This window comes from Populus euphratica, unplaced genomic scaffold, assembly GCF_000495115.2.
Source record: "Populus euphratica unplaced genomic scaffold, PopEup_1.0 scaffold1.1, whole genome shotgun sequence".
Taxonomy (NCBI): domain Eukaryota; kingdom Viridiplantae; phylum Streptophyta; class Magnoliopsida; order Malpighiales; family Salicaceae; genus Populus; species Populus euphratica.
In genome coordinates this window covers 8,442,496-8,511,231 of record NW_011499845.1, presented here as the reverse complement: position 1 = coordinate 8,511,231, position 68,736 = coordinate 8,442,496, and the positions used below count along the sequence as shown (strand labels likewise).

Here is a 68,736-nt window from a genome sequence, read left to right as displayed (position 1 = left end):
AGCACCATCTGATTGCGATTACCTTGGTTCTATTCAGAACTTGACAGGAATCAAAGGTTTGTCTGAGGCTAAAGTTGACAAGATTTGTGAAGCTGCTGAAAAGATAGTGGTCTGTGCTTAGTTTATAGGATATTAATCATCATCTATTTTTAAGCTTTATTTTATTGCGCTGTTGAATTCGTTTTTTTTCTTGTCAGAATTATGGTTATATAACTGGAAGTGATGCTCTGCTCAAGGTAAGTTTAAGTTCCTCTTGCTTTTATGAATTGAGGAGATGCTCAAATCACTTATGATTGCTTTGTTCGAATCATGTAGTTCTAGCTTCTGATTTGTATCACCTTTTTAAGTTTAAATCTCATTATTGTTTTATCCTGCAGAGGAAGTCCGTGATTCACATCACAACTGGAAGCCAAGCCCTGGATGAACTCTTAGGAGGTAGTCTTATCACTTTTAGATTCGCTATGTCTGTGTTAGTAGTGTATATGCTTTCTGATAATGTGCTGCAATTTGTTTTTCTGTAATTGTAATTGGTATGATCATCTTGATTTATTTGAAAAGGTGGGGTTGAGACTTCGGCTATCACAGAAGCTTTTGGGGAATTCCGGTAAGAACAAACCATCACACATTTTTTCCAATAAATCACAACATTTTCTGTTGGCATCTTCTCACACATCCTAAAATCTGTCTACCTCTACATTGACCATTGCAATATTATATTTAGGTCCGGGAAGACACAGCTTGCTCATACTCTTTGTGTCTCTACACAGGTTCCTCTCTCATTTTGCTCCTTAATAAGGTTGTTGGTGTAATGTCTGTGGCTGTGGTGTCTATGCTAAATGAGAATACCAGTTCTTACTTATCAGTGTTGTTAAAATATTATAATAGATGATGCTGTTTCAAGGAAAATTGGAATTGTCTTCAATTAGAAAAAGCACTATTCAGTTTTACAAAATCTGAGTTACAGAAATAGACAACATTGAATCACCCATCTCCGAATTGTTTCTGACCAAATTGGGGGCATAACACAATTTTCTTGACAATTATTTTCTAATAAAGAATTCCAAATCATGATCCAGTATCAGTTGTTTTTCTGATGAAGAAGTCCTTCAATGGGATTGCGAGTTACGATGTAATGATATTGTTGGTAGCACTGGCTTTGGTTTATGCAGACGCCTCATTATCTGGATTTCAGATTTGGAAATGACAATATGTGCTCTAAGCTTCGCAAAATATGCATTCCTATTGCCTTTGCAGCTTCCTACAAACATGCATGGTGGGAACGGAAAGGTTGCTTACATTGATACCGAAGGAACTTTGTATCCTTTCTGCTCGCACTTCCCTCTTAACATCTTGCAATATGCACAGTTCCTTATTAGCGAAAAATTTATGGAGAATTTTAACCATATGATGTCTTGCAGCTTCAGTGTTTCCTTAACTCTATGCTCTTACAGTCGACCTGATAGAATTGTTCCAATAGCTGAAAGATTTGGAATGGACCCAGGAGCTGTCCTTGACAATGTAAGTATGAATTTCTATCGTATTATTAATAGATTCATGGAAGAAGATCTCCTAGGTCAACCGTTTTCTCTGTGAATGTGGAAGATCATCTATGCCCGTGCATATACTTACGAGCATCAATACAACTTGCTTCTTGGTCTGGCTGCAAAAATGTCTGAAGAGCCATTCAGACTTCTGGCGAGTCTTTCCCCCTATTCTTTTAAGATTGATTTGCCTGCGATGCTTGTACTATGAGGCCTGGTGTAATGAAGTCTTTTTGTGTGCCTATGAAGTCAGATTGTCGATTCAGTTATTGCTCTCTTTCGGGTGGATTTTACTGGGAGGGGAGAACTTGCAGAGCGTCAGGTGAATTCCAAACTTTCTCTAGAGTTCCTGTAAAATCATATCCGTATCATGTCTTTTCAAAGACATTAACAGCTACCCTTTTCAGCAAAAATTGGCTCAGATGCTTTCTCGGTTGATAAAAATAGCTGAGGAATTTAATGTTGCAGTCTACATGACCAATCAAGGTATCTTGACTTGCATATTATCATTCATGGAATTTAAAGATAACAATCCACACAGCATTGGATCCGTTGTTATAAAGTCTTCTTTCTTGTAGCTACTTGATTTTTGTTTCCACAGATCTGACACCTACAACCTGCAGCTCTCTGGAAATTATGTTGGTGCATTACTCACCAAGTTTTCTTGTTATTCTGTCAGCAGGCATACTTCTATTTCTAGTTGTTGCATTTTAGAGATGAAATAAAACATCAATTTGTTGGTTGCAGTCATAGCTGATCCAGGTGGAGGAGTTTTCATATCAGACCCGAAAAAACCAGCAGGAGGGCATGTGCTTGCTCATGCAGCCACTATCAGGTTGATGTTCAGGAAAGGCAAAGGCGAACAACGGGTCTGTAAGGTGTTTGATGCCCCAAATTTGCCCGAGGCTGAAGCAATATCCTTAACCTTGGTACCATTGGTTTGGCTTTACCTATTGATTTTGGTTTTAATTAATCATGTTTCCATGAAAAAATGATACGAGGTGGTTCTACTTCGATAAAATGACAAAAAGGTGGCTGAAGTAAAATCCAAACTATAATAACGCATCAATATATTCTCTGATCCTAATTTCCAACCAAGTGTTAAGCTATTCTTAACAGAAGCACGTATTTCAGATAACAGCAGGAGGCATTGCAGATGCAAAGGACTAACAAGAAAGGTCACTGCTAGAGGTGCTTCAGCGTAACTATAGGAGTTAGTAGTAGAATGTCTCATTTCCTGCTATCTACTCGTGGGTAGCAGGGCTGCAAAAGATGGTATATCTGTCGGATTAAGCTTCCTTCTCTGTGCTCTACATTTATCCTGACCCCGTTGACCATGTTTAACAAGAGATTTACCAGCCTTTATAAGTAAAAAAAGTGCCAATGATAATATCCCACCTTTCTGGATGTTGTTTTAAATGTTTTTCACATGGCTGTTCTTGTTCATGCTTCGAGTTTCTCTACCTCTTCGGCAAGTGTGAGCTAGACGTAGAGTGTAGCAGCATTCTAGATTAGTTTTTGAAGTCGGGCCCTCCTAAACAAAACAAGTCCTTTGATTAGAAGGCACATCCATGCCAAACCAAACAACACGGGGGCCTTGGGTTACGTGTTTTAATTCAAGCTTTTCTCATGAAACTAGTGTAAAGAGTGGACTATCAAATAAACTAATGGCTTGCAAAGAGTAATGACCATGTAGGTTAACGTCTGACGAGTTAGTCGTTCATAGAGGTCACAGGGACAAAATGTCTGCGCCCAACAGAAAACAATGCAAGCCTTTTCTTCCAAGCGTGCATCAGTTTTTTTTTTGTTCTTTTTCTTTAAATCTTGGCCATTTGAGAAACAAATTATTGCAAGAGGGACCTTAAAAGTTGATTTATGTTATCTAATTATCTGTTTCATCTCCTATTCATATTTGGCTCCCAAAATATTTGATCTTCATTTGGTCACCAATACAGTGCAGCATAGGAGCACATCCAGGACTTTCTTTTCTGCGCCAATCCAGTCTCTTCCTTTGTCGATCATTTAGGCCAGGATTTGCCAAAATTTTGTAGGCACACACAGTACGTATAAAAAATGACATCCAATGGAAGAAGCAAATCGAGCAACAAAGAAATACTCATCCAACTTTCCATGAAAAGAGAATTAATTATCAATCAGGAAACTAACACCTTGCAAATCTTTTATGTAATGTGTAAATTTTATTTTATGTTATTTCCACAAAGGTCAATTGTCTTGTTCATTGAAAGACTAATAACAGTATGAAATTCGGGACACATTAGCGCAGCAGCGTCGAGAAAGATAAGAGATAAAGTGGAGGATAAAGAAAAAAGATACGATCCAAAAGAAGGCCACCTAATAAGAAAAGCCTTGCCATACACGGACCTAGGAGCTCAGTAGTTTGAAGACCAGTTGTAAGAACTACCAACTCTTGGCATGCCAACTGATTCCTTCTTAGTCTCCGCATCCACCTTGAAAGTAGCTCCGCAGACCTGGCCAGAACTGTCCACTCTTGGCACTGGCTTCAACTCATTCAGTGGGTGCTCAAAGCTCCTCAAACCTCCAGAAGTTGTAAAGAAGCATCCTGAGAAATAAAACAGAAACTTTTAGATTATGAAATGGGTAGGTAGAGATTACCTAAGGGCACGAGACAAATCAAAGGAACTCAGCAAAATAGCCTTGTAACTTCGGGAGAGGGGGGCCTCCATCTATCCTTGTGCTCATATATCATAAAGGATCCCATCAATGCCAAGGGAGTTTGAATGGGCCATCCAAAAGTTCGAGGGATTAGAAAACAATAAAGAGAAAAATAAATCATCACAGAACTTTCCTACATAAAGCTATATAACCAGAAGGGTATTTTGACCCTAATTTTCAGCCCATCATGCAACATGGAAAGTGAACAGAACACCTACAACCAAACAAAAAAAGGGAAAGAGCATCATGAATATATACTCTTCAAAATTTTAATGCACCAACATTTCCCACATTGCTGGGTTCTCCAATGTACATGAATACTTGTCTCCAAATACACTCGAAGTACATTCCAGTGCCCATCCATGTGTTGCCCTTGAGATTTTTTTGTATACGTCCTCACCACTCTAAGGACAATTTAACCATGCAAAAAGAGGCAGAGATAGATTGCTATAGATCACAAGCATGATGATCAAACCAGAATCAAAAGTTTACCTTTAGGGAATGGTGCAAAAGATTTCCCACAGCCTTTCTGCACAATCTGAACATCATCTGAAAGAACGAGATTGCCTTCACAATCAGTTCCCCAGAAAAAGGGTACACTTCCATCAGCATCCTGCAAAAAGGTATACTTAGCATGATTTAAGCTGCTGGAAACAGATAGACGAAGAGATCAGAAACAAAAATTAGAAGGACAACCAACAATACAGGAGAACATTCCAAGCAGAAAGGATCACTTACAGCAGCAAAAAATGTGGCTTTTGAAGTGCTGTCATATAAAATAAAAGCAAATTTTCCTTGGATGTCTTTCACAACCTGATCGGCAGGATAAGGGCCTCGATCTCTGAGAGTTCTGTAAGCTTCAATGACAACGATCACCTCATTTGCAGTTTTATTTAAACCATACTGCTGCTTGAGAACAGCAACATTATCTATGTGGCCTTGGAACAAGCAGAAAATGTCATCCACAACCGCAAACAACCTAGCCAGAGAAAAGAGGCATTACCAATGTTATGCACAGATAACACTAGCTAGAGATTTACAGAAATACATCTTTCTAAATCCTACATAACTCTCAACAAACACATGGCTAAGAAAATCAGACTTGGCCCTTTCTTTCCTGCAAAAAAATGGATTGCAGACCACATTAAGCAAGCCCTTAATTTACATTCATAAAGGAGTCAAAACTATCAATCCAAGTAACAGATCTAAGTTGCATGATTAAAATAACACAAAGAGAAAAGTTTTCATACAATAATTAAATGAATAACAAGATCTGCTAAAAAAGTCGATAAAAGTTGAAATTTTTTCCAAGCAAATTACCACAAACCATAACACAATCGCGCAGAAAAACTAGTACCAAATTTCTTCAACCTAAAATCCCATAAAGCTAAAACTCAAACATGAACAAACCTCAAGCGAACAAGACTAGATCAATCCCAAAAATCAACCAAAGAAACCAAAACAAAAACATGGGTCACATTTTTAAAGGGAAAACAATACCTTGGAAGAAAAGGGTTTTGCTTTTCAACAGAGTGAGAAATGAGACCAGAAGTGCCAAGATTGACAGTGACGGAGCCAGGGTGCAGCAAGGCAAAGTGGTTAGCCAAGAAGCTGTCTTTCAATGCAGAGGATGCTGGGGTAGTGTGCGGACTCTGTAAAGCATCAGGGCATTTTGCAACCGTATTGTCAAAAACCGCCAACATTTCTTTTGCCTTTCCTGTCTTTGATTTGTGAAAGGGAGAAAATGACTGATTTGTATGGAAGGATTTAGTGAAGGCAAAGAGAGTGAAAGGGAGCGAAGTGAAGGTTAGTGATTGACGAAATTGTCGTTTGCAAGTATTTCTTTATTGACGAAATTGTCCTTGTACTGTGAAAATTGTACGGAATCAATTCAGTGAAATGATCATTATTCCTGAAAAAAATAGTAAATTATTTGATTTTATTTAGTTTAATTCAAATCAGTAATAACTAATTATTAAGTAAAACGTGTCATGATTTGACGTGTTTTTTTAATTAGGGTTATATATACACGTGTCATGTGACAATTAATTACTAGTAATTTGGGTTAATAGATGAGTTGCATTAAATAAAAAAATGTTCAAAGATAGGGTCACATGGCCTTCGGCTATAACGATGGATCCTTGCATCTGAGCATATTCAGCCCTGCGCATGTTAATTGGCATGTCCCCGCTGAGATCTGAGCATGAGCTCGTTTTATATTTGTGTTGTAAAAAGTATTTTTTAAAAAATTAATTTTATTTTTTTGATATTTTTAGATTGTTTAGATAAAATAATATTAAAAATAAGTTTTTAAAAATTAAAAATATTATTTAAATTCATTTTCAATAAAAAACACACACAAAAAAAAAACAACCATTATCCTCGTGGCAAAATTATCTTAAGAGCACACGCATTTGGTCTTCCTAGAAGTGTAATGCCGCTGATTCATAAACAAGCAGGCTTTCAACTTTTTATATCCTCCCCGTTCAAGAGAGTGGGAGAATTATGAATTCCAATGCAGGTCCATGGTTTTGCATTTCCAGGGCCCAAAGAAAGCCGCCTCCTAGATGGTGGCCTTTGCAGATACACAATCCGTCAACATGTCAAAGATTTCAGTGTTATAATAGATAGAACCAAAGATGAGAAGAGTTGAAATAAACATGGGCTAAACCTGTCGCGTAGCTGAAATGCAAGAACCGAACGCCATTACCCAGAAGACCATACATTGGTGCAAAAGTTGTCTAAACTCATATATTATCTTATCAAACTCAGCCTCTTATAGCTCAACTGTTAATATAACTCAATCAGGGCTCAAACCCTGTTATATGCCACTGACTTGCTGAAGAGACGGCGGATATATACTGCTTGGAGTGTGCTGCCACCGGCCATTAAGAGGTACTCTCCAACCGTGTAGGCTACGACACGCCTTCTTGTGCTCTCACTGGCCGCAGAAGAAACAAATGATAGCTAGCAATAAATCTTCAGCAAATTGCTATTGTATGGAAATCTAGCTCATAAGACAGTCTTGTCATGTTGAAATAATGGCATCAGTGTATCCAAAAACCGAGTACACGATACGCTAAACAGGTTTTTCTCAGAATAAAATGACTCAGCTACATCTGCAGGATGGTATTCATGCATATTTATCTTCCTTCTCATCCTGGCCCTATTATGAAATGTTACTGTTTAATTCTTCCCTTTAACACACGGTCGAAGAAACTCTGGGAAAACAGCATGCCCTGTCGCTGTCAGGATCTTTTACTTTCAAGGCATAGATGTACACGTTTAATCTTTGATGATACTAAATAAGGTATTAACAAAAGCAAAGAGAGATATTAAAGTACCATTGAATTTGAGTTGAACTAATAGCCACATAATCAAGATGTAGAAGGAATAGGAGATGACCATAAATTTTAACAGAAGGGGGAATTATTTACAATTCCTTCAAATTCGATCCTGCTCCTCTGCATTAGAATATAATTTTAGTTTAATATGTTTTTTTTTTTTTAGCTCAACGAGCTGTTATTATATTTATGTAAATATATATATATTATTAATAAAAGTTTAATTTATTTGTAATATTTATATAATATTAGATAAATAAATCTAATATTTGATTTATGAATTTAGAATAAAGATAAAGTTTACAAGAAAAAAATAATTTGTAAAAAAAATTATAAAATTATTATAATTATGGTATTTCTATTGCATCAAAACATTGTTCTTAAAAAGTTTCTGGTCGATGCTCTCTTAAATATTAGATATTTATTAGAGTAGTAGAAATTAATACATATTATGTTATTTATTTTAAGAAATGAAATAATTATTTTCATACTCTGATGTATAAAGGATATTTAGAACTAATATATAAATACATGTCATAAGATATTTGAACTGACCCGTGTAAGAATTTCATATGAAAAGATCACCTATCTTTAAGGAAAAGCTCATGCGACAATTGTGTAATTAGATTTGAAATCATTAAGTTATTATATATATAAAATATTATACTTTGATCATATTATATATTATCTTAATTGAGGTAATTAATAAATGGAAAAATATTGGGTATAATATGAATTATATAAAGGTACTTGAGTAATCAAGAGAGAATTCATCACCTTAGATGAATTGAAGAAAATATTATATTTGTTCTAAAATAGTATTAACTAAAAAATCATTGGTTAAAGTGGAATGAGATTTGAAAAGAATTCAAATTTTATTTAAATGATTAATAACTATTATGTAAAGAACAAACATGATTTAGCATGGAAGACATAATCTTTACTTTAATATCAAATCAAAACATTATCAATAAAAGGATATTAATTACACTAAGAAAACGATCACTAAAAAGTTAAGTCAAACCACCAATGATTTTTTTAATATTTAGGGGATTATGATATGTTGCTAAACAACACATCTAATTCTCAAATATAAATTAATTAATTGTTGAATTGATAATACATTAATTTGTTGAATTTATTTAATTAAAATTATAATTTATATTTAAACCAACATATTAGAAAGCTGATGGGTCACATACATCATGAATAATTTGTTATAAATTAAACTAAGATAATTTAATTAAGTATGACTTGATTAAAATATATTTAAAAATTAAGAATTAAAATATAACCAATACATGTATTATATTTTTAGACTAAGAAAAATCAAATAAGAACTTAATTGAATTAATTTCTAAAATTATCCTGAATTAATATATAGATACTATTTAAGAAAAAAATAATATTTTATTAATTTATAAGGTTTTTAAAATTTCTTTATAAATAATGAACTATGCCTCTTTATTTTTTTATGAATGTCTGTTAGATAAAAAAATCTATTATAAGTCAAGCAATACTATTACTTTTACTTTAAGCATAAAAATTTTTATATTCTAAATGAAAATTTAAAAGATTTCTCACTTTAATTTATATGAATTATTATTAAAAAATAAAAATTAGATAGTTTATGGTATGTAATAATATAATATTTAAAGAAATATTCAGAATAAAAAAATTAAATTTTCAAATTATAAATCACTAAATAAATTTAAATTTATTTAATAAAATCTCCAAATAATTTCATTTTATTATTTTTATTTTGTGATCAACTAACGAACCAACAGACCAATTATGATATAGCATGAGAAGCTTTGACCAAAGGTTAATTGCACACGAAATATAATCATTACTTGAGTATGTTTATCTGTGTCAACAAATAAAAAAATATCATAGAAGGCGACTAATAAAATGTTGCAAGTTATAATCAAGGTTGTTTGCCATTGAAAAAAAAAGTAATAGTTGTTTGCCGGTCTTAATCCTAAGACGGCATCCATTCAAAGTCTGAAGTATAAAATTTATTTTTCATGTTCCACAACCATCATAAACAATAAAATAATAATAACAATGAAAGTTGGACAAAAGAGAACATAGCTGCATCAAATGTCTGATTGTGCAGGAACTTTTGCTATTCAACATTGTCTGTCATCCTTCTGTGGAAGCATCTTTGTTTAAGCTCTGTCTTCTTTTACCATGGAGGAAAAGCCCCATATTCAAATCCCAAGAGTGAAACTGGGCAGTCAAGGATTAGAGGTAAGCTTCTCATTTTACAATTAATTTATTTTGGTCAAAGTAGATCTAAGTGCAAAAGTTTTGCTGATTTCTCTGTGTTCAGTACCTGTTGTGGGTTCTTGATCCCCAGACTAAGATAAGAGGATAAATCTTGGTACCGACAGTAGCTATAGCTCAGAAGCCTGTATCAATAAAACATTACCATAAACTTCTATTCTATTTTTTTTAATAATTTTCCAGATTAATTTCTTCACTAGTTTTATAATTTATGGAGACAGGTGAGAAATTTTCATCAGTAAACCAATAGGTGATGAAGGCTGTCATATGACCTCAAAATGAAAAAATTAGCCCCTCCTTTTCTATACTTCTGAATTGCAATGCTTTTTTTTTTTGTGAGCTAAAGAATCCAGATGTTTGTTGAATAATAAGCTGAACTTGCTCTAACAAAACTGGAGAGAAATAAAAATAAAAAATGAAAGAAAGCTGAATAATGAAGAAAGACTGTCACTTTCTTGCTGATGAAAGGATTGCGTGTATGGCATATGACGAGGATGTAGCAGTCTGGTACTTCGTGGTATTTTTATTTTCAATAATCAGCTCTTGAGCACATGTATACATGAGAGTAAATAAGAGAAAACTTCTGAAATGTTTCTAGACAACCAAGAACAATCTTGACACAGATTTTGAGACAGAAAACTGATTAAAAGTTCCACTTGACAGAGGGGCATCTTGGCTTGTGACAAACTGTAGTCAGTGCAGTGCATTGATATGTCTGGAGAAAACTTGCATCTAAGATTCATGGAGTAATAGTGAATGTTTGAACTAGAATCATCATAATTACTATCCTCAATATCAGTCTTGATGATAGTCTGAAGGACCCAAAAATCCTTGCAAACTTACAGGAATCAAAACAGCATGCATCACATTTTCCAGATTATAGTTTTTTAGATCTTGTTGGTTATATGTAATTGTAAACATGATACTGGATTAATCCTGGAGAGAGATATGAGGTAAGTTGCAAAAACATTGCTAGTCGGTCAAATGGTCATTGTTTCTTGATAACTTACTGGATTTTTTATTCATAATTAAACCAGTGGTTTCCTACCAATGGCGCCCATTGCAGGTTTCCAGATTGGGTTTTGGATGTGGGGGACTCTCTGGAATTTACAATGCACCTCTCTCCCACGAAGATGGATGCTTAATTTTGAAGGAAGTTTATTCTAGGGGTATCACTTTCTTTGACACATCGGATTTATATGGAGATCATCATGACAATGAGTTCATGATTGGAAAGGTATTTTCCCCCCCTTAAAACGCAAGTTCCTTCCTGAAATTTTAAAATAATTAGCAAGCTTCCCAGGCGATTGAAAAGAAACCATATATTATATCATATGATCATATATAATAGTACAATAGATGCATTTCAAAATGTATTATATATGATTATGACACATGAATTGTTATTATATATATATATATATATATTGTTATCTATTAAAATTGAGTCTCTCTTGCCACATTAAAGAAAAAACATTGATACCAAGTTGACAGAGAACCTCTTCAATTAAATACTTTGAATTACAATTCTTTTTAATATAAATTAATTATTTTTACTTCAATTAATTGAAAGCTCGTATCAAAAGCTTTAACTTAAGATACATATCATATTTTTTTTTTTATGCAAGATGTAAAAGCAGAAGAAAAAACATCTATGCTAGTTTTCAACTTGTTTAAAATTTTAAGACAGTGTCAGAGGTGAATTGTGTATTGTTCGAACCCTTATTATTTTTCAATTGAGCTCCTTTTTTAATAAAATTACAAAATTAAGTAATATAACAGTATTTTTTAAGAAATCAAGAATGATTAAAAATTTAAATTTGATATGCATAGAGAAAATTAAAGGTATTTTATATTTTTTAAATTTCTGTTACCTTTTTTTATGTATAGTTTCAGGATATAAATTTCCTAAATTGAATTTCAATCAATATAAAGAGAGAAGTAATATAAAGTTGGAAAAAAACATAAAATACTATAAAAATTATACAAAATTTGAGTTAAAGAATCTTGAATGGGCATGGGATTTATTACTAATTTTATTCAAACACCATTAAAAACACACAAATGAAATTACAATAATATAATCAAATCATTAAATAATATATTATATATATGAATAATCGAAAGAACTAAAATTATATCATTCCGCAACATGAGGGGGTATAACTTGTTTTTAAGGAACAGGGCACCAACACACTATATTGAAAAGAAAAAAACAGAACACAAAAAAGCGATCTAATTCTTGTTCAAGTTCACATGGGCTTAATTTGACTCTGGTAGTCTACAAGTTGAAGAAAAATTGTTCTTTTTGAGGATGTAGAGTACAAAGACACATGTTTCTAAGCTAGTTTTCCCCATTCATTTTCAGGCTTTAAAACAGCTTCCTCGAGAAAAGATTCAATTAGCAACGAAATTTGGTATTGTAAGGCTCGAAGGTTTACAGTTCATAGTCAAAGGTACCCCAGAATATGTGCGGCAATGCTGTGAAGCTAGTCTTAAGCGCCTTGGTGTGGACTACATTGATCTGTATTATCAGCATCGCGTGGACGTTTCAGTTCCAATAGAGGATACTGTAAGAGTTGTCTATAAACCATTTACAATTGTTGCAATTCCTGTTATGCCTTGCACCCCTTGGCCTTCCCGCTTATTTCCTGTCTGTTTATGGAATCAAGTGCAAAATCTTTTTAAGTAATCAACTTTGATTGCTTGCTTGGTGTTTTTACCAATCTATTCTAAGTTATCAAAAAGAAGAAGAAGAAGAAGCAACCATCAACTTCGATTGTATCTTTTTGGTAGATGGGAGAGCTGAAGAAGCTAGTACAAGAAGGAAAGATTAAGTACATTGGACTATCTGAAGCTAGTGTAGACACGATCAGGAGAGCACATGCTGTCCACCCTATAACAGCCGTGGAAATGGAGTACTCCCTATGGAGTCGTGAAATTGAAGAGGACGTACTTCCGATCTGCCGGTTTGTACTATCGAGCTCTCGATGTTCTGCATAATTTCACCAGACTCTGTTCTTTTTCGTCCATTGCAAATAAACCTTTCCTCTCTTCTCTGTCTGGCACTTGATCGAATGTGCGATGATTTTAGAATATTGAAAATAATGCAGGGCCATCACCAGTTCTTTGATCTTTTTCTGTTTCTTTTCTCAGAGAGCTTGGTATCGGGACAGTAGCATATAGCCCTCTTGGCCGGGGATTCTTTGCTGGGAAGGCAGTTGTGGAGAGCTTGCCCAATGAGAGTACACTGGTATTTTACTACAGAAATATGACTTCACACTGCATTCTTACACATAACACAAGCTGTTGTATCTTTTGGTGTCTCGTTATTTTCTTGAACCATCTGATATTCCTGCCGTAGGCTTTGCATCCGCGGTTTTCTGGAGAAAATATTGAGAAAAACAAAGTTATATATGCTCGTCTTTCTGACTTGGCCTCAAAGCATGCCTGCACTCCACCTCAACTAGCTCTGGCATGGCTTCTCCACCAGGGAGAGGACGTAATTCCAATTCCCGGTACTGCTTTAAGATTGCCATAATTGTTCATTTTATTCGTGACAGATTACACTACAAAATTGATGTCCAGCATCATATAACATGCGGTTCATTTAATGAAAACACGAGCATGAAGTAATTCTATAGTTATCGGACGATTCTTGTAGTCCTTTTTTCGTCGGATAGGAATACCTGTAATCCCTCTTAGCAATATTTTTCAGGGACAACTAAGCTGAAGAACCTTGATAACAATATTGGATCCTTGGCAGTGAAGCTAACACCAGAGGACTTGAAAGAAATTCTTGATGCTGTACCAGTTGATGAAGTGGGCGGTGAAAGGGAATACAGTGTGTTTTCTAATTACCTCTACAAGTTTGCCAATACCCCAGCCCAGTGATTTCTCACCAAAGAAACACATAAACCACTCGACTGTGCACGGCTGGAAAGATCAATGTACATGTCTGAGTCTTTACAGTTGATATCTTGTTGCTTTGAAGAACTATATAGACTGTCGTGGGACGTCTGGGCCGTTTTACGGGATTCGGAATTAGGAAACCTCTGTTTGAAGACTTCACAACGGTACAAAAGGGACAGACTTGATAGTTTCATTCTAACCCAGATTTGATACGAATAAAACAACAGAATCGCAAAGATGTTTTAGTCGAAAAAGTTTGAAAAGATCTAAGTACTGGGTTGAGTTGGGCATGGCAATGTTTCTTAAATTTTTAAAACAGGGCATTATGTATTGGTCCGAAAAAACATCCTCCTTCCTTTCTTCCTCTTTTTTTCTATATTTTCCTTTCATTTTCTTCAGGTTGTTTTTTCTCCTAAACACTCTTCTTCTTCTTTTCACCCTGACACTATCACGGCGATTCCATACATAAACATACCGGGATCTAAAACAGGTGACCTGGATAGTAAAACGCTGGGTTTTTTTGACTAATCTAGCAACTTTGTTTCAGTATTTTTTAAAGATCCATGATTCAATCTTGTTGACACGATATAATTTAAGTGAAGTGACTCAATCAAAATAGTAAAAGAGTGAGAAAGGTTAAAATTGGTACTGTATTTGATTAACTGCAGCTGCATTTAACGATAAAGTATTTTTTATTAAGAAATGTATTAAAATAATATTTTTAATTTTTAAAAATTATTTTTAATATTAGTGTATCAAAATAATATAAAAAATAAAAAATATATTAATTTAAAATAAAAAATAAATTTTAAATTTTTTTAAAATATTTTTAAAATATAAAAACAACCTGTACAAAATATAAAATATAATGTAGTATATCTGATGCTCAGGAAAGTGCATCCACTGAAATAAAGAAAAAAGAACCATGCATTTGACTATAGTCTTTAGAAATCATGCCAACACACCAATGGTTTCAGCTTGTACTGATGATAATTAGAGGGCAGGACAAAATGCAAATAAACTCGTTTGTTATAGAAAATACATTAAAATAATTAGTGATGTAATTGAGAAGATAATTTAATTAAGATAATAATTAAAAAAACTTAATAATAAAATGAATGAGGGCTAAATTTGAAAAATAAAAAAATAATAATCAAATGAAGGTTAAATTAAAAAAAATCCAACTCTGTAAATTATTTAAAATAAAAAATAGCAATAAAAAAATATAAATCAAATATGAAAGAAAAAAAACTAAAGGAATATTTTGAAAATAGGTTGAGAAAGGCTTTGAAATCAAAAAAGCCACTAGAGCAAAACCTGATCTTTTTTGTACAAGTGCCACTCATTAATGGAGGAGATGCTATGAGGAATAAAATGCTATTGTAGTTGTATTTTGATCTTCATATGTGTCAGATAAAGATCGTAGAAGCATTCCCATATTTTTAGATGAACGTGACGGCCTACCCATTTTTAGAATTAATTAATATGTTATATATGTCTAAATAATAAACCATCAATAATCAACCTAGATAACAAGAAGAAAATCAAATGGAAAAGACATTAAAAATTTCTGACCCAAAATAAAAAGTTTAATCCGAGAACATTTTGGTGATTGTATTGTGTATCTGTAATGGAAAAACAATAACACCCATTCAAGTGTTGAATAGCGAATTCTAAAGGTGGTTTTGAAAGAGTCAAGATCAAAAGAACCTTAGTTCAACTCATTAAGTTGATTTGTGAGTTCATGATTTTTGTTTTTATAAGTTAACTCAGTATCTGATTCTTATAATTGGGTTCTCTTTAGTTTTTTGAATGTCAAGATTTGAGAGCATTTAAAGTGAACTAATGATTTCTTGAGAAGAGAGAAAATAATAAATAATTTGTAGAACAATTTTATGGGAATTGGAATTAAAATCTATAGAATTGGAATTAAGAGAATTAGAGACAAATGAAAGGGGAGTTGATGAAGGGAACAAAAAAAAAAAAAGAGAGAATATGAAGGAGAATTTTAAAGACAAGATAAGAAAGCAAAGCAATATAAGTTTATGATGTTCATCACATAATTTCTGTGGAATGCAAAGCAATAGTATAGGTTTTTTAGTCTCCAATTCTGGATCCATTACATGAAAAATAGTTAAAATAAGATTTAATCTTGAATTAAATGAGTTTATTCTAATTGATTAAAAAAATTTAGGATATTGTTTATATAAAATAATAAATACAAAGTTAATTTGATCATTTCGATTTAAAACTTTTGATTCATCAAAAATAGTTTCTATAATTCCTAGAATAATAAAAACAGAGTGTAAAATTAAATAAATTACAGGATAATTAGGATAATTTTCTTTTTAAGAAATATTTTTACATAAAATATTTATATTGTGCTATAAATCACAATAATACTTTTACTTAAAATTTGATAAAACTTAAAATTTTAATTATGGAGTTTTTATATCATAAAAGGCAAATATAAAAAGAAGAAAGAATCATAAGCATCATAACTTTTTCTTTTTTGTTACTATTAATATTTTGAACGTGTCAAATTAATGAGGTAAAATCGTGGCTGAGTCCAGTTCGACTGCTATGCCGTGGTCCCAGAACAACACTGGCCTCAGATTCTTAAATGGGGTGGAGATCCACTAGTGACTGTGAAGAGGCCACGTAACCAACTTGATCATGTGAAGACAGCCGAAGCCACGTGATCCAATCAGCTTTTTAATTAGATATAGATGACGTGGAAGCAAAATGCCCTCTCCTCTCTTCCCCCATCGGCTATATAACAGCCTACCAAACCACTGTCTGATGCATTAATTATTTATCACTACAAAGCAAATAGCTCCAGCTTCAACTCACCGGTGGTGATATCTCTTAGTGAATCTTGCCTCTAGCATTAGAATAGCTTTCACAGTTTAGACATTGATTAAGTTTCTTGATCACCGATCGAGTGATAAACATTGTACTAAGTGATGGCCACATCAACAGTCATGCAGACCGTCCTTGCATCTCCGGTAGCCAGTAGCCTGGTGAAAAACCGGTCTCGAGTCAGCAACTTGTTTTCTGCTACGTATGTGCCACGACTACGTGGCGGTGCTAGCAAACGGGTGCAGTGCAAGGCCGAGTTGGTGAGTTTGGATTCTATTTTGACTTCCTTTGTATATAGTTTAGGTGATGGTTCTTAGGATTGTGTTAACATTTGATTCAATTTGCAGGATGACCAGAAGATGTCAGCAGAGCCAAGTCCTGCACCTAAGCCAAAGGTACAGGATTAATTATACGGCATGAGTTATTTCGGAAATGTTTAATTTTAACAATTTAAGTAGAGCATGGACTTTTTGATTGCATTTATATATACTTACGCACTTCTAATGTAAACGCACGCATGATGATGATTAACAGGTCAGCACAAAATTCGCTGATGTGTTGGCATTTAGCGGACCCGCACCAGAGAGGATCAATGGCAGGCTTGCCATGATAGGCTTTGTCGCTGCAATGGCAGTGGAACTGTCCAAGGGCCCAGACCTTTTTTCTCAGATATCTAACGGTGGAGGCTCGTGGTTCGTCGGAACAAGTATTCTGCTCTCTGTCGCGTCTTTGATCCCGCTATTCAAAGGGGTCAGCGTGGAATCCAAGTCAGACGGCGTAATGACATCTGATGCTGAGATGTGGAACGGTAGATTTGCCATGTTGGGTTTGGTTGCGTTGGCCTTGACCGAGTTTGTCTCGGGTAGAACGCTTCTGTAGTTTCTGTTTTGTGTATCATTCAAGCTTATATGACAACATGGATATATAAGATTAATTTTCAATCATCTATAGAACTTACAAATAATGCTTCTGTAAATTTTGCTTCTTCTTTATGTGATGCCATCTATAGTGAAGTTGGAGTAGGTAAACTCTCAAACTAATAATATTTCGGACTTGTAACCAATCACGCATCTTTCTTGCGGCAACCGATTACAATGTTTGACCAACTACACTTAATGAAAATGGTAGACAGAAACCCGATAACCATCCAGTTTAGGTCATTTAAAAATCGCTATTCCTTTGCCAGTTACAAAATATATTTACAAACTGTAATACCAAAAATTCACTTCTACTCAGATTCCCAACCGGTATATCTCAAATGATATATACATGATTAAAAAAAAATTCAGTAGTGAAATGCACATAGAACAGAAGTCCAATTGAACTGGGAGCATAGAGAACTACTTGCTGGTCAACAAATTTTCTTGTCTAACCAAATCCAACACCGTGAAAGAAGACACAAGATAAATGAATTATGGTTTCATACCCTTTAGATTTATATAGATCTGATTAAAATTTTATATAAATCTGATAAAATTTCATCATTCATCAGGCTAAGGAGGGTAAAGTTGTTTTCAATTGCGGGGTTCTGTGGGATTCAAAAAAGCAATGCGTGAAGGATTGAAAGGAAAAGAATAATGCATATGCTAAAGTGAGGTCGCTGATTGAATTGAAAAGTTGGGTTTCATTGATGGAATTATTATCAGGATTAAGGTTTTTTTTTTTTTTTTATTAAGAAGAGGGATTTGAGTGTGGATTTTACAGAGATTGGTGTGCCAATGTTGGCATTATTACTAGGGTTTTTTTTTTATAGTGGATTTTATAGAGATTAGCGTGCCTTGATCAGGTGTTGTTTATGGAGTTTTAAAGACAAAATTTAAGATTGTTTCGAAAGAAAAATCATTTGTTCGTGAATATAGAGACTAATATGAAAGGTTTTTTCAAGATCTTAAGATATAGAATAAAAATAAATAGAGAAAGGGTAAAAGTAAAATTAATGATCTGCATTAATTTACATTCAAAGCATAATCTTTACTTTTGTTTTTGCGTCCAAACTTATTTTCTCCATTTCCTCTGTTTTCTTTCGGAGTATTTATGTTTTTCTCTCTATTTCTTTGCTCTTCAAAGGTGACCCCTAAAATCTACCAACTAAAGAAGAAGCTCTACATGGTGTAGATCTACATCTAGTTGACAATAAAGCATTCCTTGGTTGTGCAAATATGCATCTCTTCTTCTTGCTAAAAAACTTCATTATATCTGGATAATAAAAGTTGGCTGGATCTTTGACATTATTATTTTAGCCTAAAAATTTAGTGGTTTTCTTGTGCTCTGAAAGTCAATGAGCTTTTAGAAAACAACAGTAGAAAGATTCATGTTAGGCTTGAGTGGTGGCTAAATTGGTGCTTTAATAGAGGAGATTTATTAGGTTTAGTTGGCTAGATTCTAGAGGGAGAAAATGAAGAACAAGGTTTTGGACTTTATGATTTGAAGATGAGGATTTGAAAAGTTGAAGTAACATACGATGTGTTTGTTAAAATGCTTCACAAGATTTCAAGCTCTGAATACATGCTATATTTATTGGCTAGCCATTTTTCATTTAAGGATATTTTTATTATTTTGATATTCTACCTGTTATTTAGTCATTAAAAAAAAATATAGATCCAATCTTATAAATAATTAAATTTTTTTTGTTGATATTTTCTAGCCTCATGTAACATATAAAGTTCAAAATACTTTCTATAATTTCCAAAACTATAAAGCCATCGTGTAAAATAGAGTAAATTATAGAATATTTAAGATTATTTTTTTTATTGTTTTTTTGTATATTTTACTCAATTTAGTAGATTTTAATAAAGTTAAGCAAACAAAATATCTAACCTAGTGATGTAGATAAAAGCACACTAAAACAATAACAAACACATGAAGAGAGACTCAATTAGGGTTGAAACTTATTTTATTTGTGAAATAATAATTTAACCAAGTATGCTTTCTAAAGAGATTTATAATGCTTTTTTATAGGTTAAAAAAATGACCTAAACTAGAAAATTAAAATTAAAATCCTAACATGTAAAGGAGATTAACACAAAATCCAAAAATATCTAGTAAAAATAAAAATAATCCAAACAACACTTTTTAGACCTAATATTGGGATATTTAATGGTCTAGTAAGTAATGTATTAGATTTTATAAAAAGAATAGCACGAAGAATCTCTTATAAAATTTGAATCCAATACAACGGTAAGATCTTCTATAATTATAATTTTAAGCTATTATCTTAGTCTGGCCTGAACAAGTCTTTTTTGAACAAGTCTTTTTTGGACCGAGACTTGTCCTATTAATTCATGAAAAAATATATTAAGTCATGCATATAATTTGTTTTATAAAAATCTTTATATAATTGCTTTGAACCCTGATCTTTGCAAATCTACCTATATCATTCTCTCTGAGTCCGGAAAAACTCATCCTTGAGTTTGGTAATAACCATATCACTATCATCCATCATTTTTAGACTTGTGTCATGCAATCAACTTAGATAAAGTAAGGAAAAAAATAATTTTCAAAACACTATACTTTATCTTGACAAAACCACCACTCATTGTAAGTAACTTATTCCATAGTAGACCTTTGCCCTCTTCACCTACTTCACATTCTTTTTTTTTTATTCTTATTCTCTATAAGTATATATATAAAAAAATTATTTTTATTTTTATCTTCAACAATGACCTCCTCTTTATGGGATTGTTACATGTTTCCTTGTTATATAATAAGGGTATTTGTATACTTGTTATAGCAAGGGTATTTGTATACAACTTCCATCATACATGACATTTCTTTCATGTTGTTATAGTTTGTCTAAAAATATATGATACACATCTATAGCCACCATGTCATACCAAACATTATTAAAATATATAATCTAGCTTATGGAAAACAAAATAAAATAGCCTTTTTCTATTATTACCTTGTTGTTTTCATTCAAGCACTTTAGTTTTTAATGGATGAAGAGTTTTTTTAAGTTAAGCTGTAATTTTTTTTACCACTTGAACTAACACTATATTCTCGTAATTACCACTAATAATGATTAGATTATATATCTTGTTGTTAACAGTACACGTTATTTTGAAGATTTTAGAATACAACCAATTCTATCCTTAATCATTATTGGGTGACACATGATTTTTTAGATAACTAGTGTAATATTACTATTCCTATTTAAAGTCTTTTCACTGTTGTTAGAGTCATTTTGTTTATTTGCATGATTGCTTCTGCGTTTGAAGCAACCACAGTAAAGCATCTATTTGGTAAACACAAAAACACAATTTATTTTTTATGGGATCCATTGAATTTTGCATTTAAAACGCAGTAAAAATGAAGTAGCTCTCAACTGTTTTTCTTCCTTGCACTGTTCATTAAAGTGAACAATGCATTTGTTTTTTGAAAAAACAGTGTAGTGAATTGATTTCACTCATACTGTTCATGTGAACATGAACAATAATTAAAAAAAAAAACTAGTTTAGAGTGAATTAAATTTTCTCGCATTGTAATCTTAATTTTATTAATGATAATATTGTATCTAATTTTATTCACGCTAAAAAAATCATGAAAATTATAGTTCTTGTCAGGTGATTTTTTACGTAATGAAATTGTAGATAGTTTAATGGAATAAAAAAAATATTTTATATAAATTATTATCTATTTCATGATGTAATAGTAGTAGTTAAATCTATAATATTTAAATTTAAAACCATATATATATATATATTCAATTTAAAAAGTATTTTTAACCAAATATATTAAATTATTTTTTATTCAACCTCAATTTCATTTGTAGTTTTAACCAAACATATATTTTTCCAGACCAATTTTAACTAAAAATGTTTTTTTATAAAATAATTTTTTTCAAATCATAACCACAACAATTACCATAATACCAAACATACTTTAAATAAGATTAGCCATATTATTTGTAGCTTCCTTTGTCAACATAACTTTTTTCTACATAATTTTATGGTTTATTAATGCATTCTCATTAGCTTGATGTCTTAACACACTATGACAATAACAACAAATCCTGGAAACTAAACCGAAACTATGACTTGATATCTATTTGTTTTAACATGGGAAACCTTTGGTACAAGTTTTGGGCATGGCCAAATGGAAGGAAGTGTTCTTTTAGTTTCTTTTTCATTTTTTCTAAATCCCTATTTTCTACTTTTCTTGCCTCTCTCGTTTCCCTTTTTAACTATTCTCGCTAAGCAAAAACTCTACCTTTTAATCTAATCACAATCAACATCCCTCACATCTATTTGAGGAACTCTTTATATTAAAAAAATTATTTTACTCTATTCATTTGTTTTATGAAATCCTTTACTTGTGAGGTTTTCGAGAATTCAAGGATTTTAATGTAAAATAATTTTTTTTTAAATTTATTCCTTTTCTAATTAAGAGGTTACATTTTATGATCATGCCATTAGTTTTTAGTATTGGCTAGAACCCATGATTACTCTTTTAATTTTTGTTTTATAAATCCTTATTCTCTAACCTATGAGTTAACTTTGTGATCTATCTTTGAATGTTCTTCGTGATGAACTTCTTGATATTTCTCTTTCAAGAAGGCTTCTTTTTATCTTATCTTTAACCATGTCTTGATCTATGACATCTTTTTACCATTGTAAATAATAGCACATAACAAGCAACAAATTTTTAAGTAATTACAACACATAAAGGTTAATTTGATCATTTCAATTGATTTAAAATATTTGGTTAATTAAGAATAATTTTAGTAATTCTTAAAATAATAAAAGCAAAATATAAAATTAAGTAAACTATACAATACTGAAGATAATTTTCTCTTTAAAAAATGCTTTTACATAAAATATTTGTATTGTTCTATAAATCACATACTTACTTTTGTTTAAAATTTTATAAAACTGAAAATTTTAATTATGGAGTATTTATAACATAAAAAAACAATCATAAGCATTATAAATTTTTTATCTTAGTAATTGTGAATATCTGAACTAGTTTAAATATATTTTAATTAATTTTTTAATTTTTTAAAATTAATAATTAAATAAATCTATAATAATTTCAAAATTTATATCAATCAAACCAACAATATTAAGACAGCAAAATAATTCACATACTTTAACCCCTGTCCATCTTCAGGAAGAGAAGTGACGATCTCACGCCCGCTTCCTAGCTAAAGAGTAGAGTCCACTCCCTTGCCTTCCGGCTGATTCAATATGAGATGATCATTTCTTGAATACGAATTCAGCCCTCACGCGCAAATATCGAACCGAGCGAGTTCATCATATACGCTGTCCCTTATCGGTGCCAGCCCATCGATGACATGCCTTGATTGTTCCCTTTCGTTCCCAGGCACACGCGCTGGATGCGGACATTGAATGTCCTCACCGATCAACCGCGCTTTTAACTGGTCCCTTGTGAGATGACTTTTCTAGATCAAAATGGCAGGAGTTGGGTCCTGACATGTGCCTACTGAAATACCTAGCAAACATCATAAGTTTTTTTTTTATTACTATTGATATTGGTTTGTCAGGTTATGTGATTGAACGTGTCAAATTAATGCGGTTAAATCGTGGCTGAGTCCAGTACGGTTACTATGCCGTGGTCGCTGCTCAGCTGAAAAACCTAGAACAACATTGGCCGCAGATTCTTAAATGGGGTGGGGATCCACTAGTGACTGTGGGGAGGCCACGTAACCCACTTGACCATGTGAAGACAGCCGAAGCCACGTGATCCAATCAGCCTTTTCATTAGATATAGATGACGTGGAAGCAAAATGCCCTCTCCTCTCTTGCCCCATCGGCTATATAGCAGCCTACCAAACCACTGTCAGATACATTAATTATTTATCATTACAAAGCTAGTTATTCCATCTTCAACTCACTCGTAGTGATATCTCTTGCTGAGCGTTGCCTCTAGCATTAGAATAGCTTTCACAGTTTAGATATTTATTAAGTTTCTTAATCACAGATCGAGTGATAAACATTGTTCTAAGTGATGGCCACATCAACAGTCATGCAGACCGTCCTCGCAACTCCAGCGGCTAGTAGTCTGGTGAAAAACCGGTCTCGAGTGAGCAACTTTTTTTCTGCTACGTATGTGCCGCTACGTGGCAGTGCTAGCAAACGGGTGCAGTGCAAGGCCGAGCTGGTGAGTAATTTGGAATCCATCTTGACTTCCTTTGTATATAAATTAGGTAATGGTTCTTAGGATAGTGTTAACAATTGATTCAATTTGCAGGATGACCAGAAGATGTCAGCAGAGCCAAGTTCTACTCCTAAGCCAAAGGTACAGGATTAATTATACGACATGAATTATTTCGGAAATGTTTAATTTTAACAATTTAAGTTGAGCATGGACTTTGTGATTGCATTTATATATACGTTCTAATGTAAACGCACGCATGATGATGATTAACAGGTCAGCACAAAATTCGCTGATTTGTTGGCATTTAGCGGACCCGCACCAGAGAGGATCAATGGCAGACTTGCCATGATAGGCTTTGTCGCTGCAATGGCAGTGGAACTGTCCAAGGGCCAAGACCTTTTTTCTCAGATATCTAACGGTGGAGTCTCGTGGTTCGTCGGAACAAGTATTCTGCTCTCTGTCGCGTCTTTGATCCCACTATTCAAAGGGGTCAGAGCGGAATCCAAGTCAGAGGGCGTCATGACATCTGATGCTGAGATGTGGAACGGTAGATTTGCCATGTTGGGTTTGGTTGCGTTGGCCTGCACCGAGTACGTCTCGGGTGGAACCCTTTTGTAGTTTCTATTTTATGTATTATTCAAGCCATAGATGTTAACATGGATACTTGAATCAATGTAACTTCTGTAGCGAGATATGTAAGATCTGTTAAAACAGTTAAGGTAAAACATAAAACAAAAGGTTAAATTTTCAATCATCTATTTTGTACCTAGTGGTAACTTAAATACATAAAAATATATATAAAAAGTATATGCCGGTTTACTTGAAAAATTAATTCTACTTTTAATAAATAATTTTACATAAATATTATTTAAAATCGTCTTTCAAATTTATAAAAGATAATTATAAGTATCGAGAGTTTATCAAATACAAAATAAAAATGATAGATATAATACATCTTAGTAAAAATATCTGTTATCTGCAAGGAATAAGAAATAAAAAACAAAATAATATAGTCATGCTTGAAATAAAGACGAGTAAGATAATAATCAATTTTAATATACGTTATTTGTTTATGAAAAATTGAATTGTGTGCAATCTGAATAGAACTTTGATTGTTACAATATAAAAGAGTAAGATGAAAAAAGAAAACTTTCATATCAGCAAGTAACCAACGTAACTAAACAATCTCTTTTCATAATAAATATCATGACATGATATTCTACTTCAGTAAATAATTGAGAAACAATAGATTGTTTCTTGAACAATAGGTTGTTTCTTGCTCTTTCAAGAAATAAAAAATACACTTAAAAAGATACAAGACCCGATAATAGATTTGTGATCGGTAGGATCACTACTATGATCAGCATCAGATTATGCATGCAGATCCAAAAAGAGGTGGATGAAAGTAAAACACTCTAAAATTATACCATGAAGATATCGCAAAATACAAAAAACAACTGCCTAGTGAACAGTAGTAGGAGAAGCAACAAACTGACTAACAATATAAACATCATATGTTATATTTTGATGAGCAATGGTAAGATATACCAAGCTCCCAATACTAGTACGGAATAAAGTAGGATCTATCAGAAGTAAACCATCATAAGAAGGGTACCTTGCGTTAACCTTAATAGGACTATCTACAATCTTGTTATTAGTAAGTTTAGCTCGCTCAAGAATATCTGCAATATATTTTGATTAAGAAAAAAGATAACCTCAAGGTGAGTATGATACCTTAATACCCATAAAATATCGAAGATAACCTAAATCCTCTATTTCAAATCATCTAGCTAGCTCTCTCTTCAAAACTAAAATATCATCAATGTCATCACCAATAATAATTATGTCATCAACATATAAAGACAAAATGATACGGTCGACATCAATATACTTAATAAAAAGAACAGAATCATAACTACTAGAAACAAAGTCAAGAGATGAGATCACAATAAAAAATCTCTCAAACGAAGCACAAGGTTATAATGCTTTTTTAAGCTTACAAACATATTCAGAGTGATATAAAATACTAGAAGGGGGTGTCATATAAACTTCTTCTTAAAGATCTTCATTCAATAATACATTTTTAACATCAAGTTGAGAAATATATCACTGATGAATCGAAACTACGATAATAAGATTATGAATAGTAGTCATTTTCGCAACATGAAAAAATGTGTCCTCATGGTCCATACCATATTGTTGAGAGTATCCTTTTGCAACCAGCCTAGCTTTGTATCACTCAATAGACCATCAAAATTAGTCTTAATCTTATACACCCAACGACAACCAACAACACTCTTACTAGGAGGTAGAGGAACCAGATCCTAAGTATCTGTCTTATGCAAAATAGAAAGTTTTTCATCTATAATTTGCTGCCAAAAAGGTTCATGAATTGTCTTTTTATAAGAAAAAGGCTCAAAAAGATAATGAATAGAAGTTAAAAGAAAGTAAATGATGAAGAATAATAAGAATAAGCAAAATCTAGTAGTTTCATGGACTTACGAATATGAATGGACTGATTTAAAGGTGAATCTATAATCTCAGATGAAGCTTGAGTGGCGGTAAATGACAATGGAACTTCAGTTGTGCTAGAGAATAAAATATCAGTATCTATAGAGTTATAAGTTCAAATTGATAGAATATGGAGAGAGGTATTATTATCAGAATCCTTAGAAAAGGGGTCTATAATAATAAGATCAGGTTTAGTCATGCTATGAGTAATGCATGGAATAGAAAAGAAAGGTACATGCTCAAGAAAAATAAAATGACGAGACATATAAAGTTTTTAAGTTATTAAATCAAAATAATGATACCCCATTTTACCTTCGTCATAACTTAGAAAGACATGAATAACGAATTAAAAGGATAACTTACTACATTTTACATAAGGACGAAGAATAAAATAAGTATAATTAAAAACTCTAAATAAAGAATAATCAGAGACATAACCATATAATTTTTTAAAAAAATATAAACCCGAACTGTGAGAAGATGGAATTGTATTAATTGAACTTACAGTAGTAAGAACAACTTCTCCCCAAAACTCACTAGGAACAAAAGCAGACAATAAGAGACAACGAGCAGTTTCTACAATATGTCTATGTCTTCTTTTAACAATATCATTTTGCTCAGGATTATCTGTACATGAAGTTTGGTGGATGATTCCATCAAAGGCAAGCAATTGATGAAATTTACTAGAAGTGCATTCCCCACCCAAATCACACCTAAAACATTTGATCACAATAGAATGTTGAGTTTTGATAAGAGTTCAAAAAGCTGCATATATCTCAAAGAATTCAGAACGATATTTCATTAAATAAACCCAATAGTAACGAGTATGATCATGAATAAAAGAAACATAATATCAAGACCCTTCTTTTGTGGTAATAAGAGAAGGTCCCTATACATCAGAATGAATCAAGTTAAACGGTAAGGAAGAAACAAAAATACTTCGATTAAAAGGTAAAACAAAAAATTTTACCAGTTTATATCCACTACAATTAGAAATGTCACAAGTTTTTAAATTTTCTAAAGCTTATATGGATGCTAAAAATCTTAAAAAAGAAGATGAAACATGTCCTAGATGAGAATGCCATAAATAAAAACTAAAAGATGAAGGACTTAAACGAAAAGAAGGTAAATCAACAGTAGTACTGGCAACAACGGGAACTGAGACTTTTAACACATCTAAAATGTATAGTCCATTCTCTCTACGACTTGTCTCAATCAACTTTTGAGATTGCAAATCCTATATATAACAAAAAAAGAGGAAAAAATGACTAAATAATCACTAGAACCACATATTTGACCGGTAGGAACAAGAATCAATTTGAGATTTGAAATAAGATAGACATTATAAAGAGACAAGTGAGATGTGATGATAGAAGCAACACCAGCTAAGGACTTGTGAGTGTCATCAGCAATCATAATAGGAATGGAAGGCAAAGAGAAAACAAATGTAAAAGATGAAGAATCTGAAGACATATAATTTGAAGTACCAGAATCTAAAACTCATTCAGAATGTGACATATCTAAGAAATTATGAGGCAACTGACTTATGAAAGAAGAAGCGGGTTTTGTTTATGGTTGCAAGGAGATAAACTTTTGGAATTGCTCAAGCAAAATACTAGGATTGTTAATAAAGCATGAAGAAGTTACTATTGCAGTATTGTGGTGTGGTGGTTTATAACCCTAAGATCATTTCTGAGCATTAGATTATGATTTGCTGTCAAGTTTTCAAGTTTGATTATACTATCTCAACTTAGAACACTGAGTTGTTCAATGACCTTTCTACTTACAGAAAATGCACACTTTGAAGCCAATCCTTGTGTAAGGCTTTTGGTGGTGATTGGAGACTTGCTTAAAAGATACTGCTAGTATAGAAAAATTCGAAGCAGAAAAAATATCCTTTTTAGAATATGATTGAAGATGTATTTCTCCAACCAATAATTTACTGACAATCAAGTCAACAGAAGGAAATGGAGAACGATGTAGTATTGAACCTCTAAGTCCTTTGTAATCACTGTGAAGTGCTGTTAAAAATTGTACCAATCATTGTTGCTCTTTACGCTTAATATAAGCACTGCATACCTTTAATTATACCAATTCTGTAAGAGCCAACTGATCCCAAAAATCTGTCATGGCAGAATAGAACTCCTAAATACTCATATTCTTCTTGTAAAGAACTCGAACGTCATTCTCTAATTGATACTACTTTGAAAATTTTGATTATATGAATAACCTTTGTAGATGATACAAAACCTCCTTTATTGTCTCATACTTTGCCAACTGCATATCTTTGTAGATGATACAAAACCTCCTTTATTGTCTCATACTTTGCCAACTGCATATCTATGAAATGCTCAATGAAGTTGTTGATCCAAGTAATGATCTTTACATTGTTTGCTTCTTATGTATCTATTAAAGTTGTATCTCTTTCCTCGATATTTTTGGGTACTATATAAGTTCCACTGACATATCTTTTTACCTTTATTTTTTTTATTATAATAACTCCAATATGAATAGTTCTTCCCATCCAACCTCATACTCACAAACTAAAGCAAATAATCTCTTTCAATAGCTATAATCAATAATCGCAGAGAACCAGAATGTAAAAGCAGTGAAAAATAAAATATCAAATTGTAGAAACTGAACAAAGATTGCAGAAAATGAACAAAATATCTTCTTGAAAATTTACGATTATGCCAAAGCATAAAACAATTTAGCAAAAGCTGAACGCAAATACCAAATTAAAAAAACTGAAGGGAAGATGAAATACCAAAATAATTGCAGAAACTGAATAAAAATATCAAATTGCAGAAGCTGAAAGGAAGACAAAATACCAAATTTTGCAAAAGAAAAAGATAAAGTTGGATCCGCAAAAGCTATATTTGAGATTAAACCTCGTTTCATAAAACCAGCTCTGATATTATGTTCAAACAATTAAGATCAAACACAAAAATAAGGCTTAAATTCTTGATGATCTGTTTATTACGAGTGCTTGGTGTTAACCTAAATATATATAAAAAAATATATAGATTAAACTGAAATTTTTATTATACCCTTAATAAATAAATCTACATAAATATTATTTAATAATATAATTTTTCAATCATATATATATATATATATATAAATTACAAATAATACTTCTTAGATTTTGCATCTCCTTCTTGATGTTATGCTAGCTAGGAACATGCCAAGATTGAAAGCCATCGGCGCATCAATAGGATGATATTTGAGACTTCTAACGAATCATGGGTCTTTCTTGCAGCGACCGATTACAAATGTTTGACCAATTACCCTTAATGAAAATGGTAGATTGAAATCCATTACCCATCCAGTTTAGGCCATTTAAAATCGCTTTTTTTTTTTTTAAAAAAAAAAGAGAGTTTATTTAGGAGGATATATTATACCGCACCCGCTACAGGCCAAACAGAACTCTTTCATTGAAGCTAACAAAGAGAGAAATATGTAGGAGGAAGATAAATCAAAATAAAGTCTAAAATTATCAATCCCTTCGAAGCTAATAAAGAGTAGTTAACTGCTCATAACAACGTAATTACAAAAACCAGGCACGCAAGCAAACAAGCATTTCAGCAGGTAGCTGTCTACGCAAACCTCCTTGTGTTGTTTTCAGTTTTATTACTTGATTAGGAAAGACTCTGTCTGCATCAGCTTAGTAAGAACGAAGCAGCCAATTAAAACCTCTAAATTTGTTGGTGTGGTAGTTAGTTTTATCACTCTATTTTTTCTTCATTTTTTTGGATTTTGATTCACCTAGTGGATTTCACTGAAGATTGATCTCACACTTGCCAAATTAGGTAGTCAATTGGTAACAAATTTATGGATTGGAGACCAAAGCTCGATCCACTAAAAAGAGCAAAGAGCATGTGACCTAAATTTTTAAAACATGAAGTAGGCATAATTATAATGTATTGCTATACAAAACATATACCCAACATACCAAGTCTATTGTCTAGCTTTCTCTTCTAACACTAGTATACTGCCTCAACTCTCTAAGGATATATTTAAGATTATGGTGTTGGCGACGGTTTTATTCACTTTCATGCTTCATTATTGTTTTCCTTCCATGGACAATATGAGCTAAAATTATTTCTAGATCAAAACCAACTTTAATCACAATCAACAAAAACCTAACAACTAAATAGTGGCTAAAATTTGAAAAACAAATGCTAAAAAAAACACATTATCTAGCTAAAATTTTAATTTTGAAGAGGTAATTTTAATTCAAAACAATCTATCAAACCGTAACAAATAAGAAATCCAATAAAAACCTCAATATCATTGGACACAAATTCAAGCTCGGTAGAAAAAAGAAAACCAGACCTAAAAGCAAAAAAGTGTTCCATCATATAAAACCGAGTCACTGACTTACTAGCCCCAAAGCAATCAATGATTTTAATGTAATTTGACCTAATGGCTAATCTAAAATTATGCCCAGCTTGAGCTCGGCTAAAAGATTTATCAATGTTCCATTTAGGTGATGACACTCTAGTAATAGTTCAAGCAAGCCAAATAATCATTCAAGGATTGAATAACCCTGTCTAAAGATGGCTTTGAAAGGGTCAAGATGAAAAGAAACTCAGTTCGACTGACTGAGTTGATTTGTGAGTTTATGGCCTTTGTCTCTGTTTTTATGGGTCGACTCAGTATCTGGTTCTCATAATTGGGTTCTCTTCTATTTCTCGGGTATCTGGTTCTCATAATTGGGTTCTCTTCTATTTCTTGGATGTCAGGATTCGGGAGAAGTTAAAGTGAATTGACGATTTCTTGAGAGAAAAATAATGATAAATACTTTGTAAAATAATTCCATGGGACATTAATGGAATTGAAATCCATGGAATTGGAATTATAAGAATTGGAGTCAGGTGACAGGGGAGTTGATGAAAGGAGAAAAAGAATTTTTAAGTAAAGCAAAGCAATATACGGTTTGTGATGTTCATCATAGAATTTTTAAAGAAAGCAAAGCAATATTATAGGTATTTTAGTCACCAACCCTAAATCCGTTGCATGTAAGACAATTAAAATAAGGTTTAATCTTGAATTAAATGAGTTTGTTCTAGCCAGTCTAAAAGAAGGTTCACGATATTGTTTAGTTGTTTATATGATATAATAAATACAAGGTTAATTTGATCATTTCCATCAATTTAAAATTTTTAATTGATGGAAAATATTTTATCTAATTCATAAAATAATAAAAATAAAGTGTAAAATTAAATAAACTATAGAATTGTCAGGATTATTTTCTCTTTAAAAAATGCTTTTACATAAAATATATGCATTGTGCTGTAAATCACAAACTTACTTTTACTTAAAATTTTATGAAACTTATAATTTTAATTATTAAGTATTTATAACATAAAATAAAAATATAAAAAAAAAGAATCATAAGTAATGTTGTTAAATCATGAGTTGACTTATAAAATCATATAATTTTACATGTAAAACTAAAAACTTGAAAGCTTATAAAATTAAATTTGACGTGATAAACTAAGTTAAAATCAATAAATTCAGATCAATTTTACATGTTTGAAAAAAATATAACATTAATTTACTCCCATTTGCTCTTTTTCAACCCTAGCACCAACCCATGCTTCCACTCTCTTTCTCTCTCTCTCAAAACACCTTGTTTTTTTCACTTTACTTCATCTTCCTTTTATTGTCTCCTTTTGTGCTCTCTGTTTTGACATAAATCATGTTAGTTTTCTTAAATTTCTTGTTATAACATTGTCTCTTTCTCCTTCTCTATTAGCAACGACAGCAAGCATGATCCTTTGATTATTGTTTGAATAATACTGATAACATCATATTAGATAGAACAAAATTCCCTTCTATATTAGCAAATTAATTGGGTTTGATTTTCCATTCCTATCATTTTCTCCCCAGCTTTATACTCGCCACCTATTTGTTTAATTTACTGGCCGAAAACGCTACATCTAAATTGTTCTCCACAAAGTAAAATATATCTTCTTGTTTAATGCAATCAATGCAGTAAACTATAAAGATTGTTTTTAATAAATGGACTTGTGGAAATCTAATGTAGAAGCAACTCCCACCGAGAGTCATAACCATGACCAATAGAAAGCATAAATTGTTTTGGATTTTGTCGCAACTTTGTGAAGTGGTCAATTGATTACAAATGATAGTCTAGGCTTTTTTAAAATTCAGAATCCATGAGGGGAAAGAAATTAGGTAGAAGGTCACATAAAAATGCAATTAGATTCACAGTTATCATCTTAAATTTGAAACATGTAATTAATTAATTATTGAATAATTTTCTTTAATGCAACATTATAAAGATGTTATAAAGATGCTATCTTGTAGCCTTCTGAAAAAAATAAGGTCCTCCCTTGCAATGACAATAAAATACCTTCAAAATAACAATCAAAATATTTATCTATTTATTTTAAATATTAATGCCATTTCTCTCTTTCTTCTTGTGTTGAGTTTTGTGTTTTGATTAAACATAAGATGCATTATTTTGTGTTCCTTTTTTTTTTCTCATGAGAAGTTTTAATAGGAAATAAATCTATAATCAAATCAAATACATGGAGAGAGATGTGAATAAAAATTTGATATCCCTCTATTTTAGCTAACAAATAAAGTAATTAATGCAAAAATTTAAAGGAGTTGAGGGTTTGCACATGATTTTTATCAAGTTTTTTATTGAGTTGCAATGTAAAGTAAATGTTTGGAATTTTAATTATAGAGTTGATTTAAATTGATTATTAAATTGCAAGATATATAGCATTTAAAAAAATTGCTAGTGGTAATAAAGTTGACGTGAGATGATAATATAATATAGATATTAATAAGAATTCAAAAAAAAATTAGTATAATTATTGTTAAAAAAATTTAATTAAAATATTTATTATTTAAAATATAATTTAGCTTGTACTTGAAAAGATGTTGATACTAGAAGATATAAGAAAAATGCTTTTGAATGTTTCGGTAATAAATCAATAATTAATTGAGAATAAAAAAACGTTTTTCAATATATCAACGATGAAGATAAGAAGGGAATTAAATTAGCTTAGTTGACAGAAGAAAGAGAGCAACATTGAAATCACCAATCACATGTTAAAAAAAGGATATTTAAGAAAAAACATGTCGACAAATTGCAAAAATTTTATACATTAGTACGATTTAATTTAGCTGTGTTATTTTGAACGTGTCCAATTAATGCGGTGAAATCGTGGCTGAGTCCAGTTCGATTACTATGCCGTGGTCGCTGCTCAGCTGAAAAACCCAGAAGAACATTGGCCTCGGATTCTCAAATGGGGTGGGGTTCCACTAGTGACTGTGAGGAGGCCACGTAACCCACTTGATATAGATATAGATGACGTGGTAGTAAAATGCTCTCTCCTCTCTTCCCCCGTCGGCTATATAACAGCCTACCAAACCATCGTCAGATTCATTAATTATCATTACAAAGCAAGTAGCTCCAGCTTCAACTCACTGCTAGTGATATTTCTTACGAACGTTGACTCTAGCATTAGAATAGCTTTCAAAGTTTAGATATTGATTAAGTTTCTTAATCACAGCTCGAGCGATAAACATTTTTCCAAGTGATGGCCACATCAACAGTCATGCAGACCGTCCTTGCGTCTCCAGTACCTAGTAGCCTGGTGAAAAACCGGTCTGGAGTGAGCAACTTGTTTTCTGCTACGTATGTGCCACGACTACGTGGCAGTGCTAGCAAACGGGTGCAGTGCCAGGCCAAGCTGGTGAGTTTGGAATCTATTTCGACTTCCTTTGTTTATAGTTTAGGTGATGGTTCTTAGGATTGTGTTAACATTTGATTCAATTTGCAGGATGACCAGAAGAAGTCAGCAGGGCTAAGTTCTACTCCTAAGCCAAAGGTACAGGATTAATTATACGGCATGGGTTATTTCGGAAATGTTTAATTTTAACAATTTAAGTTGAGCATGGACTTTGTGATTGCATTTATGCTTACACTTCTAATGTAACCGCACGCATGACTACGATTAACAGGTCAGCACAAAATTCGCTGATTTGTTGGCATTTAGCGGACCCGCACCAGAGAGGATCAATGGCAGGCTTGCCATGATAGGCTTTGTCGCTGCAATGGCAGTGGAACTGTCCAAGGGCCAAGACCTTTTTTCTCAGATATCTAACGGTGGAGTCTCGTGGTTCGTCGGAACAAGTATTCTGCTCTCTGTCGCGTCTTTGATCCCACTGTTCAAAGGGATCAGCGCGGAATCCAAGTCAGAGGGCGTCATGACATCTGATGCTGAGATGTGGAACGGTAGATTTGCCATGTTGGGTTTGGTTGCGTTGGCCTGCACCGAGTACGTCTCGGGTGGAACCCTTCTGTAGTTTCTGTTTTGTGTATTATTCAAGCCATATATGTTATAACATGGATACTTGAATCAATGTAATTTCAGTTGCAAAATATGTAAGATAAATTTTCAATCATATATATAAATTACAAATAATACTTCTGTAGATTTTGCTTCTCCTTCTTTATGTTATGCTAGCTAGGAACATGCCAAGATTGAAAGCCGTCGGTGCACTAATAGGAAGATATTCAGACTTCTAACGAATCACGGATCTTCCTTGCAGCGACCGATTACAAATGTTTGACCAACTACACTTGATGAAAATGGTAGATTGAAATGCAATGCCCATCCAGTTCAGGCCATTTAAAATCGCTTTTTTTCTTTCTTTTTTTTTAAAAAGGTTTATTTAGGAGATATATTAATTGTCATTTCCTTCGAAGCCAATAAAGAGTAGTAGAGCATTTGCATGTATACATCCAATCTAACAAAAACACTAGTATAACTTAAACCATAGAAATCACTCTCGTCATGGAGGTAAAAGATCAAGACATTTGCATGCCAAGAGTATCAAACAGAGATGCAAATGGCAATCTAACACGTGACCCACTGTGCGCCTTCCCCTCGATATCCATACGATCAACTGAAAGCATGGCACTACTCTGTAATATGGCAAAAACATAAAACATATCAAAGCAATTTGAGAAAATATTATTGAGTAAAATCATCAATTGATGACATTTCAAATAATATTAAGTTTTTTAATATGAAAATATATAAAAACTAAAACAATAATTAAAAAAATTTTATTTGATATTATTTGATTTAAAAAATAAAAAATCATCTGCTCATCCTGAAGCATACTCAATTTTATATTTTACTTTTATTTTCTTGAAAAATATAGAAAACATCCTGAACTTATAAGTTCATGACACTTTATATACCATTAAGAAAAAATAAAAATAAAATAATATTTACAAACTTACCATTGTATTTTAATTAATGACTAAAGAATCCATAATGTATCAAATGAATAAAAATGAAACCAAACGTTACTCTCATGAATTCTTTAACTACTTAATAGCCATTATAAGAAAAATACGAGGGGATTTCATAAACTTGCCTACAAAATCTAATCAGTTCATTTTTATTTTTCCAAATTATTATGAAGCTCTTCCATTCCATAAAATTCACAATGCAAATCTTGGATCCCTTAACGAACCACAAACATTTTGGAAATTTAGGTTTATTAACATCAATGCTACATTATTGTTTTTCTTTCATGGACAACATAAGCTAAAATTAATTCTAAATCAAAACCAATCATTTTAATCACAATAAAAAAGAACCTAACAACCAAATAGTGCCTGAAATATAAAAAAATATATATAAAAAAAAACACCTTATCTAGCTAGAATTCTAATTTTGAAGAGAGAATTTTGATTTTGAACGATCTATCATACCATAACAAATTGGTAATCCAATAAGAGCTTCAATATCATTAGACACAAATTCAAACTTGATGGAAAAAGAAAATTTAAGTATTATAAAAATACAAAGAGAGAAAGCAAAAGCATGATCTTGATTTAGAGATCAAAATGTCTAAATGCATGACAAATGCCTCCTTTTATAAACCAAAATTGAAAACTATTTATTTAATGACTAATTGATGAGTGGGTGGTCAACTCTTGACTTAGTGACAATCCTTATCTTCTCTTGTCTACCCAAAACATCATTGATAACGTCAAAATTAGAACCATTTAAAAACATGAAAGTTGTTGAAAATTATCTTAGCTTTTCAGGAAAAAAAATGAAGGTCATTTAGATTTCTAATACTCTAGATATGGGTCAAACACTAAACAGTGTTCGGGTTGCAGGACAGATTCAGACTTTTTCATTGTTGCTACAATTTGGACTTGAAAATAGCCTTTTTGAATCTTGAGCTCCTATGAAAGTTGTAGGTCTATGTCTTACCTTTCCATCCATATAAAATAGACCTAAATCCGAGATCTACAGCTCCAGATATGACCCAATTACCAAACAGTGTTTCAGTTTGGACTGTACCAGCATCTCTTTTCTAAGTTTGGCCATCTCTTTATCCTTTCAATTTCAATTCTTAAACTTATCAATTAATCCTTTTATTTATGTGATAGGCCTGCATTTAAAATGAATATTTACCACAAATTAAAGGCATCTTATATTATTAGATATATTATTATAAAACATGTTTTAGTTGAGTTATTGATACTTCAAGTGCAAAATGATGATATAAAACCTTGATAAAAATATACTTTTAAGTACTAATCACTTTTCTTGACAAAACAAATCCTTCTTTTTGCTCTCTCCTTTTCCTCTGTCTTTTTCTCTATTTTTTTCATCCTTTTTGTTTCTTCTTCTCTACTCTGTATCCTTTTTTTCTCTCTATCACGTTCCAGTGAAGGTTTTTTTTCTTCTATCTCCTAGTATCAAAGAAAAGCCCCTTTTCTTTCTCCTTATTTTGCCTGCGTCTCTCCACTCTTTTCTCTCCCATTTAGGTTAACAAATGCAATGCATATATAGTCTATACACAGCTCTTATTGGAAACAAATATTACATTAATTTTAGGGTGTAATCTCGAGTGATCAAATAAAGCAAAATAGGAGACTAGAATATTCTGATTAATTCTTTGATCTCAGTAATTACTTTCCATATTAACACATCATACTAGCCATCTATGTTAAGAATAAAATCTCGGCTATTAGATGATGGTGGGGTTCCTCTCTTCATGTCATTTTGTAGCTAACATAGAGGAGGCGCAAAATGGTTTCCTTTGCTAGTGTTTTCTTATAGCTGCAATTCTGGCATGACAAAAAGAGGGGGTTGTCTTGCACATGCCAATTAATAGAGGAGAAATTCAAAAGAAAAACCAGCAAGAATGGTTGTGTAGAAAGAAAAAAAAGAGTTGCAAACGTGGAAGGGGTTGTTCTCAAAATGACAATGAACAATATTATGCTAATTAAATCCAATGGGGTTGTTTTATTCTGCCAAGTTCCAAATGGTGGTGTTTTTGTTTTTTTGTTAGAGTGAGATATATGAAGGTAAAGAAACGACACTGGTTTTGTGAAAAGAAACAAAATAAAATCCAGTGCGACAGCCAAGTAACAGACATTATTGTGATATTTTCTGATCCAATCCTTGTTTTTTTAATTCCTCTAACGAGATTGATTCACTTTCCAAAGTTTGAAATTTGTCTTTAATTAATCCAATAAATCCTTAAAAAATCGAGTCCCTCAAATCAAGACCTAAAAAACTTGAGTTGGAATCTTTCTTGTGACAGGATTCTTTGTTTTTCCACTAGATGATCAAATGAGAATATCTTGAACTTATGATATCGTAATTAAGTGATACAAAAACCTAAATTCATCTACCCATATCGATCTTCAATTTCCATGAAGGGTTCAAAGTGGGATCAAATCTTTTTGAAGAACAAAATTGCAACAAGACTCGGCTGGAAACCTTCTCATTGCAGGATTCCCTGCTTTCTTATTAGATATTCAAATGGGAATATCTTAAGCATTTTACTAAAATCAGGAGATTCAAAAACCTAAATGCATCTACACGTACTGGTCTATAACTTTCATGAAGGATTCAAAATGAGATAAATTTGTTTTGAAGAACAGAATCTGGTCATAACCTGGCTGGTCAAAACAGATCTCCAGATCTGATTTCAGAAAAATAATAATGTCAAACATCCCAATCCAACTGAGAATCTATCATAAGAACAGTGAGCCTTAAGATCCAATAAAGGTGTAGGTTAATTTTTTGACATGACATGAGTGACAGAATAAAGTTAGGATGATTAGATATTTTATGAAACCAAGTCAGAATCAAAGCCTAAGTTGGAACAAGAAATTACAACAGTAGCAGAATCAATTTTTAGTGCAAATTCTGAGGGATTTATCCAACCTTAAAGACCAGATAAAGAAAGAACAAATTTAGCTTTATAAAGACTTCTAACCAATCTAAAAAAACTAATGATTTTGACAATAAAAGGGGAGGCTAAAAAAGGTTTGAAAAACATTTATTTCTTCTCTATTTTTGTCAATATTCCACCAAACATGAGTTAAACTCTTGTATTCGGTTCAAAAAAGGTACACACCATCTCCAGCATGTGGAGCCCAAAAATAAGTAACAACAAAGGTCACATAAAAATGCAATTAGATTCAAGCTTGTCATCTTAAATTTGAAACATATAATTAATTAATAATTGAATAATTCTCTTTAATGCAACGTTATGGAGATGCTATCTTATAGTCTTCTAAAGAAATTAGGTCCTCCCTTACAATGACAATGAAATGCCTTCAAAATAACAATTAAAATATTTATTTTTTATTTTAAATGTTAATGTTACTTCTCTCTTTGTTCTTGCTCTTGAGTTTTGTGTTTTAATTAAACATAAGATGCAATTTTTATAATTTTTTATTATTGTTTTTTTTCTCTTTAGAAGTTTCAATGGGAAATAAATCTATAATCAATTCAAATACATGGAGAGAGATTTTAATAAAAAATTGATATTCCTTTATTTTAGCTGGCAAATCTATATAATACAGGTTGTAAATTGGCATTAGACAATAGAGTAATTGATGGTAAATGGTCTGTCAAAATTTAAAAGGAATCGTTTCTTGAAAATAACAAAGTAAATGAGTTGATCTATCCAAAAAATAGAGAAATCAATGTGAATAAAATAAAATAAAAATTAGGGGTTTGCACATGATTTTTATCGAGTTTCTTATTGAGTTATAATATGAAGTAAATATTTCAAATTTTAATTATAGAATTGATTTAAATTGATTTTTGAACAGCAAAATACATGATATTTAAAAAAGCTATTAATAGCAATAGACTTGACATAAAATGATAACATAGTATAAATATTGACAAGAATTCAAAAATAACATAGTATAAATATTGACAAGAATTCAAGAAAAGTTCATTGCAAATATATTATCAAAAAATTTTCAGTTGAGACATTTACTATTTGAAAGATTATTTGGCTTCCTTTAAAAAAGATATTGATTCATGCCAATAATTACCGGAAACTACAAAAAACATACTTTTAATTGTTTTGGTGAGAAATCAATAAGCAATGAGAAGAAAATAAAGAATCTCTAATATAAGTGATAAAGATAAAGATGAAAGGAATAAAATTAGCTTACTGGACAGAGAAAAGAGAACTGTAGGAGTATAGATACACAAACTATAATCAATCACCTTTTAAAAAACAATATCCCGGAGAAAAAACATGTCGAGAAATTATAAAAAGAATTTATATTACTGCGATTACTGTGTTATTTTGAACGTGTCAAATTATTGAGGTAAAATCGTGGCTGAGTCCAGTTCGATTACTATGCCGTGGTCGCTGCTCTGCTGAAAAACCTAGAAGAACATTGGCCTCGGATTCTCAAATGGGGTGGGGTTCCACTAGTGACTGTGAGGAGGCCACGTAACCCTCTTGACCATGTGAGGACAGCCGAACCCACGTGATCCAATCAGCTTTTTAAATAGATATAGATGACGTGGTAGTAAAATGCCCTCTCCTCTCTTCCCCCGTCGGCTATATAACAGCCTACCAAACCATTGTCAGATTCATTAATTATCATTACAAAGCATGTAGCTCCAGCTTCAACTCACTGCTAGAGATATTTCTTACGAACGTTGACTTACTAGCCCCAAAGCAATCAATGATTTTAATTCAATTTGCAGGATGACCAGAAGAAGTCAGCAGGGCTAAGTTCTACTCCTAAGCCAAAGGTACAGGATTAATTATACGGCATGAGTTATTTCGGAAATGTTTAATTTTAACAATTTAAGTTGAGCATGGACTTTGTGATTGCATTTATATATACGTTCTAATGTAAACGCACGCATGATGATGATTAACAGGTCAGCACAAAATTCGCTGATTTGTTGGCATTTAGCGGACCCGCACCAGAGAGGATCAATGGCAGGCTTGCCATGATAGGCTTTGTCGCTGCAATGGCAGTGGAACTGTCCAAGGGCCAAGACCTTTTTTCTCAGATATCTAACGGTGGAGTCTCGTGGTTCGTCGGAACAAGTATTCTGCTCTCTGTCGCGTCTTTGATCCCACTGTTCAAAGGGATCAGCGCGGAATCCAAGTCAGAGGGCGTCATGACATCTGATGCTGAGATGTGGAACGGTAGATTTGCCATGTTGGGTTTGGTTGCGTTGGCCTGCACCGAGTACGTCTCGGGTGGAACCCTTCTGTAGTTTCGATTTTGTGTATTATTCAAGCCATTTATGTTATAACATGGATACTTGAATCAATGTAATTTCAGCTGCAAATATGTAAGATAAATTTTCAATCATATATATAAATTACAAATAATACTTCTGTAGATTTTGCTTCTCCTTCTTTATGTTATGCTAGCTAGGAACATGCCAAGATTGAAAGCCGTCGGTGCACTAATAGGAAGATATTCAGACTTCTAACGAATCACGGATCTTCCTTGCAGCGACCGATTACAAATGTTTGACCAACTACACTCGATGAAAATGGTAGATTGAAATGCAATGCCCATCATACCAAGTACAGCTAGAATTTTAATTGTGAACAGAGAATTTTGATTTTGAACTATCTATCATACCATAACAAATTGGTAATCCAATAAGCGCTTCAATATCATTAGACATAAATTCAAACATGATAGAAAAAAAAAAATATTATAAAAATATAAAAAGAGAAAGCAAAAACATGATCTCGATCTAGAGATCAAAATGTCTAAATGCATAGTAAATGCCTCCTTTTATAAACCAAAATTAGAAACTATTTATTTGATAACTAATTGATGAGCGGGTGACCAACTCTTGACTTAGTAACAATCTTTATTTTCTCTTATCTGCTCAAAACATCATTAATAACATTAGAATTGAAATCATTTGAAAACATGAAAGTTGTAGGAAATTGTCTCAGCTTTCCAAGAAAAAAAATGAAGGTTATTTAGATTTCTAGAACTCTAGATATGGGTCAAACACTGAACAGTATTCGGGCTGTAGGACAGATTCGGACTTTTTCATTGTTACTATAATTTGGACTTGAAAATAGCCTTTTTGAATCTTGAGCTCCTATAAAAGTTGTAAGTCTATATCTTACCTTTCCATCCATATAAAGTAGACCTAAATCCAAGATCTACAGCTCCAGATATGACCCAATTACCAAACAGTGTTCCGGTTTGGATTGTACCAGTATCTCTTTTCTAAGTTTGGTCATCTCTTTGTCTTTTCAATTTCAGTTCTTAAACTTATCAATTAATCCTTTCATTTATGTGATAGGCCTGCATTTAAAATGAATATTTACCATAAATTAAAGGCATCTTATATTATTAGATATGTTATTATAAAACATACTTTAGTTGAGTTATTGATACTTCAATTGCAAAATGATGATATAAAACCTTGATAAAAATGTACTTTTAAGTACTAATCACTTTCCTTGACAAAAAAAAATCCTTCTTTTTGCTCTCTCTTTTTTCTCTGTCTTTTTCTCTATTTTTTTCATCCTTTTTGTTTCTTCTTCTCTACTCTGTATCCTTTTTTTCTCTCTATCACGTTCCAATGAAGGTTTTTTTTCTTCTGTCTTCCAGTATCAAAGAAAAGCCCCTTTTCTTTCTCCTTGTTTTGCCTGCGTCTCTCCACTCTTTTCTCTCCCATTTAGGTTAGCAAAAACAATCCATATATAGTCTATACATAGCTCTTATTGGAAACAAATATTACATTAATTTTAGGGTGTAATCTCGAGTGATCAAATAAAGAAAAATAGGAAACTAGAATATTTTGATTGATTTTGTGATCTCAATAATTACTTTTCATATTAACACATCATCTCAGTCATCCATGTTAGGAATAAAATCTCAACTATTAGATGATGGTGGGTTCCTCTCTTCATGTCATTTTACAACTATCACATAGGAGGCGCAAAATGGTTTCCTTTGATAGCGTTTTCTTGTAGCTGCAATTCTGGTATGACAAAAGGAAGGGGTTGTCTTGCACATGCCAATTAACAGAGGAGAAATTAAAAAGAAAAACCAACAAGAATGGTTGTGTAGAAAAAAAAAAGAGTTACAGACGTGGAAGGGGTTGTTCTCAAAATGACAATGAACAATATCATGCTAATTAAATCCAATGGGGCTGTTTTATTCTGCCAAGTTCCAAATGGTAGTGTTTTTGTTTTTTTGTTAGAGTGGGATATATGAAGGTAAAGAAACGACATTGGTTTTGTGAAAAGAAACAAAATAAAATTCAGCGCGACAGCCAAGTAACAAACATTATTGTGATATTTTTTGATCCAATCCTTGTTTTTTTAATTCCTCTAACAAGATTGATTCACTTTTCAAGGTTTTAAATTTGTCTTTAATTAATCCAATAAATCCTTAAAACATTAAATCGGGTCCCTCAAATCAAGACCTAAAAAACTTGAGTTGGAATCCTTCTTGCGGCAGGATTCTTTGCTTTTCCACTAGATGTTCAAACGAGAATATCTTAAGCTTATAATATCATAATTAGGTAATACAAAAACCTAAATTCATCTACCCATATCGGTCTTTAATTTTCATGAAGGGTTCAAAGTGGGATCAAATCTTTTTGAAGAATAGAATTGCAACAAGACTAGGCTGGAAACCTTCTCATTGTAGGATTCCCTGCTTTCTCATTAGATATTCAGATGAAAATATCTTGAGCTTTTGATACTAAAATCAGGAGATTCAAAAACCTAAATTCATCTACGCGTACTTATCTATAACTTTCATGAAGGATTTAAAATGAGATAAATTTGTTTTGAAGAACAGAATCTGGCCATAACCTAGCTAGTCAAAAGAGATCTCTAGATCTGATTTCGAAAAAATGATAATGTCAAGCATCCCAATCTAACTGAGAATCTATCATAAGAACAGTAAGCCTTAGGATCCAATAAAGGTGTAGATTAATTCTTTAGCACGGCATGAGTGACATAATAGAGTTAGGATGATTAGATATTACATGAAACCAAGTTAGAATCAAAGTCTAAGTTGGAACAAAAAATTACGATAGCAGCAGAATCAGTTTTTTAGTGCAAATTCTAAGGAATTTATCCAACCTTAAAGATCAGATAAAGAAAGAACAAATTTAGCATTATGAAGACTTCTAACTAGTCTAAAAAAACTAATGATTTTGACAGCAAAATGAGAGGCTAAAATAGGCAGAAAACAACTGAAACAAGGTTTGAAAAACATTTATTTCTTCTCTACTTTTGTCAATATTCCACCAAACATAAGTTAAACTCCTGCATTCGGTTCAAAAGAGGTACACATCATTTCCAGCACGTGGAGCCCAAAAATAAGTAACAACAAAGGTCACATAAAAATGCAATTAAATTCAACCTTGTCATCTTAAATTTGAAACATATAATTAATTAATAATTGAATAATTCTCTTTAATGAAACGTTATGGAGATATTATCTTGTAGTCTTCTAAAGAAATTAGGTCCTCCTTTACAATGACAATGAAATGCCTTCAGAATAACAATTAAAATATTTATTTTTTATTTTAAATGTTAATGTTACTTCTCTCTCTCTCTCTTACTTTTGAGTTTTGTGTTTTGATTAAACATAAGATGCATTTTTTATGATTTCTTATTATTGTTTTTTTCTCTTTAGAAGTGTCAATGGGAAATAAATCTATAATCAATTCAAATGCATGGAGAGAGATGTTAATAAACATTTGATATTCCTTTATTTTAGCGGACAAATCTATATAATACAAGTTGTAAATTGGCATTAGATAATAGAGTAATTGATGTTAAATGGCCTGCTAAAATTTAAAAGGAATCATTTCTTAAAAATGACAAAGTAAGTGAGTTGATTTATCCAAAAAATAGAACAATCAATGTAAATAAAATAAAAAAAGTTAGGGGTTTGCACATGATTTTTATCGAGTTTCTTATTGAGTTGCAATGTGAAGTAAATGTTTCAAATCTTAATTATAGAATTGATTTAAATTGATATTTGAACAGCAAGATACATGGCATTTAAAAATGCTATTAGTAGCAATGGACTTTAACATGAAATGATAACATAATATAAATATTGATAAGAATTCAAGAATTGTTCCGTGCAAATATTATCAGAAAATTTCCACTCGAGACATTTACTATTTGAAAAATTATTTGACTTGCATTAAAAAAGATATTGATTCATGCCAATAATTACCAGAAAATATAAAAAATACACTTTTAATTGTTTTGGTGAGAAATCAATAAGCAATAAGAAGAAAAGAAAGAATCTCTAATATAAGTGATAAAGATAAAGATGAAAGGAATAAAATTAGCTTACTGGACAGAGAAAAGAGAACTGTAGGAGTATAGATACACAAACTATAATCAATCACCTTTTAAAAAACAATATCCCGGAGAAAAAACATGTCGAGAAATTATAAAAAGAATTTATATTACTGCGATTACTGTGTTATTTTGAACGTGTCAAATTATTGAGGTAAAATCGTGGCTGAGTCCAGTTCGATTACTATGCCGTGGTCGCTGCTCTGCTGAAAAACCTAGAAGAACATTGGCCTCGGATTCTCAAATGGGGTGGGGTTCCACTAGTGACTGTGAGGAGGCCACGTAACCCTCTTGACCATGTGAGGACAGCCGAACCCACGTGATCCAATCAGCTTTTTAAATAGATATAGATGACGTGGTAGTAAAATGCCCTCTCCTCTCTTCCCCCGTCGGCTATATAACAGCCTACCAAACCATTGTCAGATTCATTAATTATCATTACAAAGCAAGTAGCTCCAGCTTCAACTCACTGCTAGTGATATTTCTTACGAACGTTGACTCTAGCATTAGAATAGCTTTCACAGTTTAGATATTGATTAAGTTTCTTAATCACAGCTCGAGCGATAAACATTTTTCCAAGTGATGGCCACATCAACAGTCATGCAGACCGTCCTTGCAACTCCAGTACCTAGTAGCCTGGTGAAAAACCGGTCTGGAGTGAGCAACTTGTTTTCTGCTACGTATGTGCCACGACTACGTGGCAGTGCTAGCAAACGGGTGCAGTGCCAGGCCAAGCTGGTGAGTTTGGAATCTATTTCGACTTCCTTTGTGTATATATTTTAAGTGATGGTTCTTGGGATTGTGTTAACATTTGATTCAATTTGCAGGATGACCAGAAGAAGTCAGCAGGGCTAAGTTCTACTCCTAAGCCAAAGGTACAGGATTAATTATACGGCATGAGTTATTTCGGAAATGTTTAATTTTAACAATTTAAGTTGAGCATGGACTTTGTGATTGCATTTATATATACGTTCTAATGTAAACGCACGCATGATGATGATTAACAGGTCAGCACAAAATTCGCTGATTTGTTGGCATTTAGCGGACCCGCACCAGAGAGGATCAATGGCAGGCTTGCCATGATAGGCTTTGTCGCTGCAATGGCAGTGGAACTGTCCAAGGGCCAAGACCTTTTTTCTCAGATATCTAACGGTGGAGTCTCGTGGTTCGTCGGAACAAGTATTCTGCTCTCTGTCGCGTCTTTGATCCCACTGTTCAAAGGGATCAGCGCGGAATCCAAGTCAGAGGGCGTCATGACATCTGATGCTGAGATGTGGAACGGTAGATTTGCCATGTTGGGTTTGGTTGCGTTGGCCTGCACCGAGTACGTCTCGGGTGGAACCCTTCTGTAGTTTCTGTTTTGTGTATTATTCAAGCCATATATGTTATAACATGGATACTTGAATCAATGTAATTTCAGTTGCAAAACATGTAAGATAAATTTTCAATCATATATATAAATTACAAATAATACTTCTGTAGATTTTGCTTCTCCTTCTTTATGTTATGCTAGCTAGGAACATGCCAAGATTGAAAGCCGTCGGTGCACTAATAGGAAGATATTCAGACTTCTAACGAATCACGGATCTTCCTTGCAGCGACCGATTACAAATGTTTGACCAACTACACTTGATGAAAATGGTAGATTGAAATGCAATGCCCATCCAGTTCAGGCCATTTAAAATCGCTTTTTTTCTTTTTTAAAAAAAAAAAGTTTATTTAGGAGTTATATTAATCATACCGCACCCGCGACAGAGAAACCAGAACTCTTTCTTCGAAGCCAACAAAGAGAGAAATATTGAGGAAGAGAAATCAAAATAAAGTCTAAAATTATCACTTTTTTGAAGCCAACAAAGAGTAGTAGAGCATTAGCATGTATACATCCAATCTAACAAAAACACAGTATAACTTAAACCATAGAAATCACTCTCGTCATGGAGGTAAAAGATCAAGACATTTACATGCCAAGAGTATCAAACAGAGATACAAATGGCAATCTCACACGTGACCCACTGTGCGCCTTCCCCTCGATATCTACACGATCAACTGAAAGCATGGCACTACTCTGAAATATGGCAAAAACATATAACATATCAAAGCAACTTGAGAAAAAAAAAATTGCAAAAAGAACTCACATTGCATTTTCTAAGGCTTTGCAGTAAGGAAAGTCAGAGAAGTGTGTTTTTCCTTTAGAAAGAGAATCTGCAGTTGCATTTTCATTGCTTCGGTCTGTCATGGACTCATCACCAACAACACACTTAAGAAAATAATTAAGTATAAACAACCCATGAAGACGGCAGTCTGCCAATGGATTTCTTGAGCCTTCACCAGTTGAACTGACCAAATAATTGAATGGCAATAAAACAAAAGTGGCTGCAAAGCAAATATATAATATCAACAAAAGCATTGATGGTAAACAAAAGCTAAAAAAGGTCACTGAGTTTCTAATAGTATCTTTGAAAGGGAATCCATGGGTTAAGAAAAAAATATATGAAAGCTAACAAAAATATATGAATCGAATTAAGAAAGAAGTTTTGGAGAAATATATGCTCCGCTTTAGATGAAGGAGAAAATCACAATGCATTAACACTAATACCCTCATTCGTAGTCTGGTAAATATGACCCAAACTTGAAAGCATAAGGCAGGCAATGCGAACGAGACAAAATGAGAAAGAGTGAATAGATATTAGAAAATTCCACATAGCAGTCCTATGTGGTTCAAGCCTTTTTTAGGCGAGAAAACTGACTAGTTCAAGCCTATTTAAATAAAAGGAAGCTCTAATAAGAACATCATACGAGCTGCAGAAACGGCTCTTTGTAAAACTCCAGGCGGCCTCCCGCCAGAAAATACTGGATAAGATGCACTGTTAAATGGGATACAAGGCTGCACTATATAATTAAGTAACAATCTCCCAACAACCAAATTAACCAAGAACTTTCCAGCAAATTATGGAAGACGTCCATAAAAAGAATGCAAGACCTAAACAATTCTGAACTTAGAACAAGAAATAAAGCCAAAGGTCATCCACTAACCTGAACCATGGCTGCATCAATAAAAGGTTCGTGTCACTTGGTCCAGGAGATTGTCAGCACAGAAGTTGGGCTGACATTGCAATAAGCATGAAATTGAGCTACTCGTGATGTAGAAGGTATGTGTTTGAACTTGGAACAAAAATAACGCATTTTAGAAGATCAAATTGCACAAAATCTTAATATAAGGAGCATGGTGAGAAATCCATGGTGTATCTTACTTCAACAGAGCCAATGAAGTTAAGTACACTATGCATGACAAGATTTTCGATGTTTTGATCTACACATGTAAGAAATTCAGCATACGTACAATGATTTACTTGTACTGGAAAGCATAAAGCATAGCTGTCAAACAAACACTTCAATAGAACTGAAAGCAGAGAGTCTAAAGTACACAATTGGCATTCTTGGGGCTTGAATAAATATATTTTATCAGCAAACACTAAGATCTGTCCTGAAATTATTCCTTGAAAGTCCAAAAGTTCAAATCTAACCTTCTTTTGACCTCCTTTCCATAATTAATCTGCTGTTTGAGGATTTGTAGCCAACCACAAAGGCGTGAGTTCAGCGATTCTTCATCTAAATGTTTGAACTTGTTTAAACTTTCAGAAACTTCTATGACAATTACATTTCTTTGCATAGCCTTAATCCAAATCTAGTTTGCAATTATAGCATAAAACTGTAGTTTATTGGTACCCATTTCGCCATTAGATTTTTTTCCTAAGAAGAAAAGATGGTCAAACTACGCCGATTCGATAACAATAGTAAAAGAGAACAGGTTAAACACTTAAATGTTGCAGACTATGGATGCTTTGAAACAAAACTACACCCTGACATTCAATTTGCACTACTTACCAAATAACAAAAATGAAATACCTGTGTTGAAATCATTAGGTGCTAGTTCGCTTACATTCAATGACAAATACAACTCCCCGATGCTATTATTGCTTTGAGCATTTTCAATTAAATACTTCAAAAAAAACAGATGAAATGTAAACTGCATTAACAGCTTTGGCATAAACCTCCGAAGGTGCAGCAGAATTCGAAGCACACTCTTGCAACCACTATGATAAGTGAATCAAAATCTTCTTCAGATGCCTAGTATAACAATCATTTTGTGCTGCACAAAAAAAAAGTAAAAAATACATAATTTCTATAATTATAGTTCCAATAAACAGAGAATCGAATGCAGTAAAAAATGATGAAGATGAAAAAGAGAGAGAGAGCATGGTTAGTGTGCGAATAAAGTAACAATTAAAGCAAATGCAGATTATATAATGCAGGATAAGACGTTAATGAACGGAGGGGGAGGTTTCGTGATAGATTGACCGAAGAGCTTGCAGGCTTCATGAAGAGAACCTATAGAAAACGTCTTCTCACCGAGAAATGAACCGATTAAATACTCGGCCGTGCACTGAGGGCAAGCGCCGGAGAGGCGAGGCGTTGAAGGCACCGCTCCCATTGGAATACTTCAGTCGGTTGTTTTTAGAGAGCGGGGTCAACATTGGTTAAAAGGCGAGTCGGGCCCCTTAGTTGGCATCGCAGAGGTAGAGGCGGAGACCGAGAGAGTGTTGCTGTGGGGTCAACTTTCTTTTTTCTTTTTTTTTTCATTGTTTTTGAAGCTGTATTTTATTACAATTTATTTTTTAAAAAATATTTTTTAAAATTATTTTAATATACTAATATCAAAAATAAATTTTAAAAAATAAAATAAATATTTTTTAATATATTTTTAAATTAAAAACAACACTATTTCACCTCATTATCATCTTCTAACACTCAAATGATACTTTCTGTTGCGATGCCAGCACATAGGATGCTATTTCATATTTGATATTTTTATTCTCCTTTTTTGTTTATTGATGATATTAACTACAGGATTGAATAATTAATTCTTTTAGTAGAGCTTTAACTGAATTACATAATGGGATTTTTAGAACGTTGACGGGTTAGAGTTTTCATAAAGTCACTTGTGATGATCCAAAGGAATATTTGGACTCTCAAGAAATGGATCTAAACTGTGTTTTACAAGTGGCTTATCTTTAAATAATGGAAAAGACCTGGGATATTGGCTGTAAGTTTAATGATTTAATTATATTTAGTTGCAGTGGAGTTAATTATGACCTTAATCAAATTCCTTAGCGTCGCGATTTATTTGGATTTTTATCTCTCTTTTCCTGCAATTGCAATTCAAGTTCGTCTTCCTTACTCTAAAAAGGAGCGAGGAAATAAAAAAACAAAAGCAGTTAATATTCTGGTGTTTGTCACGTTAATCCTCGCCAGTCACTTTCTGTTCGGTTTTTCAGTTATTATTCTCTTAAATTAAGCAGCCAATGATCTTAATTGTGGAAATTTGATCCTCGTTGGACGTGCATGCCACCAAATTAATGTCATCACCGTTGACTTGAGTTTATGATTGACTAACCTTTCGTGAATTATACCTGTACTTAGGAAAATGATAATTAGTGGTTGTTTTTTAAATTATTTTAAAAAATATTTTTTATTTTAAAAAAATTATTATTGATGTGAAGATATAAAATTAATTTTAAAATATTAAAAATAATTTTAAATAAAAAAATAATTTTGGTGAATAACAGTTTAGGGCAATGTTAAACACGCTTAAGATAATGTTTTATACTATAATAATAATTATTTTTTAAAATATTTTTAATTTATAAATACATTAAAATAATATTTAAACTTTTTAGATATATAAAATTTAATTGTAAAGAAAGATCATGGTAATATTTTTTTTTTCTCATATTGACAATGACTGGGTCATCTACGAAAATTAAATTTATGTTTTATTATTTTCAATTACTGGCCGAAGCACTTATCCAAAATTCAATAAGGTTTCAAGGTAAAAACCCTCGCTAATGGACACCGAAGTTAATAATCTTGTTTTTCGTAATTTCTTAGAACTTGCTGGTTGTTGCGTGGTGTGCTTCGTTTCCAGAAAATTCCAAGTGTTCATGACGCTTACCTACACGTACAAATTCTTCGTCTAGTAAATATCGTTCGACGGCGGGGGGGTTGAACGGCTTCAAAAGCCGACTGTTGATGACCATATTCAACCAATTTCCTGTGTAATCTACTATACTAGCTACTACAGCGATCAATTTGCTTCTTATCAACTTTGTTGACTCCTAACTTGGAACTAAGATTTCAATAAACTAATATAATCATGTATTGAAGCGATCCACATGCTTAGCTTACGGGAAAAAAAAAGAAATTATTTTGATATATTTTTTATAAAAATAAAAGAGAAGAAGAGGAAGAGGAAGAGGAAGATTACAGCTGTTTAATTAAGCTTTTCGAATTATTATTTATTTAAAAAAAAAAAAAAAGAGTTTCTAATTGTGGACTTAGAAGTGGAAATGGTTGACAGAGTTTCTATTTGTGGACTTAGAAGTGGAAATGGTTGACTTTTGATCGTAAAATTTACCTAATAAAGAAAGGGCTACGCCAATTTAAGATGGAGCATCCTTAGTAAACTTGACATTTAAGACATCAGCGAACATCAATTTAATTCACACACACGTGTGTGAGGGTTCACTTTAATGTTTCAATTTGCGCACAACCAAATGGACCCAAGAAATTAAATTTATTTCCAGGAAGAAGAGCACTGCTACTTAGGGATGTTAAAAAAAACTAACATATCTGTAATACTTGCATGGTATGATTCGACCTAGCTTTAAAATCTGATCATGGGGAAATTATAAATTATAAAAGTTTAAAAAACCTAAAAAAATACATATTATAGGTTGGGTAACTAATTAAGTTTTTTAAAATCCGGTCAATGTTACCCAACTACACATGTATTTTTTTTATCTTTATATTTCATAACTTATAAATTAGATATTATTTTTAATTTATTTAAAAATGTTTTGGCTCTAATTTTTTTGTTAGTGGGATTCTATTTAAATTTATTTAACATAATAAAAAATATTTGTCTTTATTGGACGAAAGATAGATATTACAGGTAGGGTAACTCATCAAGGTTTTTGAAACCGCTCAACGTGATCCAAACTCATATAGCATATACCTTTTTTAATCTTCATTTTTATAGCTTGTAAATTGGATATTATTTAACATAATAAAAAATATTTGTCTTTGTTAGAGGAATGTCATAACTAGAATTTAACAGTGATATAAAGTATGAAAATTAAAATTAATATTAAGTTGACAATCATATTGTAAATCCATCTCTAAATACAAACTCATGAAAATTAACAATATAATCCTAAGATGTAGATATTTATAATAATCATATAAAAATTAGTCAAACACATCTATCTAACTAATTTAAATCCAAAAATATTTAAATAGATCAAATTTAAACTTTATAAAATTATAAAAAATTAAATAGAATACAATCATATATCCAAACTCAACCCAACTGTATACAAGAAAATACTCTGACGCTTTCATTCCTTCTCTCTTTTAGTAAACAAGTTCGATACAATTCCAAGCTTGTGCTCTTTAGGTAGCTTGTAGATAACTTGCATGCTCACCGGTGATTTCATGTGTATATAAGACTAGTGATTAAAAATAAAAAAAGATGATCATGAAATTGTATCATGGTTTTCCAAGCTAATTGGATGTCAATATTGATCACATAATTAAGTGGCAAATTAAAGAGATCAGATGAACAAGTGATTATAATCATTGAATAAAATCAGTTAATATTCAACGAAACCTAGAAAAGAAAATGATCATTTGTAAAATATCCCAGAATGAAAGCTGTCTGCATCTGTTTCTGAAGAAACGACTGCAATATATATATATATATATATATATATATATATATATTGCTTCCCCTCTTGTAATACATTCTTCCTGTCTCAATATTACTGGCAGGCTCCTGTCTATAATACCAAATCAAACCGATCTGAAGATACAAAGTCAGCTTTTGTCAGCCAGGCTATCTGACTCAAACCCCCAAGAACCAAAAAGTTACATAAGTAGAAGAGTTTCGTACTCCAGCGAAGCAACAAGGAATAAGCAGCAGTCAATCTCAAGTCCTCTACTCTGTACTGGAACCCGAGTAACCACGCTGCTCAACCAACACTCAACACATCTTCCTCATCTTCACCTTCGCTACCCAATACTGCTATTTCTTCGTCAATATCCTCGTTCAACAAATCTTCCCAGAAACCCTCATCAATTTCGTTACCTTTATTTTCATGTTCTTCTCCTTCCTCAATACGTTCCTCCACCAAGTTGATCAGTTGGTTTTCACTTAGTCCTTGCATGTTCATTGCCGGATTGTGAAATTCTGGAACGTCAAACTCGGAAAGATCACCAAACTCCTGATGTTCAATCTTAACAAATGTTCCTACTCCCTCGCCATGGCCGAATTCTGCAACCTCAAAATTACTACGCCCTTGATCAATCGGTCGCCTTCTCTTTTTACTAATCGCCTCTTCAAGTTCTTTCCTCATTTCCTTCTGTTGGGCTAGTTGCTGCACAAAGTAGGGATTTTGCATTGCCCTAGCCAAGAAACTCATCATCTGTTGCTGTTTATTCTCAGTCCTTTTAAGTTTTTGTTCGATAAGTTGAAGGCAAGCTTTAGTAGTCTGTTGTTGTTGTCTAAGCTTCACCAGTTCCACCATTAGTACTTGCTTGTCTCGCCTTAATCGATTCACTTCCCCATCTGCTCCAAATGTTCCAACTTCAACACAAGCCTCTAGAGCTTGCTGAGAAGTTTGTGTCTGAGGAGCTTTTCTCCTCCTAATACTCTTGAGAAGATGTTTTTTCCCTCTGAGAAACCCTTCATTAGCAAACTCCCATCTATCTGGATCAACCTTTCTAAACCCCTACACCATCCAAATCCCATCCTCTTTGATCAATTCCAAAAAAAGGCTAAGATAACCAAAAAATGGATTGCAAGCTAGTACTATCCGAACTCTCAACAACAGTTTTCAAGAGCTACAAGGGATGCAATGAAATTTATGAGCAATAATTAGGGGTTTAGAGAGGTTGAGTTTTTAATGAACTTCCATTCCATTCATCAAACAGTCACAATTTTTTGAACAAACCAAATGTGGAAACACTACAAATGCTTAACAACCTAATAATAGCTTTGTATATTATTTTATGTATTTGATCTCAGGAGTGGCCCTTTTCAAACTATATATTAAAATTGGACAAAAAAGGGACCAATTAGAATTTTTCTGAATAGAATAATATTTTTTTTCTTTTGAAAAAAAAGAGAGAGCTATGAATTTCTAGCATGTTCTTGAACAAACCAAGGAGTCACATCTAGAAAGGGAGCCCACTTAAAATTACAGGAAGATGCTTATCCAAAAAAACCAATATCCATCACTTCCTTAATTGTTTTCCTACTTAAATTAAGCTGATAAATCTGAAGGTTATAAGGAAAAAGTACTTACATATGTGTTAAGCTGCCTAACAAAGCTAGAGAAATTGTTGTGCTTGAAGAATCTAGGGAGGAGACTCGTGGAAAAGGCTTGGGGATCCCAAATAATAAAGCTGTTGTTACCTCTACTCCAAGAAACAATATGGTTTGTGCTTGCATCTTCTACTATATCATAAGTTTTGGTGAGAAACGGTGGAGGAACCGAGTCACGGAGTCCCTCCATTGGTTGTGGAATAGCTGTAGATGCCATGCCTGATGAGTTTGTACTTGAACTAGCTCCTGTAAACTCCCCCTTGATCTCTCGGCCGCGATGATTCCTGGTTTGGAAAATGACCTCACTGAGATATAAAGACAAGATTTGAGGTGGTTTCTCTTTTTTCAGGTAGATGTGCAGACAGAGTTGGTATAAAGGCCCAGTCTTGAGAAGAATACAGTTTGGGATATTTAAACTAAATTTGAGAAAGCTATTGAAAATGGGAACTATCACTCTTGAAAGAATCAGAAAAGAGAGGAAGAGAGACTGATGACGAGTTGGTGCGAGCTTTGTGCGAGGCAGGAATGACAGTAATGAAAAAACTCGAAGGAGGTGTAAGGAGCTGGGGAATCAGAGAGGTGTGAAGGTTAGGCTTTATTGATCGGTTAGTCCTTAAATAAGCTGATGAGATTATTTTTTTGGCCTTTTCCTTCTTTTCAAAGCATGAGAGCACAGCAGTCAGCAGCCTGAGCAGGTGACGAAGACATAAAAGAAGCAAAAAATGACAGTGTGAGATACTTTGCCCCCCACATCTTCTCCTTTGAGAAAGTACTCCCGTGGCACGCTTTTGTATTGTCAATAAAGCGTCCAATATTGTTAATTCCGTTTTGTTTTGTTTGAAATAATCAAAATAATTCATACTAATTTAAAAAATAAAATAAAATAAAATAAAATAATATTTATTTTATTTTAAATCTTGATTTATTCTAAATTTTTAAATTAAATTTCAGTCAAAATATTCTAGTTTTATTTCATATATTCCATGTCGATCTTAAAAAACTATTTAATCAAATTAAATGTGGTTTAATTTAATTAATTAACCATCAAAGTATAAAAGGTTTTTTTATTGTTATTTTTAATAAAAATAATATTAAAAATTATTATTTATTATTAATATTTTTATTGATAATAATATTAATTTTTTAAAATTAAATTTTCACTAATATATATAATTTATATTTATGTTGTTTTTTTCATGTTTATACCTTATAGGAATTTGAGCAAAATAAAAAATACTTTAGATATCATTAACCTTAATAATATTGACCTAATTTTATATTGAAAATATTTATGTTATAATATTTATTTTTATAATATTTTCATATTTTTTTTAAATTTAATTACTTTAAATTAAAAATTTATTTAATCTTGACTGTGAAGAAATATTTTAAATTTTAAAATTATATTTATTTGATATTATATTTGTATTGTATAATTTATAATTAATTTATTTTAAATTTGAATTATATTTGTTAAATACACACACCACAAACACATATACATACACGAACGGTACAATCCTGAAACAGTACGTTAAAACACTTCAAAACTAAAATATATCATCATAATAAAAAATAAAATACTTACTAAAACAAAATTAATAATCTTAACTCGACATAAAAAAGTTCTATCCTAACGTATAATTTTACTTGGAATAATATTGATTCTATAGTCATTTCTGGGACACATGCCTGACCAAACAGATCATGAAACAATAATGCATGTAAAAAAATGGATGATTCAAAAAAAAATTAAAAAAAAATTATTATCAGATAACTTGATTTTATGATTTTATTAAAGAAAATACTTAATTAAAAATTAATAAATAATCAAATAATATATAATTCAATTCATATACTTTTAAGACTCTTGAACAATTTAAATTTTTTTTATATGGATTCATCTAGCATATGAGATGGTTTTCTTTATTTTTATTTTTTATGTTTTCATAAGAGATATTTGATATGCATCTTAAAGTAAATAAAGCTTATGATATAAAATTTCCATTGATTTAAGTTTAAATAATTTATAACAAACTTTGCAATTCAAAGTGTTTAATTGATTTTCAACTTGGTATCAATATTTTAATTTTGCGTTTTTTTTATTTTAATTCATAGGAGGCTAGGGAACCCGATACGTTTTTAATGGTAAAATTTTATTGTTAAGATTTGAATATATTGACAATTAAGCTATTCACGTGTAATAGTTTAAGCATTAATGTTTTGAATTGCGGTTCGGGTGTTTTTTTTAAAAGGTTTTTTCTTTGAACAAAAAAGAGAAGAAAATAGAATTGTTATTTCTTAAAATAGTTTTTAATTATTTAGACATCAAAATCATCTCAAAACATCAAAATCAATAAAATGAAATAAAATAAATAAAAACTTTGAAAAAGATATTTCAACCAATTAACAAATAGCAAACATCCACATAAGAATACAAGTATAGTAACATTATTATTACAAGTTTTTGTAACAATAGAAGATTCTGGAGCAACTCTTTTTCTTGACGCGGTTATTATGAGATAGGGACTCCATGGGAATGTTCTGGAACGGTCTGGTGTAATGGAGATGCAATGGTGCTGTCTGAGAATGGAACCCAGTCTGGATGAATAGTGAGTTCGCAACTAGCTTTGGTTTTCAGGACAGTTGCATCCGTTGATGTTTTTTTAGATCATAAAAATGGATGAATAAAATGAAAATTGCAAAAAAGAAAAGGAGTTATGAGACCCACCCTCGTGTCTTCTATACACGTGTACCAGTCTTGATAATAGTGCAGCAATGAAACTGTTCAGTGCAAAACTGACAGTGACCTTTTGACGGAAAAATAAATTAAAGAAAAAGCCCGGTCCAATTTATTTTTGTGCTGCTAAAACAATATTTTGATAAAAAAAAATTATTTAAAATTATCTTAATGCTACCATGAAACATTCGAGTTCTAGGGAATGCTTGTAAATATATAAAAATTAAATTTTTTATTATTATTTAAAATTATCTTAATGCTACCATGAAACATTCGAGTTCTAGGGAATGCTTGTAAATTTTTAAAAAATTTAAATTTTTTATTAAAATTTAATTTTTATATATTTTAAATTATTTTGATGTGTAAATTTAATTTCAGATTTGAACCTTCTATTTAAAATTTAACTGGAAAAAAATATTTAAAACATCTTTATAAGAAAAAAAAAGAACATTCAACTACGAGGCACGGTATCCCTGACTAGTAACTACTAAATTACTGAAAATCCGATTAGCGCAGGGGGGCCTGTAGCTAATTTGTATCTTTTCTCTTGAAATGGAGAGAGATATTACTATTACTAAGTTATGGAATCCTTTTATTTTACCTTAAATATCTAAATAGGTTAGGGAAAAATTAAAAAGAAAGTTTAATTATATGGTTTTATTTAGGGTTGTAGTTGTGTTGTGTTTTTAAAAAAATTAATTTTTTTAATTTTAAATTATTTTTTATATTTTTACATGGTTTTAATGTGATGATTTCAATACAAAATTTGAAAAAATAAAAATTTTAATATATTAATAAATAAAAAACAATCTAAAAAATATCCTCCAACAACTTTCAAATAATTAATATATTCCGTGGACAGGCACACCAGGCGACTTTCCGTTTACGATCCATCCTTGCAGTTTCTTATCTATCAAGGGATTATTTCAGATATTTTTGGGTTTAATTGTCATTCTACAAGCACAAGGGTAATACTCTGTTTGCCCTAAGTTGACAATGACAGGTGTAGGGTAGTGGGCTATCCACGGCATCATACCAAAAGCCAATCGTACACAAGCACAAGAAGATATTTCAAACTCGACTGTCAGCTGACAGGTGGCTCGTTTTACTAGCAAGAATGGAGTATTAAACAAATGCGAAGACTGTGGAATAAAATATTGGAGTTAAGGGGAGCAAAATAATAAAATAAAAGGGCTTCAGGATGAGTGTAGAAACGCGTGGAATGTACCCGACACCAAATCTCGAGAGAGGATGACTGGGGCCGATCAGATGTAACTTTTGAAACGAATTATTGCGCTCCGAATCAATTCCTGATTACATAATTCACTGTTGATACGCTTTAGGTTAAATTATTTTTTTAATAAAAGTAAAACAAATATTTATATATGCTAATGTTTGAATTTTGTTAGATTTTAAATTGCATGGAGATTAATTAATATGATACAGATGATTTTGTAACTTCAAAAGAAATTTTGTAAAAGTATAATTTAATTTAAAAAATTTCAAGATGATATTTTTTTACTATTAACATAACAACATATTAGATTGACTTGCGTTAACATTTGAAATTCTTATCTCAGGTTATGAGATTAGGATAATTTTATAAAAATTAATATTAACATAACAACATATCAGATTAGGATAATTTTATAAAAAATTAATTATAAAATTTAATTTTTAATTAACCAAGTGTTGACGTTGAAGAATAAAAATGAAAAAAATTAATTAAAAAAACTTTAAAAAGCGAATCGAGTTAATTTGTCATATCCACAATCCAGACCATTAGATCGAGATAACCTTATATAAAGTAAATTAAAATAAAATATAAAATTCAATTCTTAATCAATTTAATGTTGAAGGATAAAGATAAGAAAACAATTAAAAAAATATAAAAAAATAATTTGGGTCAATCTACCAAACTCATCACCAAAGTCATTAGATGAAGATGATCTAGTAGAACAAAAAAAAAAAGATTTAACCTGTCAAATATGTAATTTTCATTATGAAATTGAAATAACCCCTTAGAAAATAAATCAAAATAAATTATAAATTTCAATTCTCAATTGACCATATCTAACTTAATATTGAACGATAAAATTTGTATAAATTTTAATTAAAAAATAACATAAAAATGAGCAAAGTCAACTTAAGATAACTTGTTATGTATTATTCATGAGTTATGAAACTAAAATAATCTAATAAAAAACAAACTAAAATAAATCATGAAGCCTAATTCTCAATAAAATACAATATTAAATAATAAAACCTGTGAAAAAATCATAAAAAAAGAAAAATATTGAGTCAATCAGGTTAACTCGCTAAATTCACAATTCAAGTTATGAGATAGAAATAACCCAATAAAAAACAAATACAATATTGAAGAACATGCGACTTGAATCATAAACCTTTTAAAAATAATATTAAAAAACAAGAACAAAGTTAAAATATCAAAACTAATATCTCCAGTTATAAGACCAATATATTTTCATAGAATATAAATAATAAAAAATTATGAAACTCAATTACTAACTAATTCGATATTGAACGATAAAATTAAAAATAACTCAAATTAAAAAAATATAAAAAAATCTAAATTAACCTGTTGAGTAATAGAAATCAAACAAAATAAATTATAAAATTTAATTCTTAATTAATTTATATTTAATAACAAAAAAAAAATTAAAAAACTTAACTAACTATATTAACATGTTAATATCATTCGTGTTATAAAAATGAGATAATTAAATAAAAAAAATAATATTTGAAGATATATAAAAAAAAACACCCGAACATATAAAGCAAAAGTGAGATTTTTTGCTTGAAAACCGAAGTTTTAGTTTATCGTATAGTAAAATTTTTATGACAAGTGTGATTGAGAACAGGGTATTTTTGTTTTTAATTTTTTTTGTTTTGATATATTTATATTAAAAATTAAATAAAAAACTATAAAAAATTATTTTCATGTGTTTTTTTTTTTAAGTGCATCACACACAGCAACATCAAACTCAATCAGAGCAATAAATTAAAGTGAAATTATTTAAGGGCCTGATATTTTAATCTGTCGAAATTCATTCAACATCCTTATCGGAACAGTACACGTCAATACTCTCAAAGAAACAATCAATTTAACCGAGCAACGAGAGCCAAAACTTAAGGGATGATATATTCAATACACCCTGTAATCACCAATCACAACCACGGCCATCTTCCACGTGCAGAAAAAACCAAATGCACGGGGGAAAATCATGACGGGAAAAGACAAAGTGTGAAGTTGATAGAGTTGCATTCAAGCAAGAAGAAATTACACAGCACAAGCCCAAGCACAAGAAGCCCAAGCACAAGAAGCCATATAGATTATAGATAACCGAAGGGTAACACGCCTCGCATGGATATAATTATCACAGTTAGGAAGGTTTTAAATTCTGCTTTCCAAGACCGGGTATTTTATTAAAAAAATATGATCATGCTAATATTTAAGTTTTACTATACACCAGCGAGAGCAGATTTCACGCAGCAGCATCAACAGCACGATCACTGTGGTCCTTGTTAACAAAAGCTTGCACATACTCTTTCCTGCAATACGACCTTTTCTTAGACTCAAGGGAACGTCTGAATATCCTCTTATTGCCTAGACATGTACAACAAGAGATGTCAAAAATATAAGGAAGAAACAAACCTTGCAGGTAGATGATCATGTGGTCGATTAAAAGGAGTCCAAACTGGATCACCCACAAACAGCCTCATTGCCTGAAGAAACATGTCGTGTTAGAATATCATTTTTATGCGTTGGTTAAATATCAGGCACAGTTGCACAAATACCATATGACTCTAAAGCAGCTACGCGCTATGTAATCGTAAAACTCATTGAGCATAATAACATTCATGCCAGGAATCATGGTGGAAGCACTCAAATGAGGTCAAATACCAGAATACCACTCCAGCGTTCTCCTTGTGGGAAAATATTCAAATAACAAAATTCTAATGATGGTTCATGTACTATAGCCTCAATCATTGAAGTAGAACAGTATTGCTGATTTGATGTCTCAATGATGTTCACACCACTTCACTCTAGTTGCCTCTCAAATAAATCATTTTGCAAGCTCTTAATGCACAAAAATAGCATTGAACATAGCATAAATATCATCTTATGTGCGTAGCATAGCAAGCATCAGTGGACATGCATGCCTTAAACAACAAGTCTAAAAATGGTGCCATGGTAAAAATCTATTGGAGGTGCATCCTAACTATACAACATGTCAACTTTTTTTAGAGATGGGAATCTACCAGAATCCCATACCTAGAATTTGATCTAAAGCCTCAAGCCCCCAAATGAAAAATCATTCCTTAACACATACTTTGCAAACAGGTAGTAACTACTAAACTATAGGAGCATTGGTCATCAATATTGAGATCAGTGCCAATCATGACACTAAAAGTTATAATTTCCACCATAAATGTTCAGAGTTGATCACTGGGGAAGGTGAACAGTTTCATGACTAAATCCTAGTTCCCAGTGAAATGGGATAGGGAAACAGAAGAATTTTTTCACTTATTCCCTTCTCCATTCTTCCACAAGGAATGAGCTCTATTGCATATGTTTTCTTATATACCTTGATATAGTTATCTGTGTCCAACGTGAAACGGTGGTAAATTCCTGCAGGTAAGACGATCATTCCACCTTTCTTCACCCAAACACGAATCCAGTGGTCATTATGATCCCTGACATCAAAATAACCTTCACCGTGTAGAGAAAGTAAGAGGGCTTCCATTGGTAGCCAAAATGAATGTTGGTGTGTGAGTGTGGGGGATGTAGAGCCAAAACCAATCTTACCACTTCCACCCAAACAGTAGCGGATCTCCTCGTCAGTGTGAAGATGTTCTTCGAAAAAACTCTTGATCTTCTCCTCATAATTTGGCAGTTTCTCTGGGCAAACTTCAATCAAGTCCTGAAGAAAAGGTCTTATTTAGTTAAACTTGTTCCTTTTGTGCACATTACTAAGTGTCATGTTTACAATATCTGACTTTTGATTGTAAAGAACTGTTTCCCAGTTGTTTCTAAAGTAATTGATAAACTGCAGACTTCAAATATAAGGAATAACATGACATGGCAGTCATAATGATTGGAGCACATTTCTTCAAGTTTGCTGAGTTAAGATGACAAACCACATAGGAATATCCACGCTCTTCACGTATCTTCTTCAACTCCGCATCTGTTTCATGGTTGTCAGCATCAAGCTTCCAACTTAGTACACCAAGCTCTGCAAGGCAAGGCATAATTGCAAATGTTATGAAAGTTACAGACTTTTAACAATTTGATAAGCCCATTCAATTTTAACTTTAAACGATTCCTACCAGAAAGTTGGTCCAAAGACACAAATTCCTTGGGCTCCCTGTGATGAGGCAGCCTCTGGTCTTCATCACTATCATCCATGTACCATGCTTGAATGACTTCTTCTCTGGGATCCTGGGTGAAGAAGATGCAATATCACCACATGTTCATTTTAAGAAAACAAGGGGAAAACATGGGAACTCATAATTGCAGCTATCAACATTTCTCATATTGTAGGCAACCAGTCATCCCCCTAACCTAACCCAAGCCACATGTCCAAATAATATAAGGCCACAAAGCACAGAAACTAAAAATCAATAGAATAAATTCATGCAGACAAAACATCAAAAAATCCGTATACAACCTATCAACCATAATAGCATGAATAAACGTCATACACAAAGTGCTTTGAATTTTTTCTTGGTGACAGTTCTGACAAAAGATAATGCATTAGTCAAGAAAAGAATAATATAGCTCCATAAAAGAATATGAAAACAAGCTTTTTTTGCAGTCATTCTTGAAAGTAAAAATCCAAAAATAAATAAGAGAGAACCTATTTGTCAATGACAACAAGGTGCAGCAAGTTGACAAGATTAAAATAGACAATTTATTTTTCTCTATTTTAATGGAGTAAAAAGTACTGGAAGAGGAGGGTGGTGAGGTTGGAACTAGGGTTGTCAGTGAGGAGAGGAGCCTCATTGTGAAGACCAACCTCAATAAGACTCTTGTTTTAGACCAGGCGGTGAAAGTACAAACTCTCACTATCTATGAGCCTCCGTTCCATGCTAGATTAAAAAACAAGGAGGCACCCATATACACAGATACCAAGGTCATAAATAAGCTTAGACTTCAATAAAAATTAGTTACAAGATTGAGTCAAAGCTTGTCTTTAACAAAGAGCTAAGATTATCGATTCTAACTTATACTACCTCCCATCATCCAAAGACTTGATTTGCCAACATAATTCTATCTTACCTCATTTTTGCCACACATTGTTGATGAAAATAACTTTTGAGTTAAAATTCAAGTTCAAAAATCATCTTCCAAAAAGTCGGGAACAATTGCTGGTTTAACATTGCTGCCGTGAACAGCCAATAAGACTTAGTCAATGAAAAATTAAAATCAAACCATATAAGGTTTACTCTGCATGTGAATTTGGTCCCAGTAAATCTAAATACTGATGGCAGGATTAGAAAAGTGTGTCTCTCTCAAAATATAGCTTATGCACGGATATCCTACATCGCCATGCTCTCATATGGGAAGGGAAACAATTTCCCGTATAAATCTCTACTAACGAAAACAGGCACCACCAGCGCCGGCAGAGCATTCGGGCAACGGCTTAGGAACTCTACTTAATAAATAAATAAAAAACTTCAAGAATAAATAAAATATATTTATGAATTATTTTTTATTAAATGAAAATTCTCCTCACTTATTCAAGACGTTAAACAGACATAAAAAAATTAAAAAACATATATTTTTTAAATATTTTAAAAAGATCAATTTATAATTTTTCCCAATAACTCCCTCGATTACCCGTCTCCACTAACGCTACGTTTAATCACCCTATCTAACTTAACGTGAATACTAGTCCTTCAACCTAAATTGATCGCATCGCATCGCATCACCCATTAACAACAAAATTCGAAAAAAAAAACTCTGGATTTCCACATAGGCCAACCACAAAATCTACACAATTTCGTAAATCTTTAAAAATTATTCTTAGCTGTGTACAATCTCGAAAGAAGAAGAATAAGATGTAAGAATAAGAGGCAGCTTACCTTTTCCGGTGCAACCATGTTTCTTTTCTGTGCTCTCTTTCTCTGTTCCTCGTCTGTTTCGGCTGTTTGTTTGTTTCCCGACGCTTTGAGGCCACGCTGAAACGGAGGTATCTAAAAGAAAAAAGGGGGGGTTTGAAATTATTATATCAAACGTGGGGTTCTTATTCATGAATTGGTGAAAGACATAATTGACCTTATCTAGAAGAGGTGGGAGGAGGGTGCGGCAGCTGGAATTTACGCGAGGAAGAGAAAATATCGCTTACAGATTATGAGTTTATGATTTTGTTGGTCCAGGTTAATTGAATCTGCGAACTGGCAATGCAGGGGCATTTTAGTCATTATAAATAGTGGCGGCCTTAGAGGGTGTTTGAATGGGAGGTTGATTGTGTTTTTCTAAATAAAAAACATATTTTTTTAACTTTTAAAAATATGATTTGTGCTTAAAAAATATTATATTTTTAATAAAAATAGAAGGTTGCTTGTGTTTTTCTAAATAAAGTTTTTAAAAATTTGTGCTTAAAAGATATTATATTTTGATAAAAAACCAATTCACTTCCAAACCAAACACACCCTTACTGGGGCAGGTGAGGCGGACTGGAAAAATGGAAATTCCCATGCCCTGTGACCTGAATGTTTTGATTTGATTTATTTACGAAAGAGATCTTCAACTCAATTAATTTCAATGCCATCATGTCTTGCGTAAGCAAGCTTATGCAGAAACTGGGCTCTTGCTTCGATTGGGTATACTTTTCATTTCTTGGAATGGGTCAATCTGCCAGGTGCCCAGGCCTTTTTAACTAAACTTGTTTTTTGACTTGGATCATTGTTAGAATAGATTTCGGTTCCTGTCCGAAGGAGGCACAATGGAAGGGAAACCAGAACAGTTTAATTCCAACCCCATAACTTGAATTCAAAGTCATTGATAGTTTCCGTTAGTTTTTCTATGTTCTGCTCAGCGGATGATGAAACAGAGAAAAGTGAAGTCTTTGTGAACAGTTGTTCACTTGTTTGTGTCATTTCGTTGGCTTTGGTTTTTCTCACATGTCAATTGCTAGAGTGCCAAAAACTAGCAAGCAGCAGCAGGAATAGGGTGAGGGCATCCCCGTGCTGCCATGGCCATTTTACTTACAGCTATACTGGGGTTTTTTATGTCCTATAAAGGGATCTTCGTAGAACTTGCAGGGTGGAGGAAGTTTGGTCCTGCTCCAATTTATTCAGAAGTTGAAGACAATTTGTCCAGGAACTGAGTTCGCTACATTTCAGAACCATTTCGTTATCATTGTCTCGGGTGGTTTCTTAGAACGTACCTAGGATGTTGTAGATTGTGGAGCTAATGGAAACAAAATTCAAATTATAAGATTCTGATTGTCAAAACTGACAGCATTGGAGTCTCATCAAACCAGTAAATGTCATTTTGCAGTGAATCAATTTCCGGAGCTCAAACTCTCTCCTACAAAAAGAGCACTCTAATTAAAACTCTCCTGCCTATGACAAGGACTTCTATGGCTATAATGTTACTCTTGCTCTCCGTGTATGTTCTGATTCAAATTGGACAGGCAATTCAGAAGGAGATCTGTAAGTAGTTACTGTGTGTTTCTCGTAACCAACGTTATTCCATAGAGGTGAAAGGATGCGACTCGCAATATCCAAATCCAGCACTGAAGCACACTCTAGACTTTAAGCAGATTCAGAGTGTCCATTTTATCCAAGATTTTTAAATTCTAACAAACTCAAATCTTAAATATCTACTCTGCTCTGTTGCTCACTCCAGTCCATAGGAACACAGTAGTGAATTAAATTCATCCCGAAACTTGAAGAAAAGAACTACCAGCTCGATCCTTGACTGGTGCTCTGAAGTCACAACAGTAGTAGAATGCCAGAATTTGAAGCTGTACCTCAGATTCGGATGCCCCACATGTAACAATTAACAACCGATTTGTCCTAAAAATTTCTACATTTTAAAAATCCATACCTTACACTGAACTTTACCAGCATAAGCATCTCAAGTTTCTGATAATTTAATATCACCAGAGGGCATATGTCGCACCATGCAAAAAATTGAACATATGCAGAGACATGTAGTAGCACAACATGGAAATTAATGCAATGTGCTTCAGCATGAAAGAAATAACACTAAATACAGGATAAGTAATTACTGACATGCAATTTCTGTTAAATACACTGGACGTTTTCCATCGCGATAGCCACATGCTTACTTTCATGATATATATTTAACTTGTCTAAACCATCTCATAAATGCGAGAGATGGTATCAAACAAGAATAGGAATACTGCATCATACATGCTAAAACGATAGGTACTCAAGCACCTCAATAAGCTTCAAGTGCCACGCCACCCTTCTCGGTCACCATACTCTTAATATACTCCTTCCTTGCTGGATGATCTTCCTGTGGGCGATTATAAGCTGTCCACACTGGCTCTCCCACGAACAACCTCATCAACTATATATTATTGCCAAGAGAAGAATCTATCAGCCAATGCTCTGAAGTCACTACTTTATTATGCTATTGCCAAGTATATCTTAAGCTGCCTTACCTTAACATAGTCACCGGTGTCGAGAGTGAACCGATGGTAGATCCCTGCGGGCAGAATGATAAGATCACCCGCCTTGATCCAGATACGAATCCAACGATCATCTTTGTCACGAACATCAAAATATGCACTTCCTTCTAAGCAGTAACGTATCTCTTCATCAGCATGTATGTGCTCCGTATAGAAGTTCTTAAGCTTCTCCTTGAAGTCAGCAACTTTCTCTGGGCAAATATCAAGCAAATCCTGCAAAAACGGATCCTAGGAAGATTAATTATGGCGTAATAGCTAATCCAGAATAGAATGGAAGTCGAGTTTAGGCGGCATTGTTTGAATGTCGAATGCTGGCATAACAAAGAATGGCATAGCTTGGTAGAGAAAGGAAAACAATGAGAAGGGCAAGCAAACAATCTTCAAATAAGGTTCCATGAGATTACTGGTGCCAGAATCCGATCCATAGATAGGTGACTTTCACCTTATGAATTCAATAAAATTACCCAAAAAACGCCTCTAAAATGAACCAGAATTTTTTTTCAAAAATTAATCTAATAAAAACAAACTTTATCTTCATATCCCCGTCTGATGTATAGCAGGGGCCAAGAAAAATGAACTTGGGCTCTCATACCAAAGCCTAGCATGCTTAGACTTAGATAGCACATCTAAACCACATTTACCTCTTGTGGGTTTGGGCTCTCACACCAGAGCTTAATGTGCTTCGGTCTAAGTAGCGCACTTAAATTCACTTTCATCCATCGTGGGCATGCGCTATCACATCAAAGCCTAACATGTTTATGTCTAGATAGCATGCTCAAACCCACTTTAACCCCTTATAGGCTCGAGCTGTCACTCCAAAGCCTAGCATGTTTGGGTTCAATCATACACTCAAACCCACTTTCACCTTTTGTGAGCTTGGGCTACTTGCCCAAACCCACTACTTGATAGAGAATTTTTTTTGAGACCCCATGCAGATCCTTTAATATTTTATATTGATTTAACATGTATCATTTTGAGTATAATACAACTCAAAATATTATAGGGGTAAAATTATACTTCAGACCCTTCACTTCTTAAAATGATAAAACTCATGAGAAATAAATACATCATGAGACCTTTAGTATAAAGATTCACAATTTTTTCATTCTTTACTGTATATATATTTTCAGAATATTATTGTATTTTTTTCTATAAAATTATTAACTTTACAATTGAAAAGTCCTCGTATCCATAAAAAAAATATTTTACAGATACCAACTACTAATCACTTAGAATACTAGATATCACATGTTATTAAGTATTAATTTTTTGAGTTTTTCATATTAAATTATTAGATATCATAATTATAAATAATATATCAAATTATTTGATGTAAGATATCAACCAATTATTTAACATATTATTTTTATTTTTAAACATCTTGAATTTTGAGTCGCATCACTGCAAAGCATGGCTAATTTTCCTAGGAAAGAAACCGGTTAAACATATTGAACCTGGTATTTTTTTATTGTTTACACAACATTATCAACCATTTAACAAACGTAACCAAACGGTAAGAAATTTTTTAACTGTTTTGATTCTATTGTGCAAATGTAATAAAAGAAGACAAAAGTAAAGTAAAGAATTAAACAAATCAGACATACCATGTAATTGTATCCCCTTTCTTCCCTAATCTTCTTTAATTCTTCATCGTTCTCGTAGTTCGCTGGGTTCAAGCGCCAGTGTAACACTCCCAACTCTGTATTTAAATACAAACACAATCCTGAGTTAGTGTGAGAGAAAGACAGAAAAGAAACCAGAAGAAGGAAACGGAGATGGAGAGAGATTTGACCAGCCAAGTAGTCAAGGGAAACGAACTCTTTTGGGTTACAGTGACGAGGGAGTCTTTGGTCTTCTCCACTAGTTTCATCCATGAACCATGCCTGCATGTGCATATTTAAGTATAAAACAT

General features: G+C 32.5%; 12 protein-coding genes and 1 long non-coding RNA gene across 22 annotated transcripts in view; 7 read left to right on the top strand and 6 right to left on the bottom strand.

The window, feature by feature from the left end:
- Positions 1–2,992, top strand: part of LOC105127575 (meiotic recombination protein DMC1 homolog) — a 3,834-nt gene extending 842 nt beyond the window's left edge. Inside the window, exons 4-15 of the mRNA XM_011028927.1 lie at positions 38–109; positions 198–236; positions 378–435; positions 559–604; positions 722–767; positions 1,255–1,316; positions 1,452–1,518; positions 1,603–1,695; positions 1,795–1,863; positions 1,949–2,027; positions 2,289–2,455; positions 2,667–2,992. Coding sequence (XP_011027229.1) covers positions 38–109; positions 198–236; positions 378–435; positions 559–604; positions 722–767; positions 1,255–1,316; positions 1,452–1,518; positions 1,603–1,695; positions 1,795–1,863; positions 1,949–2,027; positions 2,289–2,455; positions 2,667–2,711 — 843 coding nt within the window. The 3' untranslated portion in view covers positions 2,712–2,992. The remainder of the gene's footprint in view (positions 1–37; positions 110–197; positions 237–377; positions 436–558; positions 605–721; positions 768–1,254; positions 1,317–1,451; positions 1,519–1,602; positions 1,696–1,794; positions 1,864–1,948; positions 2,028–2,288; positions 2,456–2,666) is intronic.
- Positions 2,993–3,764: 772 nt separating this feature from the next.
- Positions 3,765–6,034, bottom strand: LOC105127567 (stem-specific protein TSJT1-like). The gene is made up of 4 exons (XM_011028918.1): positions 5,736–6,034; positions 4,974–5,214; positions 4,728–4,848; positions 3,765–4,122 (listed from the first exon to the last, which is right to left on the bottom strand). The coding sequence occupies exons 1-4, from the start codon at positions 5,936–5,938 to the stop codon at positions 3,932–3,934; spliced, it is 756 nt and encodes a 251-aa protein (XP_011027220.1). The 5' UTR covers positions 5,939–6,034; the 3' UTR covers positions 3,765–3,931.
- A 3,711-nt stretch (positions 6,035–9,745) lies between these two features.
- Positions 9,746–14,028, top strand: LOC105127558 (perakine reductase-like). The gene is made up of 7 exons (XM_011028907.1): positions 9,746–9,832; positions 10,935–11,105; positions 12,237–12,440; positions 12,665–12,837; positions 13,025–13,121; positions 13,233–13,386; positions 13,587–14,028. The coding sequence occupies exons 1-7, from the start codon at positions 9,773–9,775 to the stop codon at positions 13,760–13,762; spliced, it is 1,035 nt and encodes a 344-aa protein (XP_011027209.1). The 5' UTR covers positions 9,746–9,772; the 3' UTR covers positions 13,763–14,028.
- Positions 14,029–16,593: 2,565 nt separating this feature from the next.
- On the top strand, positions 16,594–17,553 carry LOC105127525 (early light-induced protein 1, chloroplastic-like). Its single transcript, XM_011028867.1, has 3 exons — positions 16,594–16,902; positions 16,990–17,037; positions 17,177–17,553. The coding sequence occupies exons 1-3, from the start codon at positions 16,747–16,749 to the stop codon at positions 17,519–17,521; spliced, it is 549 nt and encodes a 182-aa protein (XP_011027169.1). The 5' UTR covers positions 16,594–16,746; the 3' UTR covers positions 17,522–17,553.
- A 5,924-nt stretch (positions 17,554–23,477) lies between these two features.
- Positions 23,478–24,448, top strand: LOC105127534 (early light-induced protein 2, chloroplastic-like). The gene is made up of 3 exons (XM_011028879.1): positions 23,478–23,761; positions 23,852–23,899; positions 24,032–24,448. Exons 1-3 carry the CDS (start codon positions 23,609–23,611, stop codon positions 24,374–24,376), a joined length of 546 nt encoding a protein of 181 aa, XP_011027181.1. The 5' UTR covers positions 23,478–23,608; the 3' UTR covers positions 24,377–24,448.
- LOC105127553 (uncharacterized) lies at positions 24,395–34,767 on the bottom strand. The gene is made up of 2 exons (XR_842654.1): positions 34,680–34,767; positions 24,395–24,432 (listed from the first exon to the last, which is right to left on the bottom strand). It is a non-coding gene; the product is annotated as an uncharacterized LOC105127553 (long non-coding RNA).
- LOC105127543 (early light-induced protein 1, chloroplastic-like) lies at positions 33,718–34,721 on the top strand. The gene is made up of 3 exons (XM_011028891.1): positions 33,718–34,008; positions 34,096–34,143; positions 34,277–34,721. Exons 1-3 carry the CDS (start codon positions 33,853–33,855, stop codon positions 34,619–34,621), a joined length of 549 nt encoding a protein of 182 aa, XP_011027193.1. The 5' UTR covers positions 33,718–33,852; the 3' UTR covers positions 34,622–34,721.
- Positions 34,768–40,317: 5,550 nt separating the features above from the next.
- Positions 40,318–40,877, top strand: LOC105128326 (early light-induced protein 1, chloroplastic-like; the record flags this gene model as incomplete). Its single annotated transcript, XM_011029942.1, has 2 exons — positions 40,318–40,371; positions 40,504–40,877. Coding segments are annotated over 2 exons (399 nt in total), but the record flags the coding sequence as incomplete, so codon positions are not given.
- Positions 40,878–45,367: 4,490 nt separating this feature from the next.
- LOC105127515 (early light-induced protein 1, chloroplastic-like) lies at positions 45,368–46,428 on the top strand. Its single transcript, XM_011028856.1, has 3 exons — positions 45,368–45,685; positions 45,775–45,822; positions 45,955–46,428. The coding sequence occupies exons 1-3, from the start codon at positions 45,530–45,532 to the stop codon at positions 46,297–46,299; spliced, it is 549 nt and encodes a 182-aa protein (XP_011027158.1). The 5' UTR covers positions 45,368–45,529; the 3' UTR covers positions 46,300–46,428.
- Positions 46,429–46,747: 319 nt separating this feature from the next.
- On the bottom strand, positions 46,748–49,550 carry LOC105127486 (uncharacterized). 10 transcript variants are annotated; one of them, XR_842644.1, is made up of 4 exons: positions 49,307–49,550; positions 49,000–49,097; positions 47,981–48,050; positions 46,748–47,320 (listed from the first exon to the last, which is right to left on the bottom strand). XR_842644.1 is itself a non-coding variant. In XM_011028810.1 (3 exons), the coding sequence occupies exons 1-3, from the start codon at positions 49,437–49,439 to the stop codon at positions 46,982–46,984; spliced, it is 402 nt and encodes a 133-aa protein (XP_011027112.1). In that variant the 5' UTR covers positions 49,440–49,550; the 3' UTR covers positions 46,748–46,981. The 10 variants fall into 10 exon arrangements, 1 of the variants encoding a protein (XP_011027112.1); XR_842648.1 differs by lacking the exon at positions 46,748–47,320 and adding an exon at positions 48,194–48,257 and having other exon boundaries at positions 48,036–48,109; positions 48,854–49,097; XR_842647.1 differs by lacking the exon at positions 47,981–48,050 and having other exon boundaries at positions 48,854–49,097.
- A 3,142-nt stretch (positions 49,551–52,692) lies between these two features.
- LOC105127477 (heat stress transcription factor A-6b) lies at positions 52,693–55,193 on the bottom strand. The gene is made up of 2 exons (XM_011028798.1): positions 54,373–55,193; positions 52,693–53,796 (listed from the first exon to the last, which is right to left on the bottom strand). Exons 1-2 carry the CDS (start codon positions 54,607–54,609, stop codon positions 53,038–53,040), a joined length of 996 nt encoding a protein of 331 aa, XP_011027100.1. The 5' UTR covers positions 54,610–55,193; the 3' UTR covers positions 52,693–53,037.
- Positions 55,194–60,460: 5,267 nt separating this feature from the next.
- LOC105127467 (1,2-dihydroxy-3-keto-5-methylthiopentene dioxygenase 2-like) lies at positions 60,461–64,378 on the bottom strand. Its single transcript, XM_011028787.1, has 7 exons — positions 64,243–64,378; positions 62,485–62,596; positions 62,296–62,390; positions 61,964–62,078; positions 61,743–61,867; positions 60,809–60,879; positions 60,461–60,705 (listed from the first exon to the last, which is right to left on the bottom strand). The coding sequence occupies exons 1-7, from the start codon at positions 64,258–64,260 to the stop codon at positions 60,639–60,641; spliced, it is 603 nt and encodes a 200-aa protein (XP_011027089.1). The 5' UTR covers positions 64,261–64,378; the 3' UTR covers positions 60,461–60,638.
- A 1,946-nt stretch (positions 64,379–66,324) lies between these two features.
- The window catches only part of LOC105127458 (1,2-dihydroxy-3-keto-5-methylthiopentene dioxygenase 1), a 2,623-nt gene continuing 211 nt past the window's right edge, over positions 66,325–68,736 (bottom strand). The window contains exons 2-5 of the mRNA XM_011028775.1: positions 68,617–68,707; positions 68,429–68,523; positions 66,798–67,037; positions 66,325–66,703 (exon numbers count right to left, since the gene is read on the bottom strand). Of these exons, the coding sequence (XP_011027077.1) occupies positions 66,572–66,703; positions 66,798–67,037; positions 68,429–68,523; positions 68,617–68,707 (558 nt within the window). The 3' untranslated portion in view covers positions 66,325–66,571. The remainder of the gene's footprint in view (positions 66,704–66,797; positions 67,038–68,428; positions 68,524–68,616; positions 68,708–68,736) is intronic.

Excerpts from the sequence above, each read along its gene's own strand:
- LOC105127477 (XM_011028798.1), bottom strand. The coding sequence starts at position 54,609 with ATGGCATCTACAGCTATTCCACAACCAATGGAGGGACTCCGTGACTCG. Across the intron at positions 53,797-54,372 it reads TTAGGCAGCTTAACACATAT|GGGTTTAGAAAGGTTGATCC; the intron begins GTAAGTACTTTT and ends TGGATGGTGTAG.
- LOC105127467 (XM_011028787.1), bottom strand. Across the intron at positions 62,391-62,484 it reads GTCTTTGGACCAACTTTCTG|AGCTTGGTGTACTAAGTTGG; the intron begins GTAGGAATCGTT and ends CTTGCCTTGCAG. Across the intron at positions 60,880-61,742 it reads ACACAGATAACTATATCAAG|GCAATGAGGCTGTTTGTGGG; the intron begins GTATATAAGAAA and ends ATGTTTCTTCAG.
- LOC105127525 (XM_011028867.1), top strand. The coding sequence starts at position 16,747 with ATGGCCACATCAACAGTCATGCAGACCGTCCTTGCATCTCCGGTAGCC. Across the intron at positions 16,903-16,989 it reads TGCAGTGCAAGGCCGAGTTG|GATGACCAGAAGATGTCAGC; the intron begins GTGAGTTTGGAT and ends TTCAATTTGCAG. Across the intron at positions 17,038-17,176 it reads GTCCTGCACCTAAGCCAAAG|GTCAGCACAAAATTCGCTGA; the intron begins GTACAGGATTAA and ends GATGATTAACAG.
- LOC105127515 (XM_011028856.1), top strand. The coding sequence starts at position 45,530 with ATGGCCACATCAACAGTCATGCAGACCGTCCTTGCAACTCCAGTACCT. Across the intron at positions 45,686-45,774 it reads TGCAGTGCCAGGCCAAGCTG|GATGACCAGAAGAAGTCAGC; the intron begins GTGAGTTTGGAA and ends TTCAATTTGCAG. Across the intron at positions 45,823-45,954 it reads GTTCTACTCCTAAGCCAAAG|GTCAGCACAAAATTCGCTGA; the intron begins GTACAGGATTAA and ends GATGATTAACAG.
- LOC105127486 (XM_011028810.1), bottom strand. The coding sequence starts at position 49,439 with ATGGGAGCGGTGCCTTCAACGCCTCGCCTCTCCGGCGCTTGCCCTCAG. Across the intron at positions 47,321-49,306 it reads TGAAGCCTGCAAGCTCTTCG|CCACTTTTGTTTTATTGCCA; the intron begins GTCAATCTATCA and ends TTTGCTTTGCAG. Across the intron at positions 47,013-47,082 it reads AAAGCCTTAGAAAATGCAAT|AGTAGTGCCATGCTTTCAGT; the intron begins GTGAGTTCTTTT and ends GCCATATTTCAG.
- LOC105127567 (XM_011028918.1), bottom strand. The coding sequence starts at position 5,938 with ATGTTGGCGGTTTTTGACAATACGGTTGCAAAATGCCCTGATGCTTTA. Across the intron at positions 4,849-4,973 it reads AAGCCACATTTTTTGCTGCT|GATGCTGATGGAAGTGTACC; the intron begins GTAAGTGATCCT and ends ACCTTTTTGCAG. Across the intron at positions 4,123-4,727 it reads TTTTGCACCATTCCCTAAAG|GATGCTTCTTTACAACTTCT; the intron begins GTAAACTTTTGA and ends TTTATTTCTCAG.
- LOC105127558 (XM_011028907.1), top strand. The coding sequence starts at position 9,773 with ATGGAGGAAAAGCCCCATATTCAAATCCCAAGAGTGAAACTGGGCAGT. Across the intron at positions 12,441-12,664 it reads CAGTTCCAATAGAGGATACT|ATGGGAGAGCTGAAGAAGCT; the intron begins GTAAGAGTTGTC and ends TCTTTTTGGTAG. Across the intron at positions 13,387-13,586 it reads GGACGTAATTCCAATTCCCG|GGACAACTAAGCTGAAGAAC; the intron begins GTACTGCTTTAA and ends AATATTTTTCAG.
- LOC105127534 (XM_011028879.1), top strand. The coding sequence starts at position 23,609 with ATGGCCACATCAACAGTCATGCAGACCGTCCTCGCAACTCCAGCGGCT. Across the intron at positions 23,762-23,851 it reads TGCAGTGCAAGGCCGAGCTG|GATGACCAGAAGATGTCAGC; the intron begins GTGAGTAATTTG and ends TTCAATTTGCAG. Across the intron at positions 23,900-24,031 it reads GTTCTACTCCTAAGCCAAAG|GTCAGCACAAAATTCGCTGA; the intron begins GTACAGGATTAA and ends GATGATTAACAG.
- LOC105127543 (XM_011028891.1), top strand. The coding sequence starts at position 33,853 with ATGGCCACATCAACAGTCATGCAGACCGTCCTTGCGTCTCCAGTACCT. Across the intron at positions 34,009-34,095 it reads TGCAGTGCCAGGCCAAGCTG|GATGACCAGAAGAAGTCAGC; the intron begins GTGAGTTTGGAA and ends TTCAATTTGCAG. Across the intron at positions 34,144-34,276 it reads GTTCTACTCCTAAGCCAAAG|GTCAGCACAAAATTCGCTGA; the intron begins GTACAGGATTAA and ends TACGATTAACAG.